This window comes from Schistocerca piceifrons, chromosome 2 (assembly GCF_021461385.2).
Source record: "Schistocerca piceifrons isolate TAMUIC-IGC-003096 chromosome 2, iqSchPice1.1, whole genome shotgun sequence".
NCBI lineage: Eukaryota > Metazoa > Arthropoda > Insecta > Orthoptera > Acrididae > Schistocerca > Schistocerca piceifrons.
In genome coordinates this window covers 426695724-426767812 of record NC_060139.1, presented here as the reverse complement: position 1 = coordinate 426767812, position 72089 = coordinate 426695724, and positions in this window count along the sequence as shown.

Here is a 72089-nt window from a genome sequence, read left to right as displayed (position 1 = left end):
TATCATTACCTCATCCTCTTCAATGTTGTGCTTATTTAAATCCAATGAATATTTTCTAAAGGAAATCATTTTTCAATCAGAATCAGAAAATCATTAATGTAACAGAAGCAGAAAAGTATTTATGTTTGTAACAGTTTCAATGCGGGCAGCACTGCACAGCACTGAGCCAATATCCAGTATTTTTGAACATTTTCAAGGTAATTCTTTTATCAGACAAGCGGCTGATATTACTTGCATAAAGCTATTTCACAGCGGCATTGCGCTTCGCTGTGCCAAGATGAAGGTTTTCCACGCTTCCTGTGAAGAGAATAGAACGCCAAGATTACATCCGTTGCAACTTCAGAGCCAAGGAAAATTTATTTCATTGTTCATTTGCAGAGGTAATTTTGTCAGTTTGTCTACAGGACCATAGAACTCACGTGACTGGGGAAATTTCAGAGAGATTGATTTCATTGTGGGCATTGCCTATTGGTTTTTCCAGATTAAGTTCTTTAATTTTTTTGAATTAATTGAGTTATTTTGACCCCTCTATATACCCGTCAAGTTTCAGCAATCGTCACCATCATCTCTTTTCAAGGATTAGTTGTTGCAGTCACTAGTTTCCGTCTCTATGATCCATCTATCTATCCCTTAATAGATCTAGGTTGTTGTCTTTCCACTCGGCCGAGAATTAATTACCTTTTTTGGCATTCTATCAATATGATCCATTCTCTTTTATCTTGTTATCAACTGAAAAGATTTTTAAATTTTATCTTATCGTTTCATTCCTTATTTCATCCACTTGGTTACAGTCCCTTACATATCTGCCAATTGTTCTCCTCAACGGTAATACCAGTTCCCGTCAGATCACCGGAGTTAAATGCTGCACTTGGATGGATGACCGAACACGTCTGCCGAGCGCTGTTGCCAAGCGGGGTGCGCTCAATATTGCGAGACCAATTGAGCAAATAATTGACTGAGAAGTAGCGGCCACGGTCACGAAAACTGACAATGGCCAGTAGTACGGTATAATGAACACATGCCTCTTCATAACCGCGTCTAGTGACGTAAATGAGCTGACAAGGAGGTCGGTCTGTAGCACTGGACCTTCGAGAGCGTTCGGACGGAGAATTCTTATGTATCTCATGAACTGCTGTCCATGATGCGCAACCATATACAAGAGTAGGTACAGCCACAATTTTATAGACTTTCTTTTGTATTTCCTTTCTTGTTTGTCTTCTCAAAGTTCTTAAAATTGTTCCGCAGACGGCATGGTATTAACTAACCTTCTTCTCATTGTCTTTCTCGCAGTTAAGATTAATAATGCATCCTAGAAAACTGTAGTGGGAGACTTGCACTATCAATTTCCTCATTTGTTTATATTTTCAATCTGACTGGGTTCTTTTCTTTGAAATCCATTATTTTTGTCTTGTTGGCAGGTATAGTTAAGTCGTAATGTATCGCATTTTTACTCGATCTATATACTGCTCTTTGTAAATTATCTTTCGTTTGCTATATACTTATCAGTATATCCCACTTTAATTCCTAACTGGATAGCTAGGTCGTCAACACACAAATTAAATAAAGTGTGTAATAAACCACACTCTTGTTGAGTACCTTGATTTATTTAAATTTCACCTGCGATTTTCAAGCCCGAACTTATAACTTTCTTTGTATTTTATAGAGCCTTTACCGTATTAATAAGGAGATTAGAAAAACATTTTGCTTCCAATATCTTCTGCAAAAGGGGTCTCTTTATCTTATCGAAGTCTTTTTCATAATCATTAACGGCTACATGCGCTTCTAAGCCAAATTCCTGACGTTTTTCAATAATTTGTCTTAAAAGTTTCATCAAGAACGTTTATTTACTCCTGGGAATGGTCCCTCTACAGCAGGCGTCCAGCAGGACTGAAAAGAATGAGTGATGAATCACAAGATTCAAACCCATGATGAAATTTTTTTTTTGTGACACGCGCCTTTTATCCTGTAATGGAGTTCCTCGCAATACTCAATAAATTTTCTCTACAATGTATCATTTATCAGTATACTGTCTCGCAGTTATCCACACTTCATTAATTCTTTAGTGGACTATAAATTTTCTAATCAACACTCTGTGCTCACATCCTGTGTACTGACTGGTCTCATGAACAGCTTCGGCTCACAAGGTTCCACAGACAGTTATCAATAAATAAATACAATTCTGACTCAAGATTTCCTAATTCGTGAACAGAACTGTCTCCTTCAAAATTCCTATTAATTGTTACCCTGTCGTTCGCAACATTGCCTCTCCGCTAGTCCGTGTTCGAATCAATGCAGAGCTATCAGTTTTGACGAAGATATAAAGACCGTTATGACCACGATAATTTCATAATCATGTGTTACCCTCACTTTCTGACGCCCGGTACGCACTCAGTTACCCACGATGCTACTCACAAGCTCCACGCACACATAGTGTCATACTAGTAACTCCTGTACGAGCATACAAGTGGATTATACCTATTCGTCATCAAAGATCTTGTCGCAGTTCATGGTCTATGCCGGGTTCGGTCAGCAATGAAAGCGACGGAAAGTGGGACGTCCAGATGGCTACGCATTCATACGAAATGGCATTTCTGGCGCGGGTCGGGCGAGGTCCGAGCCATATATCTCTGTGCAAATCCCGGGCAACGGATGGCGCACCGGAAGTGCGAACAGAACGGTAATCAGAGGACCAGTGGTACGAACTGCTTTGCAGAATCTGATTTAATTTAAATTTTTACGTCACTTACATTGTAAATTAACCAAAATAATGTTCAGTATATTGTATTTATTAAGATTTTCGTAGAAGAAAAGACAAAGGGAATCTTGTGGTGCACCGGCCGATGTGTCCGACCGGTTCTAGGCGCTACAGTGTGGAACCGCACAACCGATACGGTCGCTGGTTCAAATCCTGCCTCGGGCATGGGTGCGTGTGATGTCCTTAGGTTAGTTCTAGGGGACTGATGACCTCAGAAGTTAAGTCCCATAGTGCACAGAGCCATTTTTTTTAAATCTTGGAGTGCAAATAAATTTCATAGGAAGTATTGTAAACAGTACACGAGAACATCGTTCATAGAATTATGTACTTTTATTATTATGCGGTAGATGATTTACACATGCTGGAGTAATAATCATCATAAGAACCGTAGAAGCAGCAATTTCCTCTACGTATTTTACTCGACATATACGTCACATTTTTACAATTACGTGGTTTGAAAGTTTCTTTAAGAAATTGTTAGTTTCACTGATACTTTCTATTTCTTGATTTGCATCGGCGATTGTTTCGATTGGTTTGTCTGAAAGGTTGTTTGACAATCTGCATCTATTGGAAACGATTAATCGCAACAGAAGTTAATCTGACTGCCTGATTTCCAAGAAATTGTTTACAGTCACCTAGTGAGGCAAAGCAGGTTCTATCCTTGACAATACATTAACTGATATTTGGTCTTATGAAAGGAAGTCCCTTGAAACCTGAAATATACGTTTTCTCTTTTCATTTTTTGGCTCACCTGTGACACTCGACTAACTGCGCTCTGGAAACTGCATCTGCTATTGAAAGTTATTATAAAGGCGTATCTTGTTTGCAAGGTGGAATACTAGCTACAGGTCAGTTCCGTGTGCACTGAGTCCACGTAATATGTCAACATTTTAAACTGCCATTGTGAAACTTAATCTAATGAATGACAAAGATCACTACTGATTCCTTTAAAAGACAGATTGGCAAATTTAAAAAAAAGGATTGACGGTAAATGATAATAGCCAAACAGTCGCAGAATACAGATTTATTGAAATCCTTGACCACGGTTTCGGTATGTCTAAATATACACTCCTGGAAATGGAAAAAAGAACACATTGACACCGGTATGTCAGACCCACCATACTTGCTCTGGACACTGCGAGAGGGCTGTACAAGCAATGATCACACGCACAGCACAGCGGACACACCAGGAACCGCGGTGTTGGCCGTCGAATGGCGCTAGCTGCGCAGCATTTGTGCACCGCCGCCGTCAGTGTCAGCCAGTTTGCCGTGGCATACGGAGCCATCGCAGTCTTTAACACTGGTAGCATGCCGCGACAGCGTGGACGTGAACCGTATGTGCAGTTGACGGACTTTGAGCGAGGGCGTACAGTGGGCATGCGGGAGGCCGGGTGGACGTACCGCCGAATTGCTCAACACGTGGGGCGTGAGGTCTCCACAGTACATCGATGTTGTCGCCAGTGGTCGGCGGAAGGTGCACGTGCCCGTCGACCTGGGACCGGGCCGCAGCGACGCACGGATGCACGCCAAGACCGTAGGATCCTACGCAGTGCCGTAGGGGACCGCACCGCCACTTCCCAGCAAATTAGGGACACTGTTGCTCCTGGGGTATCGGCGAGGACCATTCGCAACCGTCTCCATGAAGCTGGGCTACGGTCCCGCACACCGTTAGGCCGTCTTCCGCTCACGCCCCAACATCGTGCAGCCCGCCTCCAGTGGTGTCGCGACAGGCGTGAATGGAGGGACGAATGGAGACGTGTCGTCTTCAGCGATGAGAGTCGCTTCTGCCTTGGTGCCAATGATGGTCGTATGCGTGTTTGGCGCCGTGCAGGTGAGCGCCACAATCAGGACTGCATACGACCGAGGCACACAGGGCCAACACCCGGCATCATGGTGTGGGGAGCGATCTCCTACACTAGCCGTACACCACTGGTGATCGTCGAGGGGACACTGAATAGTGCACGGTACATCCAAACCGTCATCGAACCCATCGTTCTACCATTCCTAGACCGGCAAGGGAACTTGCTGTTCCAACAGGACAATGCACGTCCGCATGTATCCCGTGCCACCCAACGTGCTCTTGAAGGTGTAAGTCAACTACCCTGGCCAGCAAGATCTCCGGATCTGTCCCCCATTGAGCATGTTTGGGACTGGATGAAGCGTCGTCTCACGCGGTCTGCACGTCCAGCACGAACGCTGGTCCAACTGAGGCGCCAGGTGGAAATGGCATGGCAAGCCGTTCCACAGGACTACATCCAGCATCTCTACGATCGTCTCCATGGGAGAATAGCAGCCTGCATTGCTGCGAAAGGTGGATATACACTGTACTAGTGCCGACATTGTGCATGCTCTGTTGCCTGTGTCTATGTGCCTGTGGTTCTGTCAGTGTGATCATGTGATGTATCTGACCCCAGGAATGTGTGAATAAAGTTTCCCCTTCCTGGGACAATGAATTCACGGTGTTCTTATTTCAATTTCCAGGAGTGTACTTTCATCAAAAGCAAAAATACACCTGAACAGGGAGACACCTTCTCTACCAAAAACTTAATGAAGGTGTCTTCCTGTTCAGGTGTATTTTTGCTTCTAATGAAGGTATATTTAAAAATACCGAAACCGTGGTCAAGGATTTCAATAAATGTTTGTTCTGCAACTGTTTGGCTCTTATCATTAACCGTGAAGATTTTCAACAGTTGCTGCTTCAGCCATGTTTAAAATTTTGTTAAAAAAGGCACTTTCCCAAAGTATCCTTCAGTGTTATCAAGAACTGCTAAAATATTACAGACTCTGGAAATACTTTATTGCTGTTTCTTCTACAGTGTCATGTTTAAAGATTTATTACAGGATATATATGTCCATCGCAGATTATAAAAGGTTGCATTAACTGAGTGAATAGTCACTAATGTTACCTAATTCAGAAAAGGAAAAAGTTCTGTATTGGATACTAAAAATAAAATGTCGTGTGATTAGAGCTTCCCGTCGGGTAGACCGTTCGCCGGGTGCAGGTCTTTCGATTTGACGCCACTTCGGCGACTTGCGCGTCGATGGGGATGAAATGATGATGATTGGGACAACACAACACACCCAGGAGTCGAACCCGGGCCCTTAGGATTGACATTCTGTCACACTGACCACTCAGCTACCGCGGGCGGACTATTGGCTACTAAATTGTTATATTGGCATGTACACAGCAGTTCACGGGTAAATAAAACAAAGAAAATTAGTTATTAGCTTATTATGAAGTGTTCATCAAATTAATCTTAAAATATTTCTGTCTCGCAGTAAGGATATCAAAATCGTATCATAAAATCTTTCCATCGAATAGATCTAGTTCTGCAGAGACGCAGTGTTGCAAATGACTAACCACAGACATGCTCCCTCTGTCAATCTACGGAGCATCTACGCGTGGAATGCCTGCGCAGGCGCCCTGTGCAACTGCCGCGGGAACGCACTGAAGGTGACAACCTTGTGCCTCTTCTCAGCGAGATAGTGGCGGGTGCTGCCCACCGAACCGCTGAGAGAACTGACGACTCGATCCCGGGTCAGTCAGGAGAGGTGAAAACGGTACCTACTGCATCTGTTGACAGCCCTATTGAGATTGTCTCGGACCAGACGCCCGTAGTGGCAGTACCGCCGGCGGCGCCTAGTGCGCCTGCTGTGGTCAGTGATGTTGCCATTGTTGAACAGATGGAGGTAGTTCTTCCTGCCCCACCCCCACCGGCAGATGGCGCTAAGTCCCCCCGGCGTCGTCACAGGCGCAAGAAGGCGAGCCAAGAACAGCAGGCGGAGGAGGAGGGCGTCATACGTCCCCCTCCTGAGAGCAGCAGTGAGGCTGAATCTCAGGCCTCATCAGTTACACGCTCTGTTTCCGCTGACCGCTCGGACGGTATCCGGAAAACTGCTCGCCAATTAGAAGCACTCATTAGTTCATCACGAGATCGGGGAGCAGTCCCTGCAAAACGTAAAAATGAACAGGGTAGCGAACAGCCGCTGCAGCGCACTCGCACCCTCTCACATACCGCTGCGACTGAGCCGTCTGCGCCGCCTGGTTCGGACTATTCCGCCGATGGGGGAAGACTGAACTGGGCTGACGACGAAGACGACGAAATGCATGATTGAGTGGGCTCGTTCCCACATGAGCTGCCTGATATTTGTGTTTAACATCCGGGGTGATGTAGCAGGGTCACAGTTTCGATATTTACACACCTGCTTACATACGACCATGACCTCATCTGACGTTACTTTCTCTGTGTTGCTTTCTCATGCCTGCAATTGACAGTCAGCCGGGAGCCCTCTCCCTTTTAACAGTAAATATCAACTCCATCTCCAACCCAGTAAAACTACGCTCTCTGAAGAGCTTTCTGAGCCTTGGTGCATTTGATGTGGTTTTTCTCCAGGAGGTTTGTGCCTCCTTTCTCTCTGACCTGGTTGGTTATGAGGCACTATATAACATCGACCCTGACGCCAGGCGGGGCACTGCTTTGCTATACAGATCAGAGTTAACTCCATCCGATGTTACAAAACTACCCAATGGTCGCGTTCTTGCATGTATCATTCGAGATGTACTTTTTATAAATGTCTATGCTCCTCCAGGAGCTAATCACAGGCATGACAGAAGAACACTTTTTACGTCAGATATCACCCCTTTCTTGACAGCTCGTCGTCCTATCGTATTTGGCGGAGATTTCAACTGTGTAGTAGCCGATGCTGATCAGGTCCCAACGCCTATGCGGTGTGAAGCGCTCGCTTCACTCCTTCGGGCGGCTGACCTTAATGATACGTGGCGCCACTTTCATCCCGGCTACACACAATTTAGTCACATATATCCCACTGGGGCAAGCCGTATTGACCGTGTTTATGTCTCTGCTGATCTGATTCCTGCCCTCTGTGCCGTCCAAGTCATTCCCGTGGCCTTTAGTGACCACTGTGCATACTCTTGCTCCTTGCATATCACGGGTCCAACCCCGGTTCCTCGGGGCACCTATTGGAAGATGAATACACTTCATCTCCCAACGCCCAAACTTCGCACTCTTGTCACGAAAACATGGCGAGATTGCATCGCTACTGCTTCGAAGTACCCTACCACTGTGGTTTGGTGGCTCCGCTGTGCGAAGCCACGGCTGCGACGTGTTGTCCTGCAACATAGTCGCGAAGTCGCACACTGGAAGCGTAGCACATTAGACTTCTATCAACAATGTCTAAATGACGCACTAACCCTTCCTGCTGACAGGTATGATCAGCTACGCATGCGCCTCAACAAAATTAAAGCGACAATCCTTCGCTTCTCTCGGGAAAAGGCCGAGGGGATGGTGGTGAGGTGCCGCTCCGCATCTCTGATTGAGGGCGAGAGGCCATCCACCTATCACCTTGCCTCTGAAAGGAATCATGCAAAGAAGAACACCATTCTACACCTTAAAACAGACGATGGTACGTGCCTCACAGACCATCGTGAAGTCCTCAAACACGTAACAGACCATTATACGCACCTCTTCCAGGATGTTGCGGTAGACGTCGCCGCCCAACGAGCACTTACCGGTGGGGTCCCAACTTCATTGGATCGTCGAGACCGCGACTGTTTAACCGAGCCACTCACACTCGCTGACCTCACATCTGTCCTCCGTGCCTGTCCGGGACAAAAATCACCTGGTTCCGACGGTCTCCCTTATGAATTCTACCAAACAATTTTGGGACCTGATCGGAGACCGCTTCTGCAAAATGTGCGAGGAGATTTTTGCTGGTTGCGAACTACCCGCCGAATTTCTAGCTGGACGTATTGCCCTTATTCCAAAGGTCACAGGTCACTGTCGAGCTAAAGACCTGCGTTCTATCACCGTTCTTACCACTGATTGTAAGTTGGTGGCACGAAGCGTGGCCTCTCGTCTTAAATAGGTAATGAATAAGGTACTTCCCCACTCAATCATGTGGCGTTTCGAATCGAACCATCTTCACCGCCGCTTCTATATACCGTGATGCTGTCTTACTCACCGCCGACACTCGAACCCCGGCTGCAATTCTTTCCCTAGATTTCGCCGGTGCCTTTGACAGCGTCTCCCACCTTTACCTGCTGGCCGTTATGTCGCGGATGGGTTTTGGGGAGCGCTTCATAAGAATCATCCGGCACTTCTTGGATGGAGCAAATTCCACAATCGTTGTGAACGGCTGCCGATCACGACCTATTCCCATCAGACGATCAGTTCGACAAGGGTGCCCCTTGTCAATGTATTTGTTCGCTTTAGCGCTGGACCCCATGCTGCGTGACATCGGACGGATGGTCGATGGTGTCGCTCTCCCAGGCGTCACCTTCCACAGTGCGGCATACGCGGATGATGTCGGTGTGTTCGTCGCAAACGCTAGGGACATCGATTCAGTTCGCCGAGTTCTCAACGTTTATGAACGAGCATCCGGTGCCATGCTAAATTCCAACAAAACGGTGCTGATCCCGCTAGGACCACGATCATTGACCATCGAACGCCCATGGTACCGAGTTGTGGGGGAACAACGTATCTTGGGCCTTGAGGTGACTGCCTGTCCGCAGCGCATGTTAACACTCACGTGCAGGCGGCTTCTCACGCGCATCAGAGGACTTTGCGTGAGTCACGCTGATCGACGACTCGACCTCCATCAACGAATCCAACTGATTAATACTTACATCCTATCACGGGCATGGTATGTAGCACAACTCCTTACGCTACCGAAACAAACCGGCAGAGCCATCTCACAAACAGTATATTGGCTCTTGTGGCGGCGTGCACTGTTCAAAGTTGATGCACAGACTTGTACACTGCCAAAGGTCGATGGTGGCCTTGGACTCATTGACTTTCCCCGCAAATGTGCGGCCCTCCTGATTCACCGTATCGCCACTTTGCGTGAAACTGACCCAGGTGGGACAACAGCGGTTCTTTTCGACCGTTATCGCCCACAATCGGCGCGTGCACCAGTATGTTTGACACATATTCCGTTCCGGATGACGACAGTCAAGGACTATTACCTTAATCAAAGTTAGGTCCTAACAGTGGCCACTGACAAGGCACGCACGTCGAAGCGCCTTTACCAGGCATTTCGAGGCCAGCCCACACCACATAAATTAGAGGACAGACGACCGTCGGTCATCTGGCACCAAGCTTGGGCTAATATCAACAACCCAGTCCTTCCCACGGAAGTTTCAGCGCTATGGTATCGTGTCGTAAACAATTTAATACCCACTAATCATCGCCTGGCGGCCATCCGCCTACGGCCCTCGGCTGCTTGCGGCCGATGTAGTGACGTAGACACCAGAGAGCATCGTCTCTTATGCCCTCACGTCACAAAAGTGTGGGACCTTGCACATGTGCTATTAGCGCTGATCGGTGGGACGACACCAGACAATGTGTCAAACGACTGGTTCCTTACCCCTGATATTCAGACCAACCCCCGAACACGACGTAACGCAATGGTGTGGCTCTTGGGCCACACCATTTTCACGATCTATGACCTTTCCCTCACCGATGCTGTCTCTTTCATGGACTATCTGTGGAGCCAGCATCGCCTGGCGGAATCTGACCGGAAATATACCATTACTTTTGTAAGATTTCTGAAAGTTGCAATGGTTCATGGTTATCAAAAGGTGTTCCGGGTTGACTAAGGCACCTCGTCCAGGAATTGCCTGAGTTTACCCCTGGATCCTTGTCACTCGGACTTTCAAACCACCCTTGACCTGCCTATGCCGAAGATTTGACATTTGCCTTCTGGGCATCACTAGAGTAGACTGTATTTAAAAAAAAAAAAAAGAAAAGAAAAAAAAGGAGGCCTCCGCTTTTATTTTCGGTTTATGGCAGTAAGTCTTGCTACTAACAGCACCCTGCTTTACGTGCTGCGTCGACACAAGACGATGGCGGCATTTTTGTTTGGAGAGGAAAAGGTAGGGCTATAGGGGAGGAAGGAGGGTGAAATGCAAGAAAGTTCTTATTACGCCATGAACTTGAAGCGTATTGCAACCACTTACAGAGCCGAATACGTTGGGTTCCCTACTCCCATCGTTCACCGCGACGATAGCTCGCCGTGATTTCACTCTGACGCGCCCGTGCCCAGCCTCGACACTTAGGGATCTCGTATCGACATTTACCATCGTATCCCAAATAGCATCACCACTTTTGATTGTGTGGAGACGTAATTGTTTATCAATACTGCCAGCTTACGTCACTTACGGGTGTACTAATCGATCCTATTGTAATCTGAAGTTTAAAGGAATCACGTTTCATTGATAGGTACAAGCAATATTTTGTTTTGTATACATTTATTATGGTTGTGCTGTTTACTGTTATTCTTTCCTATGTTTTTGATTGCACTTCAAACCGCAAACGCCCCGACATTCGAGTCATGCTGTATAAACGGTCTCGTCCCCGGACAACACGCGGCTACGTGACCGCGTTGCTTGTTGATGCAGCATCTCATGCCCTAACTTCTTACAGCAGATAATTATTCAACGTTCACATTTTCTCCCTTTTTAAAAAAGATTCTGGCTGAAAAAGCCAGAGAAAGCGTCATGTGTGTATGAGTTTTGTGCATGAATTAGTGGGTGCGTGATTTGCTTCCTTTCTGTAGACATTGGGCGAAAACTTAGGTGAACACATTTTTGGTGGCGTCTGCCTCGTGCTAGGCTTGTGAGTAGCAAGCTATCCGCTTCACAATAGAGTTATTCCCTTGTCAGATTTGTTGTAAATAATCCGTTGCACTTCAACAGGGACAATGATGTACATAATTACAATACCTGAAGAAAAAGAGCATTCATTACGCCACACTAAGGTTGCCTGTAGCACAAACAGAGGTTGACAATGCTGCAACAAAAAGTGTTGGTCACATAACCCGTAATACAAAATGCCTAACAGACACCAAAGTAAAATCTGAAACTAAACTGAAAACGCTCTTGGTGTGTCGTGGAGCGATCTCTCTGTTTTTAAAATAATTGAAAAGCCACGATCGCTTCAATATCGTTTACTAGATGCCCGGTTTCAGCACTATGAGGTGCTAATCCACGTTTCAGATCCGATGATGGCACCTTCAGAGTGCTGAAACCAAGCATCTAGTAACCGGTATTGAAGCGATAGTGGCTTTCCAATTATTTTATAAACTGAAAACGTTTCTCTTTGTCCTCTCCTGTTCCGCGGAAGACTTTCTGTTACAGTAATGTGTAAATGGTGATGGGTAGGAATTACTGACAGACATCTGTCTATAATTAAAAAACAAGAAGAAGCTAATAAATTGTCAGTATGGAGGTATATTTAGAAAAAAAATGTTCTTAATACAAAATGATTCTTTCCACATCATTGAGATTTATCGTTTCTCGTACATGTAATACGAAACTAACTAAGCAACTAGGGATTGTTAAATCGCAAAGCGTGGTATAGACATGTGGCCGAGCGATTCTAGGCGCTTCAGTCCGGAACCATGCGACCGCTACGGTCGCAGGTTCGAATCCTGCCTCGGGCATCGATGAGTGTGATGTCCTTAGGTTAGTTAGGTTTAAGTAGTTCTAAGTTCTAGGGGACTGATGACCTCAGGTGTTAAGTCCCATAGTGCTCAGAGCCATTTGAACCATTTTTAACCCAAGGATATCAAACACATCCATGCCCAAGGCAGGATTCGAACCTACGGCCGTAGCGGTTCCAGACTGCAGCGCCTAGAACCGCACGGCCACTTCGGCCGGCCCGCGAGAAAAGGCTATAGGCTACGATGCGTCATTGTTGCGTTACTGCTACACGGCTGCACGGCACCCACCACCGTCTGGCTCGCATAAATCACCAGTGCTAACGGCGCACTTTGCACAAGGTGCGCCAACAATGCAGCGTCCGCTATTGCTTGTTTTGCTTGTTTGAACGCAGCAATCATGCGATCTATCCAAGTTGCATTTGAGACCTGAGAGCACAGCCGTTAATGGTTCTTGACTTTTTGCTACCCTTTGTAGATGAAGACGAAAAAGATTTAGTATATAAAAAAATCGCCGCAGCTCCTTAACTTCAGAAGCTGTGGGATTTTCAGAATAGCTTCCACTTTTTCAGGTAGCAGTATGGAGCCTAACGGTGTAATACAGTGGCCAAAAAATAGATTTGTGATTGATCAAAACTGCACTTCGCTCTGTTCACAACAACACCGTATTCGTCTAGCCGTTTGATAACTTCTGTGAAATGCCGGAGATCTTCTTGTGGCGTGGCTGAGAATACTAATTTTTCGTCAAAGTAAACCAAACGGAATGGCAGGCCTTGCAACACTGAATGGGTGTATCTCAGCCACGTCTGGGCGGCATTCCTGAGGCCAAACATCGTACATCTGCATTCAAATACGCCGAACGCTAATTATAGCTGTCTTTGGGAAGTCTTCCTCAGTGACAGCTATCTGCGTGTATGCTTTGGCGCAGTCCAACTCACTGTACAGGCTGGCACACTCAACACGTAGTTGTAATCGCGGAGTAACGGAGTAACGGCGCTGGTTAACGACCTGGCGCTGTACTGGTGTTAAGGGCTCTATAGTCGCCGCAAGGGATCCACGCACCACACTTTTTTTGGCACTAGATGCAATGGTGAAGGACGGTCACACGATACCCTCTCGACTCATGCTGTCGAATTCTGCTTTTACAATTGCTAAGCAACCCGGGGCTAACTTTCGCGGCCAACAAGGTAAAGTAGGTTCATCAGCAGTCTTCATATACTGCGCGGTGTTAAGCTTCACATCTTTATGCTTATCTTGGCGCAGTGCCGGGAAATCTCGAAGCAGGGCGGAGTACTCGCTATCTGCGGCTTCAGTTTGGCCAATTGGGTGGTTGCGTGACGCCGGAAACCCGCAGCCATTAGGCCGGTGGTTTGGTCGACCAGACGTGTGTTGGTAATGCCAGACAGAAAGTTGTAGTACGGCAGAAAGTCCGGCCGCATTATCGCCTCTGCTATGTCGACGATCGTGAAGTCCCACAAGAACGCCTGTCGAAGGTTTTGTGCCGTGCGTCTCAATTGTTTGCAGCAGCTAGAGTTTGCAGGAGCTAGACAGCACGACATACGTGGACTGCACAGGTGTAAACTGTTCGTGTGGAGATACACAAACCGGAGCCTCTGTCAACCTAGTATTTCTGTCCTGTACGTCGATCGCTTACAAACAAACGCTGAGAATCAGACCGGCAATCGGACGATGCGTCTACACACACCTACCGCTGGCATTTGGGAACGCACAGGGTTTGGTAGAGCGATGTTCTTAATCGCCAAAGCTGTTGTGATACCAACATATCTCCTGCTGCGTTTCCGCCCCAGGTATAGCAAGGTGGTCGACGGTCTGCTGTGTGAGCGCTTCCGGAGTCTCATTCGGTCATGGCATTTGTTTACGTCACGACGAGATAACAACTGCCCGATCTGCTGTGTAGGACGTCAACCTTTGCCGCCAGAGCGCCGTAGTTGGCGCGCGATACCGTGGCGAACGTGCTTGCGCACTGCTCAGTTGTATAGCGTCTTGCACCTTGTCTGCTAGCTCTGCCACAGCATCTAAAGGCATGTTAGACGGCGACGCGAAACCGACTACCCTGCATGGTTCTCAGCTGGCTGTCCGGAACAGGGCCAGCGTTGATCTCGCTTCGCAGATGTAGCAAGTACTGGGTAGTTTTTGATCTCCGATGTCTTCCTGCCTCAGGATTTTGCAGAGGCGTTCTTCTTACGAAGCGGATACACGACGGATCAGCTCCACTTTGAGACGATCATACGAACCAATCTCTAGCGGCAAGTTATCACTTCTTGCACTTCAGGAGCGTACTGATGGTCAAGTTGACACAAAATTAGCTCAAACGTTGTGGCGTCGGTAATTATTATCGAATAAAGAGACTAGCTTCAACTTGAGCAAACCAAAGAGACAGATTGTGAGGCCAGAAAAGCGGTAATCGTACGGCGAGCTTGGACAAAGCAAGGTTGGTCGTTGTCGGATTTTCGGATTTTCCATCTTCCTCTAATTAGTGCGACAGGCAGGCGTTAACTGCATCGAGGCCACTAATTACTCCTTAGGGGTAGGTCTGGCCCGTCCGGCCTGCCTGTTCAGATGAAAATAAATGATACACAAACGTTGCATTCTTTGCTGGGATGAGAATGACGTTATTCGTTCATGGGTCAAATAATACTCTTTCAGAACGTCTCTTCGCGAAGTGTACGGAAAAATAAATTCGAGAGAGAACTAGTAAGTCTCTTGTTGACAAATTAGTAAGCGTTATGCACAATCAAGAACTAAACATATTGTAAACATGAACACAGATACAAATTGATTATCGCGAGAAACTAAATTACGTTTAGAGCATAAAACCTCAAACAAGGTTTCACGTTAAAATCGTTTGGTTGCAGATGACCAACTACCTGTTATAAATAATATAGATGTTGTCCTGGAAAACCACGCAAACCGAGAGTGAAGGTGCTAACGAAACGAAACAAATTGTTGTTTGAATTAAATATTCCCGTAATTTTGTAATCATCCAGTAAAAATGTTCACGTTACAGATTAAATAAAAACTGGAACGCACTGATGATGGCACAGAGGTGCTGGAACATGTTTGGGAACTTGGAGAAACGGTTTTTTTTTTTTTTTTTTAGCCCACATCCTTCAGAATCTGCTTAGTGTATTCCTCTACGATTTTTACCCTCCACGCTGCCGTCCAATACTAAATTGGTGAACCCTCGATGTCTCAGAACATGTCCTACCAACCGATCCCTTCTTCTAGTCAAGTTGTGCCACAAACTCCTCTTCTCCCCAATTCTATTCAATACCTCCTCATTAGTTATGTGATCTACCCATCTAATCTTCAGCATTCTTCTGTAGCACCACATTTCGAAAGCTTCTATTCTCTTCTTGTCTAAGCTATTTATCGTCCACGTTTCACTTCCATACATGGCTACACTCCATACAAATGCTTCCAGAAACGACTTCCTGACATTTAAATCTATACTCGATGTTAACAAATTTTTCGTTTTCAGAAACGCTTTCCTTGCACCTTGCCAGTCTACATTTTATATCCTCTCTACTTCGACCATCATCAGTTATATTGCTTCCCTAATAGCAAAATTCCTTTACTACTTTAAGTGTCTCATTTCCTAATCTAATTCCCTCAGCGTCGCCCGACTTAATTCGACTAACATTCCATTATCCTCGTTTCGCTTTTGTTGATGTTCATCTTATACCCTCCTTTCAAGACACTGTCCATTCCGTTCAACTGCTCTTCCAAGTCCTTTGTTGTCTCTGACAGAATTACAATGTCATCGGCGAACCTCAAAGTTTTTATTTCTTCTCCATGGATTTTAATACCTACTCAGAACTTTTCTTTTGTTTCCTTTATTGCTTGCTCAATATACAGACTGAATAACATCAGGGACAGACTACAACCCTGTCTTCCCAACCACTGCTTCCCTTTCATACCGCTCGACTCTTATAACTGCCATCTGCTTTCCGTACAAATTGTAAATAGCCTTTCGCTCTCTGTATTTTACCCCTGCCATCTTCAGAATTTGAAAGAGAGTATTCCAATCAACATTGTCAAAAGCTCTCTCTAAGTCTACAAATGCTAGAAACATAGGTTTGCCTTTCCTTAATTTATCTTCTAAGACAAGTCGTAGCGTTAGGATTGCCTCACGTGGTCCAACATTTCTACGGAATCCAAACTGATCTTCCCCAAGGTCTGCTTCTACCAGGTTTTCCATTAGTCTGTAAATAATTCGTGTTAGTATTTTGCAGCCGTGACTTATTAAACTGATAGTTCAGTAATTTTCACATCTGTCCACACCTGCTTTCTTTGGGATTGGGATTATTATATTCTTCTTGAAGTCTGAGGGTATTTCGCCTGTCTCATACATCTTGCTCACCAGATGGTAGAGTTTTGTCAGGACTGGCTCTCCCAAGGCTGTCAGTAGTTCTAATGGAATGTTGTCCACTCTGGGGGCCTTGTTTCGACTCAGGTCTTTCAGTGCTCCGTTATACACCGAACAATTTTAACTGCTATCGCGGTGAACACAAAGAGCTGCAAATCCAAATGAGAAATAGTGCGTAAGTTGTAGGTAAAACTCTCGAGTATGAATATGTCAACAAGTCAAGGGTTTCCGATCTGACGGACGTGCCACTTGAAGGCAATAGTTCCGCGAGTGTGAAGCACAAAACGCGCGGAGCTGTGCCGGCACTGCTGCAGGCAGCCGCCTCTACCCACCCCTCACGCTCCTCCCCCCCGGCAGTCTTAACGCTCGGGCACGGCCCTTCCCGACAGCCACAGCGCCAATCGCCAACTTATCGTGGGCCGACAGTATCCAAGCTAAAAGAGAAGCTGACAGTGAACAAACACCAACACCTCTTTCAAGTTGTTTTAAAAATGAATTTTGTTTGGATTCATAAAGGCATCCCTCACCTCGTACAGTGTGGCAGCAAACCACACATAACGGTCATTTCGCCAAATATTGGCGATGTACAATGGAATGAATTTTTATGCACTCTCCTCGTGAAGTGGTTTCCTTTTCTCTATCTACGAGACAAGAGTACTTTCGAAGATTTTTCACCAAATTCTTTATCTAACGATAAAATCGCAGCGTAGCACTAGCGGAATAGATTTGAGGGTAGGGTATCACTATAACAATATACGATGGGTATCCTTGTTCATCTTGAAAAATGACATATAACTGTGGATATATTTGTTCTACCCACGTGTCAGTCAAGAGAAGAAACTTGTTCTCGTACACACAGGGTTTCATCACATGAAATGCTATACAATGAACTTAATCACGGTTTATTTGCTGTGTAAGGAACCTGACAATTGGAAATAAAGTTTCTACATAGTGACTTCGATTCCACGAACTTCGGATCTACGTTGTCTACCATTTCCACGGAACCAGCCACTTCCTGGAAACTACGAGTAGACCAACTAAAACGATCGTGCCTCGCCCTACCTGCGAGAAAAATGCTATTTTTAATCTAAACTCTCGCACATAATCTCTCATTTTGGTTATTTTCACTTCTGGCCAAGGCCACAAATCTGAAAGAAATCGATGAAGTCGGCCGTCCCCTTGTTAGTAACACCGTCTCAATTTCTTAAGATAGAAGATTCTGCCTCATTCCAATTCGGTACTATGCGGTAAGCCGTGGTCGAGAGATAGCAACTTTCGTTAATAAGCAAAACATCCACGATCATGGGTCGAACCCCTTGATTAAATTTTGAATAAAAACCATTAGCACTGGACTTCCAGCGTAAGAAGCCGCCCTCATTCTGCCATCACCCCTGTCAAAGAGGGTGGAGGAGCGGACAGAAGTTCAGGGCACTCTACTGTCCTTGTGGTGGAAACTACCCATAAAAGCCGGAAGAATCAGCAATGATCAGCGGATGGAATACGCAGAAAGCAATGAAAACCACTGCATTAAAGACACATAACGTTTAACCACATCATATGTGGCCTGTATTTGAAAAAGTGTCGTGAAGACCTCTCCATTGGCAAAAAAATTCTGACCAGCCCCAATTCGGATGGAACTGCCCAGTGGAAGGTGACCAAGAAAGAAAGATTCAATTACTAACGAAAGGATGAAGTCGGGGCGTGGAAAGTCAGTAGTTTGTGCATGGCAAGGGTGCCAGAAAATCTTGAAAGAGAAATACTAAAGCTCAGTCTCGATATAGTGGACGTCAGTGTAGTGAAATGGAAAGAAAACAAGGGTTTGTAGTCAGATGAATGTAGAGTAATATAAACAGCAGCAGAAAATGGTATAACAGAAGTAGGATTCGTTATGAATAGACGGTAGGGCAGAGAGTGAGTGACTATGAACAGTCCAGTCAGAATCGACAGCAAACGAACACCGACAACAGTATTTCAGGTAGAGATGACAACGCAGCAAGCACAAGAGAATGAGATACAGAGACCATAAGAAGATAATTCAGTGTGTAAAGGTAGACGAGAATGTAATAGTCATAGGAGATCAGAATGTGGTTGTACGGGAAGGAGTAGAAGAAAGGATTACGGGAGAATATGGTGCTGCTAACAGGAATGAGAAACGGGGAAGACTGATTGACTTTTACAATAAAGAGGAGGAGGTAAAATTGGAAAATGCCGGAAGATTTAAGTAGTTAGATTACATCATGGTCGGGCAGAGAGTCCAGAATCAGTAGACTGATAAGAAAAAAAAGAACTGTCATTAGATCTTTGAACGTCGTCGACGACTTACAGTACAATTCGTTTATCAACCGGCTAACTTGATACCAATTGTATCAATATGAAATCAATATGAAGATAGGCCTAATACTGATATGTATGTATGTTCCACTCTCCTCGTAAACCAGTGGATCGATTTCGACTCACCTTGGTGAGTATACCACTTACTGTCTGGAAAGATCGACTCTGATGATAAGAACCACCGCCTGTCAAAGACGTGAGGGTGGAGGTGAAAAAGGAGCGTAACATATGAAACGAAAGTAGCTAGATTGAATTCATCCAGCTATTGAGAATGGAAGCACTTGGTATCTTGCAACCAACTTTACACGCAAATTCGGACCGTTGAAAGACTTACTCACATTGACAAAGGAAAATAGTTTATCGCTCAATAAATTTTCACTTTTCATGGAGCAAAACTGCTACGTCTGTCATGAGTCTTTAGTTTATTACTTCTTTACCACTAACTCCGTTTGCAACACAATGTTCAGACATTATTCACGTATACCATTGAATATATTTGCAAAAATACATAGTTTTATGACACATAGTTCAGGAGAAATGACGTCACGACAGTAAGATGAGCGAAAAATTACCGGATCATGCATGATGTCGTAATTTATTTCATCTTTACTAATAACTCTATGCGCAACACTTCGCGGACAGTCTCCTCGTATGCTGTTGGATATAACTGTAAGTTTGCCATTGTAGGACACGTATTTCAGGAGATAGGTCACAAACATCGGGCTGCGTGAAAATTAAAATGCTTGGCGAAAATCGCTAGAGATACATATGAAACATGTGTACAAATATATGTGAAATATGTTTCATATATGCGAGATAACTGTGACACGTGTTTACGAGGGCAAACCCATGGATACAAAGCTCTGCTCCTCTTAAACCCCTGGATGGATCTCTACCAAACATGGTGCAGGTATTTACTTATTTACTAAGTTACTTTCTATCTACTTATCTACTATCTACTAATTACCTACTGTGGGGTTCGAACCAGCGACTTCCTAGTGGGATGGGGGTGATAAGGTAGTGAAAAAGGGAAGACGAAGTGATGGACATGGAGTGAGAAAGGAGATGGACACAGATAGAGGTGAGGAGGAGAAGGCCAGACAGAGAGGGAGACGCAAACGGTCAGAAAGAGAAGAGGAGGAGATGGACATAGAGAGAAGAGGAGGTGGAGAGAGAGAGTGAGGAGGAAGAGACGGACAGAGGGATGGGAAAAGGAGAAGGGCTGGGAGAGGGGATAGGAGGAGATGGATTTATAGGGAGGAAAGTGAAATGGACAGAAGTGGGAAGAAGAGATGGACAGAGGACGAACGGAGAGATGGATCCACCCATCTCACTTTCGATGAAAGTTTTGACCATGAAACGTTTCTGCGTTAGAAATTTCGTGTTGTAAAACGTGAAGTGCTGCATAATTTATTTGTAACTGTACAGCCGTTTTCGCTCAGAGACAGTTTTCCAGTGTTGTATGTCGTTATGGACACAGGAAAATTTTCGTACTAAAATAATGTTTGAAAATTATCATAATATTCAAACAATACTGACATATGTCTGTTAATAGCGGGTGTTACATGTATGTTTAAAAAAACAACTGCCAAAATATAACACCTGTAAATAATTTTTGTATGTAAACATAGATCCAGGGACACGAAAATTTTAAGTGTTTTTCTTCCACACAAGCTATTCATTCAAAATGAAATTTGTGGTCTTAGTATAATCTGAAAAATTCTTCTGACTTCCATATGATCCATATATCTACATTTCTCTGCTTTCTGTAGAATACCAGCACCGTTTCTAGGTTTCCTGCCCTAGGATTTTCATCCCTTAAATGAGTAGCGAATGTCAATGGGTGGCTTTCGTCCGTCTTAAAATGTTGTTTACGCCGTGTACACATTTTTCTACTGGTTTGGCTAATGTAAAATTTATTGCAGTTGTTACACTAAATTTTATATATGCTTGATTGGCGGTAGTGGGGTATGGGGTCAGATTTATGTCCTATATCTGACTGAATTTTATTACCAGTCCGAAAATCAATTTTTATTTTTGTTTTACTGTGTATGTAGTTAATTTTGTTACATGTTGTTAGTCATAATGGCAATTGTTCTCCGTTTAATTTATACAATGTCTGGATAATTGTTCAACTGACATTCCATGGATCTATTCTTATGCAAAAAATGTTATTCAGAAATATTATCTTTTGATATTTCTTTTATGAAAGTTATATGTAACACCTTCTACTTTCAGCAATTTGTAAGTATTGCTTGTATTTTACAATAGTTTTCAAACGTGCTTTTAGGATGAACGTTGTCCTATATCCATACCGTATTACAACAGGTACTGCCAAATGCTCTCTGACCTAACCGGTGGTAAACTTAATAATAAATTATACAAGAGCTTCACGTTTTACGAAGGCGTGCTGAAAAATAGTGCCATCGATTTTTTAAAATAAAAACTCTTACAGCTTTTTAAATAAAACAAACGTTATTAACATTATACCTCTTTTTCGTCTTGTGTACATATTTGGCCGGCCCGAGTGGCCGTGCGGTCCTGGGCGCTACAGTCTGAGGCCGGGCGACCGCTACGGTCGCAGGTTCGAATCCTGCGTCGGGCATGGATGTGTGTGATGTCCTTAGGTTGGTTAGGTTTAATTAGTTCTAAGTTCTAGGCGACTGATGACCTCAGAAATTAAGTAGCATAGGTCTCAGAGCCATTTGAACGAATTTTGAACGTATACATATTTGATGCACTCTGCCGCCAGAGGTCTCCGAATTGTAACGTATAGTATGGTGGTACAATACGTAACGTACGTATGTCGGTGCGTGAGAAATAGCTTGCTGTAATCGAAGTTCGAATTCGGAGAGTTTGCTCACAAATGGAGCACTCTCTTCTTTAGCGTGACAATGCCTGAGCACGCGCAATTCTTACGAAATGTACAACAATCCGACGCCTTGGGTTTACTGCCATCGAACATCCTTCATACAGTACCGACGTGGCTCCGTCCGAATTACATCTGTTTTGTTTCCAAAACTTAAAGAAGACTTTCGAGGACGTCACTTTCCGAGTGAAGAAGCGGTGCGTCCTTCATCAAACACAAATATTCGACTGTGCCAGTTTAAAGGAGCTGGTTTCTCGTTGGGAGAAATTTATTCGTCGCCAGGTCGACTGTCTTGAGAAATGAATATTTTATACATAAATATGCATACATGAAGAATCCTCCCCCCATGAACCATGGCCCTTGCCGTTGGTGAGGAGGCTTGCGTGCCTCAGCGATACAGATAGCCGTACAGTAGGTGCAACCACAACCGAGGGGTATCTGTTGAGAGGCCAAACAAACGTGTGGTTCATGAAGAGGGGCTGCAGCCTTTTCAGTAGTTCCAAGGACAACAGTCTGGATGATTGTTTGATATGGCCTTGTAACACTAACCGAAACGGTCTTGCTGTGATGGTACTGCGAACGGCTGAAAGCAAGGGGAAACTACAGGCATAATGTTTTCCGAGGGCATGCAGCTTTACTGTATGGCTAAATGATAATGCCGTCCTCTTGGGTAAAATACTCCGGAGGTAAAATAGTACATCATTCGGATCTCCGGGCGGGGACTACTCAAGAGGACGTCGTTATCAGGAGAAAGAAAACTGGCGTTCTACGGATCGGAGCGTGGAATGCCAGATCCCTTAATCGGGCAGGTAGGTTAGAAAATTTAAAAAGGGAATGGATAGGTTAAAGTTAGATGTAGTGGGAATTAGTGAAGTTCGGTGGCAGGAGGAACAAGACTTTTGGTCAGGTGAATACAGGGGTATAAATACAAAATCAAATAGGGGTAATGCAGGATTAGGTTTAATAATGAATAAAAAAAATGGAGTGCGGGTAAGCTACTACAAACAGCGTAGTGAACGCATTATTGTGGCCAAGATAGACACGAAGCCCACGCCTACTAGAGTAGTACAAGTTTATATGCCAACTAGCTCTGCAGATGACTAAGAAATTGAAGAAATGTATGATGAAAGATAAGAAATTATTCAGATAGTGAAGGGAGACGAAAATTTTATAGTCATGGGTGACTGGAATTCGGTAGTAGGAAAAGGGAGAGAAAGAAACGTAGTAAGTGAATATAGATTGGGGGTAAGAAATGAAAGAGCATAACTTAATCATAGCTAACACTTAGTTCAAGAACCATGAAAGAAGGTTGTATACATGGAAGAAGCCTGGAGATACTGACAGGTTTCAATTAGATTATATAATGGTAAGACAGAGATTTAGGAACAAGGTTTCCAGTTGTAAGACATTTCCAAGGGGCAGATGTGGACTCTGACCACAATCTGTTGGTTATCAACTATAGATTAAAACTGAAGAAACTGCAGAAAGGTGGAAATTTAAGGAGATGGCACCTGGATAAACTGACTAAACCAGAGATTGTATAGAGTTTCAGGGAGAACATAAGGAAACAATTGACAGGAATGTGGGAAAGAAATACAGTAGAAGAAGAACGAGTAGCTTTGAGGGATGAAGTAGTGAAGGCAGCAGAGGATCAAGTAGGTAGAAAGAAGAGGGCTAGTAGAAATCCTTGGGTAACAGAAGAAACATTGAATTTAATTGATGAGAAAATATAAAAATGCAATAAATAAAGCAGGCAAAAAGGGATGCAAATGTCTCAAAAATGAGATCGACAGGAGGTGCAAAATGGCTAAGCAGGGATGGCTAGCGGCTTGTCTCACTAGGGGTAAGATAGACACTGCCTACAGAAAATAAAAGAGACCTTTGGAGAAAACAGAACCACTTGTATGAATATTAAGAGCTGAGATGGGACCCAGTTCTAAGCAAAGAAAGGAAAGCAGAAAGGTGGAAGGAGTGTATATAGGGTCTATGCAAGGGCGACGTACTTTAGGACAATATTATAGAAATGGAAGAGGATGCAGATGAAGATGAAATGGGAGATATGTTACTGCGTGAAGAGTTCGACAGAGCACTGAAAGACCTGAGTCGAAACAAGATCCCGGGAGTAGACAACACTCCATTAGAACTACTGACAGCCTTGGGAGAGCCAGTCCTTACAAAACTCTATCATTTGGTGAGCGAGATGTATGAGACAGGCGAATTACCCTCAGACTTCAAAAAGAATATAATAATTCCAATCCCAAAGAAAGCAGGTGTGGACAGATGTGAAAATTACCCAACTATCAGTTTAATAAGTCACAGTTGCAAATTCCTAACACGAATTCTTTACAGACTAATGGAAAAATTGGTAGAACCCGACCTCGGGGAAGATCAGTTTGGATTCCGTAGAAATATTTTAACACGTGAGGCAATACTGACTATACGACTTATCGTAGAAGAAAGATTAAGGAAAGGCAAAACTACGTTTCTAGCATTTGTAGACATAGAGAAAGCTTTTGACAATGTTGACTGGAATACTCTCTTTCAAATTCTAAAGGTGGCAGGGGTAAAATACAGGGAGAGTAAGGCGATTTACAATTTGTACAGAAAGCAGATGGCAGTTATAAGAGTCGAGGGGAACGAAAGGGAAGCAGTGGTTGGGAAGGGAGTGAGACAGGGTTGTAGCCTCTCCCCGATGTTATTCAATCTGTCTATTGAGCAAGCAGTGAAGGAAACGAAACAAAAATTTGGAGTAGGTATTAAAATCCATGGAAAACAAATAAAAACTTTGAGGTTTGTCTATGACATTGTAATTCTGTCAGGGACAGCAAAGGACTTGGAAGAGCAGTTGAACGTAATGTAAAGTGTCTTGAAAGGAGGATATAAGATGAACATCAACAAAAGCAAAACGAGGATAACGGAATGTAATCGAATGAAGTCGGGTGATGCTGAGGGAATTAGATTAGGGGGAGCACAATAACTGATGATGGTCGAAGTAGAGAGGATATGAAATGTAGCCTGGCAATGGCAAGGAAAGCGTTTCCGAGGAAGAGAAATTTGTTAACATCGAGTATAGATTTAAGTGTCAGGAAGTAGTCTCTGAAAGTATATGTATGCAGTGTAGCCATGTATGGAAGTGAAACATGGACAATAAATAGTCTGGACAAGAAGAGAATAGAAGCTTTCGAAATGTGGTATTACAGAAGAATGCTGAAGAATAGGTAGACAGATCACATAACTAATGAAGTGGTATTGAATAGGATTGGGGAGCAGACGAGTTTGTGGCACAACGTGACTAGAAGAAGGGATCGGTTAGCAGGACACATTCTGAGGCACCAAGAGTTCACCAATTTAGTATTGGAGGACAGCCTGGAGGACAAAAATCGTAGAGGGAGACCAAGAGATGAATACACTAAGCAGATTCAGAAGGATATAGGTTGGAGTAGGTACTGGGAGATGAAGAAGCTTGCACAGGGTTGAATAGCACGGAGAGCTGCATCAAACCAGTCTCAGGACTGAAGACCACAACAACAACAACAACATGAAGAATAAATATGTAAAATATTAAAAACGTTTTATTTATTCAAAAAGCTTTATGAGTTTTCGAATAAAAAAATTCGAAGGGGTTACTTTTCTAATGAACCTGCAGAACACGATCAACAAAAACTTCCTACGTAATTCCAGAATACGGCGTTATTGCTGATGTGTCAGTAGTTGCTGGACATTGATTTATCCGAAAACTCTTCTTTTTAGTATCTATGATTTAACAGAAACATTTCAAATAGTTCAGATGGCTCTAAGCACAATGAGTCTTAACATCTGAGGTCATCAGTCCCCTGGACTTAGAACTACTTAAACTTAACTAACTTAAGGACATTCCACACATCCATGCCCGAGGCAGAATTCGAACCGGCGACCGTAGCAGCCGTATGGTTCCAGACTGAAGCGCCTAGAACCGCTCGGCCACCGCTGCCGGCCAGAAACATTTCTGATTGTTTTACAGAACATCTTGATCACCTGCATGTCGTATTCAACAAAATATAAATGTCCAATTTCCAATGTTTCTCTCCATGCCAAGCACCAAACTAGGAGTAACTTTTCACCTACTTACAAAATTTTTCAACGGTTTTTACGAGTTAGGTGAAATCTAGAAATATAACGTGTGTATAGTGAAGGTCTCTCCGTAGTCGTGGCTAAGCGAATACAGGAACGCTCAATAAGGACGCGACTGCGAGTCCAGTGACATTGCAGTCTGCAAAATTCTCTTGCTTCACTTTCACCGAACGGGCTCCTCTGACGTTACGCTACTGCAGGTGAAGATTTTGTATACTGTTAACTACGTAATAGGCCACCGAAGATCAGCTGCAACAAATAAATACCAAATCTGCCTAGTGAAAAGAGTCCATAGTGTTAAGGTCCTGCCTGGAACTCAGTTGGTATACGTAAATCTACATAAATCAAAGCCACCCAATACGTGCGTAAAACTAGAACTGAAGTAGCCTTCCCGGGAGTCAGTCATTCAGAGTAACCGGCATCCCAACGTACTCTCCACGAACTGGCGATACCCGTGGGAAATAAAACACACAATTGAGCATTACTCACGCACATTTAACGAAGCCTCTTAAAAGTTCTGCACTCGGGACGTTACTCATTAATCGTCAGGGTACAGAAATACTGTTTGGCCCCGGTCACCAAACGATTCTCAGCTTCTGTCACGTTTCCCACTCAGTCGAGACCACCTGCAATCATCTGAACAACACTGAGAATGCTGCTCAGGAGGATAATTAGCATACCCCTGCTTACCAGCACAACGGCAATCAGGGGCGCACCGAAGCGGTGTAAGCTTTGTTCATCATCGTCTAACCACGTTTAAGTTCCACGGCCTACAGTATTTTACATCTTGTTTAGTTCCTTATTTACAAGTTTCTTAGATCATTTGAATGATTACTTAAACGAAACGATGTATCGATGATTAGTATTAACGTTAATGAACAATTTTTCGCCCTACTAGTGATGACAATTAGAAACATGGGATTTTTTGTTACAGGTTATCAGTTTGTAAACATAAATTCGTCCTTGGAACAGAAGGAGTTGTTCAGGTGATTTTTGGTTAGATTTAAAATTTGCTTTGCTGCGTATCAGACATTCACCTAATTGTGCAAATGAGGAAGGAGAGGCACACAGCAGTCCCAATCCCAATAGCTTTTAACATTCTTACAAATCTAGATTTCGTCTATAAGTAGTTATCTTCAGCGCTAAAATACAAGGACAAATTACAGAATCAAAATTAATTTACGTTACACAGAACAATAAGTATACATCATGTTACCTAATAGCAGCAATCTACTCTGGTCAACATACCATTTTCGTTATATTTCAACAGACTTACCGCTATTCATGTCACCCTATATCCTTACAGATGTATAGGCAGAAAGCGGTTGTTTACAACAACTGCATCAACCTTAGTTTACGTCATTTAGTAGAAGTAACTCCTTCTGTGTTACGAATTAACTAATAAAGTTTTGTTTCAATAGAGCAGTTTAAATATCCTTTTTTGTATAACATCTAAAATCAAGATGTATATTTGCAAATCACTTTGCAATACTCAAGAAATATCAAATTATATCGTACTTTCTCATATCTTAGCGGAGAAGTGATTCGTCAGAACCTACGCAAAGGAACATTAAAAGGTTCATGTAACTATCTTATACAAAATCATTACATCACTTTAGAAATGCAAATATACTTTTTCATTTTAGGTATTATATAAACAAGGCTTTTTAAACTATCCTACTGAAATGACAGTCTGTCAATTCGTAACATAGGGGGCGTTACTTGTACTACATGATGTAAACTAAGGTTATTGCACTTGCTGTAAACAACCACCTCAGTGCCTTTCTGCGTATACACCTGTAGGAACATATGGTGACATGAACTGCTGCGAGTCTGTTGAAGTAAAATGGTATGTTGACCAGAGTGGATTGCTCCTGTTGTAAGATGGCAGAATAAATAGTCAGATTCGCATCTTACATGATACCTTTATACATCGCAACGATAAGGTCAAGATACCTAATGTAATTCGGCGGTTATGAGAGCATTGGCCTTTCAGTATGGAATTAAAAAAGGGATGACAGCCAAATGACAGTGATTAACACACCGTTCCTATATAATGCATGTCATGGAGCAAAAGGTGGAACACGCAACGCTAGTTGCCTTTAGTTTTGAAAAGCCAGCCGTACAACAGTGTAGCGAAGGCATACTGCGAGGGTTACGACGGAATTCACTTAAAGGTGTGGCAGGAGGAAGGTCAGCGACGCCAGGCCAGGTGATTTGGACTGGAGGACACGTGTAGTGACACATCTGCACAAGGGACAGAGAAAAAACTTTAGAAAGCTGCGTTTCGGAATTCCAACAGGATAAGAACAAAATCCAGTGACGCATTTCGTCCAGTGGGTGCAACACACGGACAGGTCAATGTATTCTAGGCGTCTGGAACGGGCACAAAACGTCCAATTGGTGGAAAAGCACTAGGAAGGAGAAAAATACTGAACTTTCGACGCAGTTTGATACAAGGGACATTGCGATTGGTAGAGAGTTTTTACAAAGTAAGAGGAACGCTCCTATTGGTCGAAAAAAGCCATGAAGTGAAAAAGGAACCCAAGTGGAGGGAGGCAGTTCTGCCATGAGTAGGATAAGAGAGAAATTTTCTAGGGGACTTTTCTCTAAACTGGCGTCAAGTGCAGAATGGAGCGCTTAACGCTCTGTATGACACAGACAAGAAATTTGTGTGGCCACTGCGATCACAGCGGCTGCAATTCAGCTAGAAATTAGCTGTAGCAACGTTTACCTCCAACTGTGGAGAAACTAACCAGCCAAATTAGTTAATTGTTCTCGCAAGAACTGAGAGAGCACTTGAAACGTCCCCTTTTGAACAATTATACATGACTGTGCTTAACCTGACACACAATATTTTTTAGCGCAACGCAATCTGACTTTCAAAATTCCCTACAAAAGAATGGCCCTGACTAACATTAAACTATACCTTTCACAAATCACTTACCTCACAAAAATCTTCGCTGCTCAAGCTACTGCAATACAGCGAGTGCCACTGTTGTTGTTGTGGTCTTCAGTCCTGGGACTGGTTTGATGCAGCTCTCCATGCTACTCTATCCTGTGCAAGCTTTTTCATCTCCCAGTACCTACTGCAACCTACATCCTTCTGAATCTGCTTAGTGTATTCATCTCTTGGTCTCCCTCTACGATTTTTACCCTCCACGCTGCCCTCCAATACTAAATTGGTGATCCCTTGATGCCTCAGAACATGTCCTACCAACCGATCCCTTCTTCTGGTCAAGTTGTGCCACAAACTTCTCTTCTCCCCAATCCTATTCAATACTTCCTCATTAGTTATGTGATCTACCCATCTGATCTTCAGCATTCTTCTGTAGCACCACATTTCGAAAGCTTCTATTCTCTTCTTGTCCAAACTATTTATCGTCCATGTTTCACTTCCATACATGGCTACACTCCATACGAATACTTTCAGAAATGACTTCCTGACACTTAAATCAATACTGGATGTTAACAAATTTCTCTTCATCAGAAACGCTTTCCTTGCCATTGCCAGCCTACATTTTATATCCTCTCTACTTCGACCATCATCAGTTATTTTGCTCCCCAAATAGCAAAACTCCTTTACTACTTTAAGTGCCTCATTTCCTAATCTAATTCCCTCAGCATCACCCGACTTAATTAGACTACATTCCATTATCCTTGTTTTGCTTTTGTTGATGTTCATCTTATATCCTCCTTTCAAGACACTGTCCATTCCATTCAACAGCTCTTCCAAGTCCTTTGCTGTCCTGACAGAATTACAATGTCATCGGCGAACCTCAAAGTTTTTATTTCTTCTCCATGAATTTTAATACCTACTCCGAATTTTTCTTTTGTTTCCTTTACTGCTTGCTCAATATACAGATTGAACAACATCGGGGAGAGGCTACAACCCTGTCTCACTCCCTTCCCAACAACTGCTTCCCTTTCATGTCCCTCAACTCTTATAACTGCCATCTGGTTTCTGTACAAATTGTAAATTGCCTTTCGCTCCCTGTATTTTACCCCTGCCACCTTTAGAATTTGAAAGAGAGTATTCCAGTCAACATTGTCAAAAGCTTTCTCTAAGTCTACAAATGCTAGAAACGTAGGTTTGCCTTTCCTTAATCTTTCTTCTAAGATAAGTCGTAAGGTCAGTATTGCCTCACGTGTTCCAGTGTTTCTACGGAATCCAAACTGAGCTTCCCCGAGGTTGGCTTCTACTAGTTTTTCCATTCGTCTGTAAAGAATTCGTGTCAGTATTTTGCAGCTGTGACTTATTAAGCTGATAGTTCGGTAATTTTCACATCTGTCAACACCTGCTTTCTTTGGGATTGGAATTATTATATTCTTCTTGAAGTCTGAGGGTATTTCGCCTGTTTCATACATCTTGCTCACCAGATGGTAGAGTTTTGTCAGGACTGGCTCTCCCACGGCCGTCAGTAGTTCCAATGGAATATTGTCTACTCCGGGGGCCTTGTTTCGACTCAGGTCTTTCAGTGCTCTGTCAAACTCTTCACGCAGTATCGTATCTCCCATTTCATCTTTATCTACATCCTCTTCCATTTCCATAATATTGTCCTCAAGTACATCGCCCTTGTATAGACCCTCTATATACTCCTTCCACCTTTCTGCTTTCCCTTCTTTGCTTAGAACTGGGTTTCCATCTGAGCTCTTGATATTCGTACAAGTGTTTCTCCTTTCTCCAAAGGTCTCTTTAATTTTCCTGTAGGCGGTATCTATCTTACCCCTAGTGAGATAGGCCTCTACATCCTTACATTTGTCCTCTAGCCATCCCTGCTTAGCCATTTTGCACTTCCTGTCGATCTCATTTTTGATACGTTTGTATTCCTTTTTGCCTGTTTCACTTACTGCAGTTTTATATTTTCTCCTTGCATCAATCAAATTCAATATTTCTTCTGTTACCCAAGGATTTCTACTAGCCCTCGTCTTTTTACCTACTTGATCCTCTGCTGCCTTCACTACTTCATCCCTCAAAGCTACCCATTCTTCTTCTACTGTATTTATTTCCCCCATTCCTGTCAATTGCTCCCTTATGCTCTCCCTGAATCTCTATACAACCTCTGGTTCTTTTAGTTTATCCAGGTCCCATCTCCTTAAATTCCCACCTTTTTGCAGTTTCTTCAGTTTTAATCTACAGGTCATAACCAATAGTCCACATCTGCCCCTGGAAATGTCTTACAATTTAAAACCTGGTTCCCAAATCTCTGTCTTACCATTATATAGTCTATCTGATACCTTTTAGTATCTCCAGGGTTCTTCCATGTATACAACCTTCTTTCATGATTCTTAAACCAAGTGTTAGCTATGATTATGTTGTGCTCTGTGCAAAATTCTACCAGGCGGCTTCCTCTTTCATTGCTGTCCCCCAATCCATATTCACCTACTATGTTTCCTTCTCTCCCTTTTCCTACACTCGAATTCCAGTCACCCATGACTATTAAATTTTCGTCTCCCTTCACAATCTGAATAATTTCTTTTATTTCATCATACATTTCTTCAATTTCTTCGTCATCTGCAAAGCTAGTTGGCATATAAACTTGTACTACTGTAGTAGGTGTGGGCTTCGTATCTATCTTGGCCACAATAATGCGTTCACTATGCTGTTTGTAGTAGCTTACCCGCATTTCTATTTTCCTATTCATTATTAAACCTACTCCTGCATTACCCCTATTTGATTTTGTGTTTATAACCCTGTAGTCACCTGACCAGAAGTCTTGTTCCTCCTGCCACCGAACTTCACTAATTCCCACTATAACTAACTTCAACCTATCCATTTCCCTTTTTAAATTTTCTGACCTACCTGCCCGATTAAGGGATCTGACATTCCACGCTCTGATCCGTAGAACGCCAGTTTTCTTTCTCCTGATAACGACATCCTCTTGAGTAGTCCCCACCCGGAGATCTGAATGGGGGACTATTTTACCTCCGGAATATTTTACCCAAGAGGACGCCATCATCATTTAATCATACAGTAAAGCTGCATGCCCTCGGGATAAATTACGGCTGTAGTTTCCCCTTGCTTTCAGCCGTTCGCAGTACCAGCACAGCAAGGCCGTTTTGGTTATTGTTACAAGGCCAGATCAGTCAATCATCCAGACTGTTGCCCTTGCAACTACTGAAAAGGCTGCTGCCCCTCTTCAGGAACCACACGTTTGTCTGCCCTCTCAACAGATACCCCTCCGTTGTGGTTGCACCTACGGTACGGCAATCTGTATCGCTGAGGCACGCAAGCCTCCCCACCAACGGCAAGAAACAATGTATTTACCTTGATATCATCATATATAAATATAGCAGTTCATGACAAATTTCAAAACTCCGCCATCTCTCTCCCCACATCCACCACTGCTGGCGGCTCACCTCCAACTGCCCAACGCTACGCGCTGTTCATATCCAGCTGCCACTGCCCAACACTACAATGGCAGACAACAATGCAAACTACCCACAGACTGCACACAGCACAGCCAGTGATTTTTCATACAGAGGTGGCGTTACCAATAAAAAAAACTTAAACAGCCTACTTACATAGCCCCCATGCTCCCCACAAAAAATTTTACAAATTGGATTGGGCAGTGGCCAATACAGATTTGAAAAAATTTTTTCATAATTACAATAACAAAGAAATCAAATGCACACACTTATTGATACAATGTTGGTCAAAAGCTAAAATTTTCTCACAGTCTATAAAGACAGTCCTGATTCATCACAGTAAAATTACAGTGTTTTTCCTTTTTTTTCAAAGTCTGAACAGTAAAAGAGAATGCACACAGAAGTAGTGGATTTCCATGCAGTCTTGAAGAAGTAGTGTCCTTCCATCAGAAAGACAGTGCTGACTCTTGACATGCTGACAGGTAATGGGCCACAACATAGCAAACCCACAGCACAGTCATTCGACGTTTTGAAGAACATTGGTAGGTAGGTCGTCACAGAGTAGACCCATTGCAGTCCTGGTAGAGATTACGGTATTAGTGGGCCATCAGAGGCGCAGACCCACTGCACTCCTTGCAGAAATAATGGTACTGGTGAGCCAGCAATGGTGTAGACCCACTGTAGTCCTAGTAGAAATAATGGTGTTGGTGGGCCACCAGAGGTGCAGACCCACTGTAGTCCTTGTAGAAATGTCCAGCAGCCATCTATTGCGATTGTGCAGGTGAACATTCACCATCGAAGAGTCTTGCAGAGAATATAGCAAGTCCATAAACCACCACTTGTCCACTCACAAAAATTTTGAAATTGCCCTTAGAACCAACAATGCTGTTATCCAGTCCCTTGCTGAATTATTAACACACGTGCAAACACTAACAGTCCCTACTTCTCACATATTGTCCATATACTATGACCAACAGAAACTTGTGCAGTGAAATGTAACTCACAAGTGACTTAATTTGATGAACTGGTGTCAAGTACAATTTTATAACATGAGAATACAATTACAAAGATACAGAAAACATCATTGAAACATAATAATACAGATAACATTTGTAGATAATAGGGGCTTTACAAAAGAATAGAAATAAACATATACATCAATGTTACCGGAATTATGACATGAGTACATACATAAAAGATCGGAATAACTTTCGAAACATCAACTTCACACATGAGCATTAACACAAAACAGAATAAATAATGTCTAACATCTTTACAAAGTAAATAACATATTATTAATGCCAATTATATTCGAGGATAACAGTATTCCTCATCATAGTGAATGTAGCTTAGTATAGAAAAATTCTACAATATAAGTCTTATCAGATAAACATATAAATACAGGAAAAACATAAATACCCAAGGGTACACAAACATATAGCGGAATAATACAAGGAAAGGACAGGGTTTGTTTTACTGCAGTATTTTGCAAACAAAACTTTCTTTACTTCTCGGAGATCTCCCTTCGTTCTTCATTATTTCCAAAAGTTCTATCTATACCTGCTTTCTGTACTTTTCTCATATAGCCTCTCAGTGCATTTCTTCAAATTCATCGCAACTTATTCTCTTATAGGCTACCCCCTCTTAAGCTAACTTAAATCTACTGAGCTCAGATGCTAAACTAAGGGACGAGGCAATGCAGCATCACATAAAACAATTAATATAAACAGCAATGAAAAAAAATGGAAAATCGCAAAGCAAGCTACACTAAATCTAAATTACCAAGCAATTCAACATTACAACTAATATGAGGCAATGTGCAGCAAACAAAAAAATAAATCTGGCTTAGCAGAGTAACACAAATTAAAGTTCAGTAGCACTATGCCTGGCAAACAGCAGCTTATATCTAAACATGACATAGCTCAAGCAGAAAAAAATAGTACACTAAAGATAACAATGCAGATAAGGGAAATGTATAATCACATCTTAATCTCTAAGTAATTAAAGTGGTGCACCACAAATTATTCTACAAAAGAAATTACCAAGTACTTGAAAAGAAAATTATAGATGCAGTTACTGTTATTAGTCCCTTCTTATTGTTCTCTCCATTCCAAGAGCTCCTTTTTCGAAGAATGTGGATCAGAAAATAATTATTTAATAAATCTGTTGACAGAAAGTGTTCACATTAGCAGATGCATTTAAGTTTATTTTATAAAACCAATGCTGCAACACAGCTGGAAACCAGATATTAAACAAAATGTGTAAATAAATACATAAAGGAAGCCATATGGCATTTTTCTCAACTAGCAAGACGATAGCCGTGAAATGTTTCTCATCGTTTCATTAGGCATTTCAGTAAATATCATAAATTACGACCTCCACAGTATGCTTCCAACAAGGAAATGTCAACAGCGAGGACAATAGCCTCCGCTTTCTTTTTTTCTACCTGTGCTTCTGACGAGGCACTCACACTAATGGCTTGTTCTCCAGGCGTCTAACGCAGCTGTGTGCCCACGACGCACGTGCAGGTGGTCACTTAACTTTCTTACGGAAATATTTACGACAGCAGCTTCCGCTACAGTGACAGTCTCACATAAAAATATTTCACAGGTCAAGAATTAGCGTTGCAAATCTGTAGAAAGAAAATCATGTAAATATAAGTGTCCAAATAAAATATTCGTCAGCATTGTGATACAGTCATGCATTTACGCACATTTCATAACTCTTAAAGTACGATTCTCGGTTTCAAACATACTTCTTATTCCTCATATACGGTAGCATCATTTTATTGATCATAAACATATCTCAACAGCATAGTACACATCGTCGTCGTAATAATATCATAACACCTCAGTCAAATCTCAAAACCGTCGTAGCTTCCTCCAATAATTTCAAAACCTAAAAAAAATTCTCTGCTCATTTCAATAGTGTCATCTACCTCAAACGTATTTCAAACTCATGCTCCCTTACCAAATACATCATTCAAAGCTCTCATAGTATCACAATGGTTCCGAAAAAATATGAACAGTTCACACAGTGCAGACAAAATACAATTTCATAAGTGTGAAGTTATCCAACTGTGTAATTACATAAACATGTGTCACTGACATAGTAAAAAGAATGTTTGTTTCTCTGTCAAATAATCAGATAGCTGTGTAATTCTGTGTTAGAGAAATATGGTACCGATGTGTAAAGTTGTATAAGCAAATACCATATTAGCTAGGGTTCCTTGTGGTTGCCACACACATGGTACACAAAGTAAGCGTGTACCCCCCTGAGGATTAATGTAATTATACCCTCAGGTGTTACAGATTACAGCAATGGAATGAAATGTATCACGGAAAACTTTCTTTGTAATTCAAAAAATCTTTAAAAATAATTGTTTTAAGTACAAAATTAATCACTCAAATACGTGTACTGTAGCGCTAAATGTGCGTCTTGTTGCAACATAATCTGTGTGGAAGTGTCGTAGTTATCGTCCTCCGAAAGCTAAGTTCTGCAGAAGTCAATGTACTTACCTCATAATACACAAAAGTGAAATGCTTTGCGTATAAATGTCTTAGTTATTACGCTTATTGCCGTGATGAAGAAAGTACTGTACTGTAACGTATTGTTGTGCTACGGAAAAGGCAGTCTCGTTGTAGCTATACTACAAAAGTTACTACTAAAACCTGTTTTACTTTCCAGAATAAAACAGAAAACTGTGCAGATATAAAACAGAAACACTGCAAAAGCAACATTGTAAATTTTCACTCATTAGTAGCGTCATGATAAAACCGTGTGGTTGTCACATAAACTAACCACTGTGTCGTCTGGTATCTCACAGAAAGTACTTTAAACCCAGAATGTATTTTCAAGTAAACCAAAATGTTGCATTAAAATCTCATTAGCAGTACTGGTAAATGTTCTAAGTATGTGAGCCTTATAGTCGTTACGTAATCGTGCAACTAACAAGCAAGAATGTACAAATACAACACTGTGTCGTCTGTTCACTATAACAATGTATTCGTAATTTCTGTTTAAAAATGTTCCCTAGGTTCTAGACTGGATATTTAACTTCAAACATAGTTGTATGTTAACAGTTTCTTAAGTCTGACACAGCATACTAGTAATGTAAAGTGAAAAGTTATATGGCAAAGACAAAGTTAAAAAGCAGATTATCTTTCGATAAACGGTTTTACATGTGAAATGTGGTGTAAAACTTTACTCTTCCTAGTACGCAGAGTTTCAACTTCAACGCAATTATCATGTGGTATACGTCGGATTCTGTAAGGTCCATTGTAAACTAGAAAGAATTTGTGACTCAAGTGTTTCTTCTTATGTGACAGTGAATGAGCTTTAATGAGAACTTTCTGACCAATATACAATTTCTTTGCATTTGCTTTACCGTGTAGTTTTCTCCTTTTGTCTGCTGCAGATTTTATATTTTTAAGAGCCAAATCAATTATGTCTTTGTGTCGAAGTTTACGTGTATTTGGGAAAGGTACAAGCTCTCTGATTCTGTTCGGTGGTTCTTCATTCTTTAGTACAAGAGTAGGTGGTAAAGCAGTGGAATCATGAGGCATTTCATTCAGCACATTTTGAAATAAGTGTAAATATCTGTCCCAATGCTGATGCTTTCTGTCAATAAAGTCTGCAAAGCTTATTGATTTCTTTCATAATCCGTTCAGACGGGTTACAATGTGGTGAGTACAATGAAATAAAAACAGGTTTGATTTTATGATTCCAAAGCATGCGTGACCAAACAGCAGATCTGAATTGAGGTCCGTTATCTGAAATGACTTTGCTAACGTGTCCAACTTCACGTAAGAAATTTTTAACAAAGGCGTTGGATACAGATCGTCCAGTGGCTTTACGTAACGGAGTGAAAGAAACAAATTTTGAAGTAAGTTCAACAGCGACTAAAACGTACGAAAATCCATTAGATGTTCTGACAAGCGGTCCCAAGAGATCAACAGCAGCAAATTCTTTTAATTTAGAAGGAATAATAGGAAATAACGGAGCACGATGTGAGACAGTAGATGGTTTCGCCTTTTGACAAAGTTTACAAATAGACAAGACTCTTCGAATTCTCTTTTCCATATTGTTAAAATAACAAGTCGTTCGAAGAATATGATAACATTTTCGTGGACCAAAATGCGCGTAGCTGAAATGAATGTACCAAATGAGCTTATTAACAAAATCGTCTGGAATGCAAAGTACCCATAGCTTGTCATCAACAGTGCAGCGTTTGAAGAGTATGTTGTTTCTAACCAGGTAATAATGCCGAATCTGTGTGTGTGTCTTTTCATGCCATTTGCTCTTGATGTCTTTCCAAATCGGATCTTTATCTTGTTCATGAGCAATGTCCTTTAAAGATGTGGTGATGAAGTTTTCAAAGGCGACTTTCTGAATGTAAAGAATACTGAAATTTTTCTCGAGGTTGCCTTCTGTGTTACTTTTCTCAAGCCCAGCCGGTGCGCGTGACAGTGCGTCCGCAACAATGTTCTCCTTGCCGGGAATGTAGACTATTGTGAAGCGGAATTCTTGCAGAAACAATGCCCAACGTTTTAACCTGTCATGATTTAATTTTGAAGACGTAAGAAATTGTAATGCACGATGATCACTGTATACTTTTACGTGCTTACCAGAAAGAAAGAAACGGAATTTGTTAAATGCCCAAACGATAGCCAAAGCTTCTAAGTCAGTAACGGAATAATTTTTTTCAGATTTTATTAGCACTCGGCTAGCAAAAGCAATGGTTTTCTGAACGGTAGTGTCATTTTCTATGGCTTCTTGAAATAAATGGGCACCAAGACCGACTTTAGAAGAATCCGTGCTAAGGCAGAAATCTTGTGACAGATCTGGATGAGCTAGTATTGGCGCGTTAAGTAGCGATTCTTTCAAAGAATTGAATTCCAACTGTGCTTGTTCGTCCCAGTTCCAAATAGTATTTTTTCCAGTGAGAGAACAAAGTTTTGATGTAACAAGAATTTGCATATTCAGAAAACGACGGTAAAAATTTACGAGACCTAGAAAACTGCGGACTTGTCTTTTTGTAGATGGAACTGGAATGGCTCTGATTGCTTCTAACTTTTCAGGATCCGGCTGAATGCCTTCAGAAGAAATAATATGTCCCAAAAACTTCACTTTTGTCCTACCGAATTCAGACTTTTCCAAGTTAACTGTAATTCCAGATTCTGCAAAAATATGTAACACGCTGTTGAGGATGCGATTGTGTTGTTCCCATGAGGCTTCTGCTATCAGAATATCGTCTACATATAAGGTGATGTGACGTTTTAAGAATTCAGGTAATATGGAATTTAGCCCGCGAATGAATGCTGCTGAAGAAATGTTCAAACCAAAAGGAAGTTTCCGAAACTGATAACAAACGCCGAAACAAAGGAAAGCTGTGTATTTTCTACATTCTGGATGAAGTTCGATCTGATAAAAGCTGGATCTGAGATCAATGGAAGACAACACTTTTACACCATTAAAATTTTGAAGAAGTTCTTCCATCGTCTGCGGCCTGTCTGTTTCAGGAATAATGATAGTATTGATTTGTCTCGAATCTAAGACAAGCCTGATCGATCCATTTTTCTTCTCAACAACATGTAACGGATTGTTGTATGAGCTTACTGCAGGCTCAATAATGCCCTCGTCAAGCATAGATTGTATTTCTGTTCTAACACGGTCCCTATAATGTGCTGGAATTACGTATGGTCTAACACAAAATCTAGTATGCTCACGAACAAGAAATTGGTATTGAAATCCCTTGATTGTTCCTGTTTTGTGAGTAAAAACTGTGGAATGTGCTTGTAAAATCTCAAAAAGGTCCTGCCTATCAGTGTCATTACAATTCTCAATTGTTTGAATTTTATTCTGAATTAACTTATTAGTGTCAAATGCGCCGTCGATATCATCCCTGTCAGTACTTGCAGAATGATTGTTAGCGTCAAGTTCCGTCGAAAATTCCGAACTGTTGTCTAACAGGAGGTAAAGACGATTAATTTCTTCGTCATGGTTTGAGAGCCAATCTTCAAATTTCAAAGCTACTGACTTACCTTCTTTTTCTAAAGTTATTTCAGCATCGTGAAAGTTTAAGATTGCTTTGTATTCATTCAAAAAGTCTACTCCCAGTATAATTTCCGTCGACAATTCATAGTGAAGCTGTGGCTTTGACAAAAGAATTCTAAGTTGGTTTGTTGGCGTACATCTACACTTTTTCCAAAGATTGCACCTTGTAATTTAATCTTACGTAACGGAAGTGTGGGGCAATCGTTCGATTTGTTGCATTTGCTAAAGGCTGTTTCACTGATTACTGAAATGGGACTGCCAGAGTCAAGTACTGCCGTAAATTTTACGTCATTTACTGTAATGTGAATCACAGGATATGCAATGTTGTTATGTTTTACGTCGTGTTCTTGGAGTAAGATGTCCCTAATGTCTTCCATTTTTACGTAATTACTAGCTACGGCAGCTGCGTCGTCAGTTTCATAAGTACGTTTTGTGGCAGCCAGCGGTGTGAGTCATTGCCTATGGTCTCTTTGTTGGCACGCGTCGTTATTGGGATTTGGAGACATAACTTCTACAAATTCACCGTGACGAGAAGGCCCTGCTCTGTTTGAATCCCGCCAGTTCTGATGCAATTCAGGTCTGTCGTTACGATCACATCGTCTGTCGTCATGTCGGTAGTTCCTGTAGTTTCTTTCATGTCGGTTAAGTGGTGGAGAATTTCTCCCTGAATCGTAACTGCACGCTGGACCGTTGCGTCTAAAGTTATTCTGTCTCCCGTAATAATAATTATTTTCGTTCCCATATTGTCTGTTTCTCTGATTGTCTATGTGATAGTCACTACCGCGGAGAGGTGATCTTTCCCTGTAATTATTACTATTCTGCCAACGGTTGTCGTACGGGTGGTGTCTATTTTGGTCACGATTTGCGTTGTAAGAATAGACCTGTCGTGTCCAGTTATTGTTTCTGTCGTCACGGAATTGTGACGGAAGTGACCTGTAGTGATTGTTTTCCTGTTTTCGCATCCCGCGACTGTCTGTGTCAATTTCCAGTTCTTGTAACAGTCCCCGAAAAGCCTCAATGTCTTCTTTACAACGTCCTGCTAAAATAATATGTCGTAAATGTTCAGGCAATTTGAGTAAGCAAATGCGGATGAGTTCTGAGGGGCTGTATGGGTTTGAAAGATACTGATTCTTATGCAACATGTCTTCAAAATATTTCACAAGACTGGAAAATTCAGATTGTTCGAAATGTTTCATCATTATGATGCCATGTTTTACTCGGTCTTGTGTGGCTTGAGACCAATATGCTGAGAGGAAGGCATGGTAAAACTCTCCTTCACTGTGGCAGTCGTGAATTACCGATCGCATTCTTACAGCTGATTCATTCTCCAAGTAGCCACACATAAATTCTAATCTGTGTTCTAACGACCAGTTGGGAGGAAAACAATGAGAGAATTGATGGAGCCATGCTTGTGGATGAATGTCGTTGCCAGAATTCTTAAATGTTTTGAATTTACGTGTAGTAATGAACAGCTTATAGTCAAAATCGTCATGTCGGCGAGTCGCATGTCGGTCATTGTTACTTCGTTTCGGCGGTTCCATCTCAAAATCCAATGCGCCTTGCCAATTTCTTTCATAATTTCCGAAGTGTCCTGTGTTATTATTTTGTGGTTGTTCCGTATTTCTATGTCCCTCTTCCCGTATTGGAGCGCGAGTGTCCTCTGAAATACGTAATTCTTGTATTACCTGAGTCAACTGATCTTGTACTTCCCGGATTTCTCTTTTGTACTGTGTATTGATTTGATTTTGATTTTGTTTGAATTTTCTTATTTGTTTATACTCTTCTGTGTCAGTGAAGGCTACGGGTCTTGTGTCATTCAGATCATCATCTACCTTTGTAGATAAGTTAGTGACCTGATCCGAAAGTTCGGCTACTTTCTCCGATAGTGTACTTATTTCCTCCATGTGTCTTTCTGAACCAATTTTCAGGGTATCTACTGTGTCCTTTAAGTTTTCCTGAGTTCTTGCAAGTTGCGTAACCGAATCGGTAGATGCAACTGAGTCAATTTTAGCTTGCAAGGTCTCATGATTTTCATGAACAATAGTTTGCAGTTCTTTTATGGCTGCTTCGTGATTCTGTAATACATTTTCATGACGCGAAAAAATAGGTTGGAAATGCTCACAAATTTGTGTTTTTACGTCATTACAGACCTTTTGACATTTCGATTCGATGTTATGTAACTCAGTGGTTAAATCTTCACGTGTTTGTTCAAGTGTAGTGTCTAACTTTTGAAGATTTTGTTCCATTGTGTCTAACTTTTTGAGATTTTGTTCCACTGTGTCTAACTTTTTGAGATTTTGTTCCACTGTGTCTAACTTTTTAAGATTTTGTCCCATTTGTCTCTGATTTTGTTCCATTTGTTGCATTAATTGCAATAATAATGTATTAGTGTCTGGAATCTGTTTCTCTACGCTTTTCGGCAGTGCATTTGCACCGGCAACATTCACATTTTGACAAGCAGAAAATGCGTCTTGACTTATTTGAGAAAACGGTGATAACCCAAAACCTGAATCTACAGTATTTGCGAAATTGTGTCCTGTCATTTCGGATTCCTGAGGCGAGCTGTTGCCGACCGATCGATCGATAATGCTTCCCTGTTCACTACCTGTTTCACTGTCTACACCACTACTAATAGGGATAGTTAGCAAATGAAAGATATTAATAGAGAACAAACAATGTATTTACCTTGATATCATCATATATAAATATAGCAGTTCATGACAAATTTCAAAACTCCGCCATCTCTCTCGCCACATCCACCACTGCTGGCGGCTCACCTCCAACTGCGCAACGCTACGCGCTGTTAACATCCAGCTGCCCCTCTACAATGGCAGACAACAATGCAAAGCAGCCACAGACTGCACACAGCACAGCCAGTGACAGACTGCACACAGCACAGCCAGTGATTTTTCATACAGAGGTGGCGTTACCAATACAAAAAACCTAAACAGCCTACTTACACACTAAAGGGCTATTACAAATGATTGAAGCGATTTCATAAATTCACTGTAGCTCCATTCATTGACATACGGTCACGACACACTACAGATACGTAGAAAAACTCATAAAGTTTTGTTCGGCTGAAGCCCCACTTCAGGTTTCTGCCGCCAGAGTGCTCGAGAGCACAGTGAGACAAAATGGCGACAGGAGCCGAGAAAGCATATGTCGTGCTTGAAATGCACTCACATCAGTCAGTCACAACAGTGCAACGACACTTCAGGATGAAGTTCAACAAAGATCCACCAACTGCTAACTCCATTCGGCGATGGTATGTGCAGTTTAAAGCTTTTGGATGCCTCTGTAAGGGGAAATCAACGGGTCGGCCTGCAGCGAGCGAAGAAACGGTTGAACGCGTGCGGGCAAGTTTCACGCGTAGCCCGCGGAAGTCGATGAATAAAGCAAGCAGGGAGCTAAACGTACCACAGGATGGTGCTCCACCACACTTCCATCATGATGTTCGGCATTTCTTAAACAGGAGATTGGAAAACCGATGGATCGGTCGTGGTGGAGATCATGATCAGCAATTCATGTCATGGCCTCCACGCTCTCCCCACTTAACCCCATGCAATTTCTTTCTGTGGGGCTATGTGAAAGATTCAGTGTTTAAACCTCCTCTACCAAGAAACGTGCCAGAACTGCGAGCTCGCATCAACGATGCTTTCGAACTCATTGATGGGGACATGCTGCGCCGAGTGTGGGAGGAACTTGATTATCGGCTTGATGTCTGCCAAATCACTAAAGGGGCACATATCGAACAGTTGTGAACGCCTAAAAAAACTTTTTGAGTTTTTGTATGTGTGTGCAAAGCATTGTGAAAATATCTCAAATAATAAAGTTATTGTAGAGCTGTGAAATCGCTTCAATCATTTGTAATAACCCTGTATAATATGCACACTGCTCCAACCATGCACGTGCATATCGCCACATAATAAGACTAGGTTGAGTACATGTTTTATCGCATAACGAGAAACATAGGGAAAGTTTCTGCTGAAAATTTCAGCAAAGGCCAGATTAGTTTTGTAGGAATTTCAGTGGGAGAGAGCAGCCATACAATCGGCAGCACGTCACAGCGTGCAGAGGCGTAAACTTTGTTGGTTCACCAGCTTGCGTTCACTGTAAACTCGAGCGGCCTTAGGTAATTTTGCAATCAACTTTGTCACTTAACTAACCATCCACCGTAGACTTGATTGTCACCCTAAATAGTGTCAAACTTTGAACCGGAATCGGACTATTTTCGTAGTACTTACCAACATCATAACGTATGTGTAGGAGCAATTTTGTAAAGAAACTTCGAATTAAACTTTCATAATATTGTGTTTAGGATTAATGTTCTTTTAGAGAGATAATATTTAACATTGTTGTGTGTAACATTATTTCACTTTTTGATGTTGGCAAGATGCATTATCCATTGCGCTGTCTTTATGTTGTCGAGTTGGAAACTGTGTAAAAGCATGTAGTTTTGTGAGAAAAACTGCGACGTTAAACTTGTCATTTCACCTTACACAGTTGTTCTAAATTCTAGAATGAGCCTCACCTTGCACTGTTAGACAACATAGTGTTTACTTATTGTTCCATGAAAAGTAAATTAATTTAATTCTGTAATTTGTCTTTGTATTTTAGCACTGAAATTGGCTACTTATAGGCGAAATCTAGACTTGGAAGAATAACAAAAGCTAAAGCGATTGCGCCTGCTGTATGCCTCTCCTTCCGTATGGCCTACGGTTGCTGTGCACGAAGGTTCCTAATGGAATCAAAACAGGGTGATTGGACAGATGATTAAATATTTTTGTTGCTGCATATTGAACTCCTTTCTCAGCCAATGAAAACTTTGATAATGGGTGATGAGGGTAGTTTTTTCCATGTAGTTTCTAGGTATCGGCTTCACTGTTCTTGTCAAATTGTGATTGATTATTTATGATGAATTTCGCTAGCGAGTGTATGTATTGTGATGGAGCAGTTCTAGCCCTTGAATAAATACCTCCTTGTCGTCTATGGGTGAACATCACATTTTACATTATTAATTTCTGTCAAGACATACAATCTTCTTGACATTTTAGTGACCTTCCTTAAAATGTTACAGAAGAGAGGTACTATTCAAGACATCTTTTGTACAATCAGTACCTTCTTCATAAGTGCTCACTTACCCAAGAGAATTATTGTATAAGATATTACTGAGTAGAAATATGCAAAATATGTCAGTAGGTTAATTCGTTTGTTTCCATGATTACCGACTACACGAAGAGCAAAAGCAGCTGAACTCAGTTGTTTGAGAACCTCAGTAATATGCTTCTTCCAGTTCATGTTTTCATCACTATGTACAACCAAAATTTTGGAGCATCTTTCTCTGTTGACTGAATCTATTACATGTGATCTTGGTACGACTCAATCTGTTGGACAGAACATAACATAGTGTGTCTTTTCGAAATTAAGGGAGAGTCTATTTCTAGAGAATTGCTTAATAATATTCTTCGAAAGACATCATTAACAATCTCTTCCGTTGCTTCCTCTCCAGTGGTGTCTATTATAACCCTAGTTCGTCTGCAGAAAGTACAAATTCTACTTGAGTGTTAAATGGAAAGCCATTCACGTATATAAGAAATAGGAGTACACCCAGAATTTAATCTTGTGGAATCCCCTTTACGATTTTTCCTCAGTCACTAAAATTTTCTTCCCTTCCAGCATCGCCGGAATAATTCAACACAATTTTTTTCATTCTTTTTGTTCAGTATGATTTAAAGCAGCTGTGTGTAAAATTATCAGTTCAGTAAAACTTGAAGGGACGTGATCTACATAATCAATTGCCTTGGAAAGATCACAAAAATACCAGCTCGTGATATTTTATTGTTTACAGCTTGTACTATTTGAAGAGTGAATGTGTAAATAGCCTTCCTAACTGTGAGAAGGTAAGTAAATTTGTTTTGGAGTACACTACTTTTTCGAATATTCTGGAAATATACGTCAATAAGGAAATTGAACGATAATTATTCTCGCCATTCCTTTCATGTATCTTCTGATGAGGTTTAAGAGTAGCATATTTTCACCTATATGGAACATTCCCTGTGTCAGTAATGCATTACACCTGTTACTAATGTCGAGACACTTCAAGTTGGAATAACTTTTCAGAATTTCATATGCCATCAACACGACATGAACCTTTGTTTTTTAAGAGTTTTAATAATTGTACTTACTTCAGTGAATTATGTTAGTGCTACTATTGGTTGCTCAAAGCTTTGTGGAATGACATTTTTAATATGTTTCCTTCTTCAACTGAACTATTTAATTCTTTTTTCGATGCTAAGTAGTTAAAAGTGCTCGCACATTGAGAATGATCAGTCACAAACATCGTCATTTTATTTAATTAATGCAACGAATGGCTATTCTACCTGCTGTTTGGAAATAAAAAATATAGTTTTAGTCTTATTACCAACATTATTAATTTCTGTCAAGACATACAATCTTCTTGACATTTTAGTGACCTTCCTTAAAATGTTACAGAAGAGAGGTACTATGCAAGACATCTGGGGTACTGAGTTATCCTGTCCTTTGTATAAATTTCCTTCTTCCTCTTACACTAAATTTTAATTCCCTTAGCTATACACGGCTTTTTAATAACTCTCTTGAGTATCTTTTTAGGAAAGCAACTTCTATATGGTGACACATTTACAATGGAATAACTGAATTTGATATTAACGTCGCTTTCTACACATACCACATACCATACCAACTGTTTTAACTTATCGTTAAGACTTTGTAATCTGTTCTCATTGCTAAGCTTCACTGTTTCGTATGAACCTGCCTCAGGGATGTCAGGTGCTGTATAGCTTATTTCCGTTAATAGCGCATCATGATCACATAATCGGTTAACAATTGGGTACACATTTTCAGTCCGAGCACTGTCTGCAAAAGTGTTTTCAATTACTGTTCATCTATGTTGCTGTACACAAGATGGATAATTGACTAAAGAAATTATATTGAAACACCCAAATAACAATTCCAGTGTATTTTTTCCTGTTGGTATGTTTGCCGGAATCTGCAATCGAATCTCCACAAATACTGTCTCCTCTTGTCTTACAGGTAGCTAAACAATGCATCAAGATTTCTGAAAATTTGACAGAGGGGATCTGCAGACTGTTAAAATTATCGGGGGCGGTATCCTGTTGAACTCGATTTGTTGAAATTCCAATATGCAAATCACCTTGCAATTTCATATCACTGTAAGGTCTTTCTGAATATGAAGAACACTTAACAAAGAGCAGCACGTAATGAATATTTTAATTCACGGCGTCTTAGAGTGATGTTTCTAATAATTAAGTACGTCTTTTCCGCCTCTTAAATCATGTAGCGTCAGCAAAGTTTAGCCCACAGTTTGGCCCTCTTGACATAGTCAAATCGAATGAGAAGCTTAAATGCTGTGGTATCGCATTGAACAGAACATTGAAATGTCACAAACAACTCTCCAACGTAGGGTGTATAATACATCTACATCTACATCTACATTGATACTCCGCAAGCCACCCAACGGTGTGTGGCGGAGGGCACTTTACGTGCCACTGTCATTACCTCCCTTTCCTGTTCCAGTCGCGTATGGTTCGCGGGAAAAACGACTGTCTGAAAGCCTCCGTGCGTGCTCTAATCTCTCTAATTTTACATTCGTGATCTCCTCGGGAGGTATAAGTAGGGGGAAGCAATATATTCGATACCTCATCCAGAAACGCACCCTTTCGAAACCTGGCGAGCAAGCTACACCGCGATGCAGAGCGCCTCTCTTGCAGAGTCTGCCACTTGAGTTTATTAAACATCTCCGTAACGCTATCACGGTTACCAAATAACCCTGTGACGAAACGCGCCGCTCTTCTTTGGATCTTCTCTATCTCCTCCGTCAGACCGATCTGGTACGGATCCCACACTGATGAGCAATACTCAAGTATAGGTCGAACGAGTGTTTTGTAAGCCACCTCCTTTGTTGATGAACTACATTTTCTAAGCACTCTCCCAATGCATCTCAACCTGGTACCCGCCTTACCAACAATTAATTTTATATGATCATTCCACTTCAAATCGTTCCGCACGCATACTCCCAGATATTTTACAGAAGTAACTGCTACCAGTGTTTGTTCCGCTATCATATAATCATTACAATAAAGGATCCTTCTTTCTATGTATTCGCAATACATTACATTTGTCTATGTTAAGGGTCAGTTGCCACTCCCTGCACCAAGTGCCTATCCGCTGCAAATCTTCCTGCATTTCGCTACAATTTTCTAATGCTGCAACTTCTCTGTATACTACAGCATCATCCGCGAAAAGCCGCATGGAACTTCCGACACTATCTACTAAGTCATTTACATATATTGTGAAAAGCAATGGTCCCATAACACTCCCCTGTGGCACGCCAGAGGTTACTTTAACGTCTGTAGACGTCTCTCCATTGATAACAACATGCTGTGTTCTGTTTGCTAAAAACTCTTCAATCCAGCCACACAGCTGGTCTGATATTCCGTAGGCTCTTACTTTGTTTATCAGGCGACAGTGCGGAACTGTATCGAACGCCTTCCGGAAGTCAAGAAAAATAGCATCTACCTGGGAGCCTGTATCTAATATTTTCTGGGTCTCATGAACAAATAAGGCGAGTTGGGTCTCACACGATCGCTGTTTCCGGAATCCATGTTGATTCCTACATAGTAGATTCTGGGTTTCCAGAAATGACATGATACGCGAGCAAAAAACATGTTCTAAAATTCTACAAGAGATCGACGTAAGAGATATAGGTCTATAGTTTTGCGCATCTGCTCGACGACCCTTCTTGAAGACTGGGACTATTTGCGCTCTTTTCCAATCGTTTGGAACCCTCCGTTCCTCTAGAGACTTGCGGTACACGGCTGTTAGAAGGGGGGCAAGTTCTTTCGCGTACTCTGTGTAGAATCGAATTGGTATCCCGTCAGGTCCAGTGGACTTTCCTCTATTGAGTGATTCCAGTTGCTTTTCTATTCTTTGGACACTTATTTCGATGTCAGCCATTTTTTCGTTTGTGCGAGGATTTAGAGAAGGAACTGCAGTGCGGTCTTCCTCTGTGAAACAGCTTTGGAAAAAGGTGTTTAGTATTTCAGCTTTACGCGAGTCATCCTCTGTTTCAATGCCATCATCATCCCGTAGTGTCTGGATATGCTGTTTCGAGCCACTTACTGATTTAACGTAAGACCAGAACTTCCTAGGATTTTCTGTCAAGTCGGTACATAGAATTTTACTGTCGAATTCAATGAACGCTTCACGCATAGCCCTCCTTACGCTAACTTTGAAATCGTTTAGCTTCTGTTTGTCTGAGAGGTTTTGGCTGCGTTTAAACTTGGAGTGGAACTCTCTTTGCTTTCGCAGTAGTTTCCTAACTTTGTTGTTGTACCACGGTGGGTTTTTCCCGTCCCTCAAAGTTTTACTCGGCACGTACCTGTCTAAAACGCATTTTACGATTGCCTTTATTTATGATTGTGTTTAATAATAATGTGTTATTTATGTGACTTGAAAGCAGATATTCGGCAGACAATTATGTAAAGACTTATTATAGGTTAAGTGAACCTTTTAGAGACTTTGATACGTTAAGACACAATATTCAGAAGCAGCAGAAGTCGAATAGGTTGGTTTAAATTCTAAGCGTGCTAACAGTCGTAAAATGTTAGGATGCCAAACAATTTTGTTTTACTTGACGAATCACGAAATTAGTAAAATGATTTCTAGGGACAGTCTATAGTTAATATTCATAGTAACATAGTCATTAGCCCGTAAGTGCTATAAAGTCACAAAAATGCTTCCTACGATCTTAGAATCAACATGAGGTCACATAAATACGTTTTTCAAGGCAACATTAACGATAATTTCATCTTTACGCGGAGTTGTATTTCCCACAGTACTTCACGTGCTGGCAACTCGAAAACGCAGACTGCCTATTGAGCTATCTAAGCAGTTTGGCGCCTGCCCTTTCAGAGCGCGCCTGTGATTGGTCCATCCTTTGCATCACTAAGCACTGACGGTAAGTAAAACTTGTAATTAGCGTTTCCTGACGAACTGAGTGATATTGAAATTATCATGAGCAAGTTGTCAGTGCAAGTAATGTCTTTAGCAGTGTCGGAGCTTTATATTAACATTCAAAGAGTAAACATCAGTTATAGAAGATTAGCTTCTTGGCGCACAGCGTTGTAGGCGAAACCTCCCTCTCTCTCTCTCTCCCTCTGCTGCATTACGGTACAGCCGTTGCTCGCCCGGCCGTCCTCACGCTAAGTGACGGTCTGGCGCGTCGTTCGATGAGTCCTCCTTGTGATCCTGCCTACTCGCTAGCCTCTCGTAACAAAATCTTCCTACACTGTGCATTAAAACTTATCAACAAAAATGTAATAGACATGCGTAGTGATCAAGGTATAAACGCCACACGGCCACCAACATGAATGTTTCTTAAGATCATCTGGTTTTGAAAAAAATTGGAAAATTTTAAAAATAAAAAAGAACTCCATCCCTACTGGGACTTTAACTGCACTATTAAATCAGATTTCACTACCATTTTGTTGTGCTCGCAAAGTACATTCTGAGAAATGTCTTCCTTGAACTGAGACCTATGTTTGACACCAGTAAACTTCTTTTGGCCAGTACATTTACTGATGTACTGTTCTGTGTGTCTCCTACTTCAGAACATTACTGCAGTCCCAAAGGCTATTCCTTCACTCAAATTGTTTTATTTTTCTTTTCGCCAGAAGTGTATACGCACTCCAACCAAGCCACGGTGGCACCTTCTCGTCACGTCACGTTCTGCCCACACCAGCGTTCCGGCCGCATCTCTTGTCACCTTCCTCAAAAGTAGCAAGTATGTCTACCTTGACCAATCATGAATTTTGCTGCTCCGTTACATGAAAAATCACTTACAAATGTAGCCGTAAGTTAAATTTTTAAAACGACTACGTCAATGAATTGGGAATTTTTCACTCTTCAACCCTGATAAACAATATTTTACTCTTCAGTTTAACTTACGTTATTACGTAATATTTCAGTAATGAGTGTGGGCAGGGAAATGAAATTCATTGTCACGTTTCATAGCGAAATTTTTTTTTTCTGTAACTATTCCTAATAAGTCGTTTTAAGTGCGATTTGATCGAGTTTCAACTAGATCTACAAAGAAGACTCCTACCGTTGGGACAATTCGGATATGCATGCAAAATTAAACAGGACAACCTATATATGTATTGCATCGACATCTGTACTATACAGATGCTACAGTGTTATCGGATAATTACCAAAGAAATTCTTGGATACCCCAGAAAAGTGAAAGCCTTAAATATTATTTTGTGCAGCTACTAGGTAATGTTGATGCCACTTCGGTGGCGTACCAGTACGAGTAACAGAGTACTATAAATGAAATGGTAGCTTTGGAAATATATTTCTTTCAACTCAAATACCAACGAAGAGTCTGCCATCCATAAAGGGAGACGAATGCGTGATCCCAACAAACGGTACGAGAAACTAACTAGAGACTAGGTAAAGGACAGAGCCAACATCTAGGTTTTACGAGGAAAGGATCATAAATTTTGGTTGTTACGCATAAGGAGACCTCTAAAAATGAATTTCAGATCCATTTATAATATATCTGTATAATATATTTGTATAAACTCCTTAAATTCACCGAGCGAGGTGGCGCAGTGGTTAGACACTGGACTCGCATTCGGGAGGACGACGGTTCAATCCCGCGTCCGGCCATTCTGATTTAGGTTTTCCGTGATTTCCCTAAATCGCTCCAGGCAAATGCCGGGATGGTTCCTCTGAAAGGGCACGGCCGACTTCCTTCCCTAATCCGATGAGACCGATGACCACGCTGTCTGGTCTCCTTCCCCAAACCAACCAACCTTAAATTCAATTTTCAATTATTCCAACAGTGTTCACAATTACCTTAACAGCAGCCTGTCTCTATAACCACTGTTTATGAAGATTTGCCATACACCTTTCTCTTTCGTTTACAGTTTAGCACACTGTAGTAATAACGTTCATCTGACCCTGTCAAAGATTACTTCAGCTTTCATTACGAGTCACTAAGTTAGTCATGCGTACAGTCAGCCCTCTGCTTTACTGTAAAAGCTGGTCACCACTGCTTCCAGTCTAACTGGAACATCAGGCAATTCGGGGTGGGCTGTTAAAAGGAATGTGGCCTGCAGTTTTTGATATGCAGAGAGAACAGTAAGATATTATTCGTATTATTAATGCGGTGATAAGGAGGTATAGTTAGTCGGAAACTTTCAATATCAGCCAGCAGATGTGGCCGAGCGGTTCTAGGCGCTTCAGTCTGGAACCGAGAGATAGTCCGCTGTTAGCAGCGGTGGGGCAAGGTCGTCGTGCCAGTGTCCCCCTGTTAGCGCACCGCGCGCGCGAGTGTTTACTGTTTACCTTCCGCTGCGGCGAGTGTCACGCGTCCGTGTCTCGGTAGTTCCATGGCGCACTCGTATCGCAAGTCCACAATTAAGATCACATTTCAAGCGGACTACGCCAGACCTCGAACACTTGACACTGAACGTTTCATCCGGGAAGAACTTCATATTGCACCTCAAGACATCATTGGGATCCACTTTTCTATAACACAAAGTGTCGTCTACATAAAAATGATCAATGAAAAAGCGTACACTAATGTTGTGTGCCGACACGATCATGGACTTAAATTCAAGCATTCTGATGGTCACATAGGAACTGTCACGATCGACCACGCTGGATTAGGCCTTCGCACTCTGAGGGTCTTCGAGCTGCCATTCGAAGTCCTGCCAGGTGTTGTGATGACAGCTTTCAAACCGCACGGCAACGTGCTAAGCCACTTGGCTGAAAAATGGCAAACGTTTGAGACGTACCCCGTCTTAAACGGAGTGCGACAAATTAAGATTGAACGGACGAAGCATGTGCCATCCTATTTAGTAATTGGCGGCTGCAGAGCCATTGTCATGTACGATGGACAACCGCGTACTTGCGCTGGCTGTGACCAGGAAGGACATGTCCGATCGGCCTGCATTCAACGCCGACTGACTCAGACACCTGTTGGTGAAGTTCCATCCCCGGCGACGCCTACTTCATTCCCCATCACGTATGCAGCGGCTGCAACCGCAACAGCTGTTCCTGCCCAGTATCGTAGCACCATATTGCAGTCAGTGGTCGATGACAGTGTGGAGGACAGCATATACCCCTCTACGACGTCATCGGCAGACTTGCCTCAAGACGGTGATCAATTGTGCCACCAAGACGAGCCTAAAGAGAAGATGGAAGTAGAAAATGAAACTGTCAGGACCTCTGCATTCCTACCAATGGAGACCGCATCAGATGATTGTCGCCCGCACTCTGACACAGAGCAACATGTCCGGAAACAACGGTCCCCTCGAAAACGCAAGAAACGGCGCCATACGCCATCCAATGATTGCCTGCTTCGGATGTGTGACCCGGACGAACATCCGGCGTCGGACGACACTCAGGACTCTACCACCACAACTCACCCTTCCCATCACGATGCTACGGCGGATACAATTTCTGAGCCTCAGTCTGACAACTGAAACACGTATGTATTCATTACCAGCGATGGCGAGGCATGACAGAATCTCTGACCAGAGAGGTATTTATCGTTTCTAGTCTGCGCTTGACCGCGCGAGACGACAGTGCTAGTCAGTACTATGTAGCGAGTCGGCATGAACAGTAGTTCAGTTGTACTCTGTCTGTAGTAGAAGCGAGTCTGCGCTAGTCTGCGCGAGTCTGCAGTAGTAGTCAGTCGGCAGTAGTAGTAGCGAGTGGACGGTTGTACTGAGCAGACGTCGGCATGCGTCGGCGGCGTGCTCTTCTTGCGACTCTGGTCAGGATTGTGGTGGACGATGAGTATTGTTGTAGAAGGTAATGAAGCAGCATTGCGCACATCTAGTAATGTATGTTAATTGTAATTAATTTGTTCAAAAAATGCCCCAATAATAATTTTTTTTATAAAGTAACTCTTTTAAAGAAAAACATTCATTTCAATTTAAAGAATATTTCCTATGCATTTCCTCCAAGAATCAAAATTAAATATACGCCAGCATTGCACGAAGCTGTGTCGATGGATAAGAGCAGATATAGATGCAGTTTTTTATTGATGCAGTTTTTATTGAGGTAAGAATTATTTGCTTTTTTTATTCAGAAAACAGGGCCGAAGGTCAGCGCTGCTGTCCTTATAAAATTTATCAGGTTTAATTATTTCACAGGGCCGAAGGTCAGCGCTGCTGTCCTTATGAAATTTATCAGGTTTAATTATTTCTGTTCAGATGTTACATTCAGTTCATGGTTCATTATTTAATTAATATTATTGTTGTTGGTTTATGGTCAATTTTCATTACATAATTTGTGTGGCGAGTTTACGCTTGGCTGCATTCACATCATTATTTAACATTTTTGTTGGGAGGTTTCGCTTGGCTCCATTTTCTTGTTTTACATTTAACTAAATTTCTGTGGAGAGGTTACACAACATCACTTCTGCTACTGAACATGCGCGCAAGTGCTCTACTGACAGCACTAATCAACAGTTACCAATTGTTGCATCTGATTCTTGGGTGGATGATGTCGAGGATGAGCCACAGCACCAGGAGGATGCCGAAGGCAGAGATGCTCCCTCGGCTGTACCCAGCACCAACCAACAACAGTGACTACGGCTGTATCGTCAGCCTCTGTGGGGCCGCCCCTGCCGCCCACACCTGGCCTCCTACACAACCCAGTTGCCGACCTGGCTGACCACACATACCGTCTAGCGACGACTGACATCAACAACATACGTGCGCGACATAAACTAGCGATGCTACAGGATCTACTCAACGCAGCAGACATCGACATTGCGCTCCTTCAAGAGGTGTATGTCGCAGACTTCAAGGGATCCTACAAGACTTGGGTCTCACATGCGTTTGCCAATGGCAGTGGTGTGGCAATCCTCCTCCGCGAAGGTATATCCGTAAAAGACGTCGAGTATCTCCCTGACGCCAGAGGCATGGCTCTTACTATCCAAGGAGTCAAACTTATTAACATCTATGCACCGTCAGGATCTGATCGGCGTCGCGAACGATCCACCTTTTTCTCTCATACAATCACGCCCCTCTTTATGGGCCGTCAGGACGCCTTGATAATGGGAGCGGACTTCAACTGTAGCCAAGCACCTAAGGATCATTTACCACATCATTCTCCCTGCGCATAACTTACGACAATTGTAAATAATCTTCAATTGGTGGACTCGTGGGAACATGTTTGTGGTGATCGGCCCGGATTTACTCACTACACCAGCCATTCCTCCAGCCGCATCGACCGGATTTACATCTCGCGCTCCATGGCTGTGGAGACAAGAGCTGCCGAAGTTTGGCCCACAGCTTTTTCTGACCACGAGCCCTACATCTGCGCTATTACCCTCGGCCGTCAGAAGGTATGGCACAGCCGTGGTCCTTGGAAGTTGAACGTCGCCCACCTCGCTTCTCAGGAATGCCGCCGCCTTATAGAGAACACGTGGGACTCTTGTAGCCGCCGGCGTGGCACCTACCGGTTTACACTGTCGTGGTGGTTACTCTGCGCCAAATCAGCCCTCCGGAAGACCTTGACAGGCTACGGCCGAGATGTTGCAGCATGGAAGAGACATACCATGGACTTTTACTACAGCATCTTAAGGGGATGTACAACACTGCGGTACTCACCTGCACGGCAGGTGACGGTGAACCGTGCCAAGGTACAGATCATCAGATTAACACGTTGCCACCTTGAGGGTGCGATCGTCAGAGCGCGCACTCAAGACAGAGTGGCCCAGGAGGAACCGTCTATGTACCACGTCATGCAAATGAACAGGACGCCGAATGTGATTGAAAGCAAACACCCCACTACAAAGTGGCGCGCTGTGTGGCAGGCAGTGAATGCCACCACCCTTGATACTAACGTGCAATCTGCATGGTACGTAACTGTTAATGGGAAACAGTTGTGCCAGTCCCGCCTACATCACATCCACCTCGCTGATTCACCCTTGTGTGCCACATGCCAAGTGATTGACACGGATGAACATCGTTTCGAATGCGGGTCGGCAAAGGACGTTTGGTACTTGGTGCGTCAGATATTGGCTTTTCTCACACGCATGACTCCCGACAGGATAACTACCCGATCACTTCTTTCCCCGATAAGATTTATTTACCAAGAGCAAAAACGAACTCTGTGACGTGGATCAGCTGTCACGCTGTTCACTACCTCTTCGGTAAAGGCGAAAAGACAGTACCCGATTTTTGGTATTACCCCAACGAACGACATTGTGCGATCGTCAAGAACCCTAAATATAGGCAACATTTTTGTAATTTTCTTTGGAGCGCATTCCATAATCCGCCTCGCAGCTGGATTATCGATGACATAGCACCTCTTCCCAGTTCCTTGTTTTATGAGATTGAACAAACGGAAACAACACAGCAACGAGAAGACAGTCATCGAAAAATTCGCAGCGGGCTATAGTATGGAGCATCCTTTGTCGTAACGGGACGATATCCTATTATTCCGTTTATCTAGCCGAAGAGGAACGGCCTTCCTTTTATCCATTTGTATTAAAAGAAAGAGACCGCTACGGTCGCAGGTTCGAATCCTGCCGCCGGTATGGATGTGTTTAAGTAGTTCTAATTCTAGGGGACTGATGACCTTGGATGTTAAGTCCCATATTGCTCAGAGCCATTTGAACCATTTTTTCAATATCATTTTCAGGGTACTCAAAGCTTGTAGAGACGCCGAGAATGTAAAGTAACAAATATATACTTCGTGGGGTAGGATAAACATGGCACTGATCAGAGATATCCGAAAGTTTTCAAAATATGTTTCAATAACTCAAGTCATAGCGTGAGCACACGAGATACAAATGAGGTAAAATACAAAGAGTTCATTGCTGTAGCAAATGCATTACTCAAATGATTCCTTAGGAACAATGCCTCGATCCTGTCAGGAGTGATGAAGCAATATGGCGGCACACCTATTTACCCCTGTCAGGCTCCCGCAGCACCTTCCCACTCATGAGAGAACACCGTCAGTCCTGACAACGATCATTTGTCAGTGTCTTCTGGATGCTTTGAAATTACGTTCTTCCGTTTTCCATTTTTCATGAATATATAAACTACTCCTGATATTGTGTGCTTCTTGTATGAGAAGTTGTAGCAGCATGGCGAGGATGTCTGTTGCTAGCAACGGTACGGAGCTGTTGCTTCATTATGGCTGACAGCTTTTAGGTATTCCTCACAACCGATGCGCTCATGTGGATTCGCAGCCCCTCCATCGACGCTGCTGTGTTTTGGTCGTAAAGCCGCGGCAGACATCTCCGAGATGAGCCCCGAGCCGCATACTCGATTACCGCCGCTTATCGACCTCATCTCACTCTGCTCTGCACAAACCACAACATATTTGCTTCCTTCATCGATCCGGTTGAGCCAGCTTCCATCTTTGGCCGACGTGTCTTGGATAGCGCATAGTAAAATTTCCTTAAAGTAGTTTCAGCAAAGCTCATTTCACTGCTGCCACCGACTTAAATATGATATTAACTATATTTTTGTCATTCAGAGTAGTATAGCTATGTTTGTTCTTACCATAGTTAAAGTTTCCGCCGCTATTCGGCGCTGTAGTCGCGTGAGGACATGAAGATAGCACTCGTGGGAAATTCGAAAAATCTGAGATAACACATGACAAAATTTAAAAAATTGCAAAAGATGGCACTGGCGGTTCCTTTAACCATAGACACTGCTCAGAAAAAAAATGGTGCTGGTGGGAAAAACCTTACAACCACTTACAGGAAAATATATATTATTTTACCATATCCTACAATGTTCAAAAGTAAACAATTGTAATCAAGGGACTTTAGAGAGACATTCATAGCACGCCGCAAAGTGTCAGCTGCTGTCTAACCCAGTGTCACTACAAAAGCTAAATAAAATTATGAGTGTGTCTCCAATCACAGACTCCGCTTATGCAGTTGCTATGAAATGGCAGGAGGCACAGGCTGGCAAAACAGTTAATTAATAAGTCCGTGAATTTATTCTGCTTATTTATACATGAAATCAAACTCAAATGGCTCTGAGCACTATGGGACTTCACATCTGTAGTCATCAGTCCCCTAGAACTTAGAACTACATTAACCTGATTAACCTAAGGATATCAGACACATCCATACCCGAGGCAGGATTCGAACCTGCGATCGTAGCAGTCGCGCAATTCCGGACTGAGCGCCTAGAACCGTTCGGTCACCGCGGCCGGTTATACATGAAATGTAACGTTCTTTATCCAACTGAAAAGACTGATAGCTTGTATGACAGGAGGACTATTGAATCGTGCTTATGGAGCAGATTTCAAAACCATCAGTCATTTAATTAAAAAGATATACTCACCGCCATAAATCTGAAGACGTTCCAGAGCCTATAGTGTCAAATTCAAACCAAGGCCACAATGGCAACCGTCTACATTGGCATTTACATTCGGTTTTGCTACAGAAACCATTTTAATACTGAAGGAAGCACACTGATGTGAAGTGTGTGCGAAAGGAAAGCCACAGATAGATGTCCTCTCAGTTTCATTTCCTCGAAGTTCTTGGTAGGCATCACTTTGTGACTAGCTGTAATGCAGTACTTACTACCCTATTCATAATGTAAGTGTCGGTTCCCATCCTCTTGGAAGCCACCGTGCACTGTTCCATTCATCTTTTTTAAAGACACTTGAGGTAGAGCGCAAACCCTTCCATGATTGATATACAAATCCTCGATTTTCGCTGTCGGAAATCATCAATTCGGTACCATGAATGTTAGAGCAATGGGTTTTGCCATGCTGCCGTGTCTGCATGCTCGCATTACATTATCTTTCATGGCTTATTATTTTTGTTCGTGATTGTAAATTTTGGAGATTCATCTCCTGGTTTCAGACCAACTGTCTCTCTAGAGCCTGGACGATTTATCTTTATGTGTCTATTTCTTTTCATGTACATTTTGCTTGATCCACACCCAAGCCTGCGCATTGCCATAAAATGAAAATTTGCATGCTGGTAGATTCCAACTTTTGTAACATCGCCGCCTTGCATTTCTGTGTTTTATAAGGCATTGGGAGCTCCACCGTTAGGGGGCTGATGGAGCCCCTCAGCGCAACTGTATGCGTGGTGGGAAAGAATGCCAGTGTGCACTCGGTATGTTTTCCGCAGGTGTCGTCCTTGATGTGGAAGAGGCCCAGCCGGCGGCTATCGGGCACACTGTGTGCAAACGGCTACAAATACTGGCACATTTCAGCACAAGTCCTGCCTGTCGCTTGGATTCAGAGGCCGTCCTCCGCACTTTCCGGCGGATTGCTAATTTTGTGAAGGCAACTAAAACTGCATGCGGGGTGCCGGTTAAGATGTCTATTTGTAGAATCGTACCCAGGATAGATAGTGGTCCTCTGGTTTGCAGCTGAGTGGAAGGCCTAAACTAGAGGATCAGAGGACTCTGAAACAATATCGGAGACAAATCTCTCGTCCTCCGCTATCGGGGGGCTAATTTTAGAGTTTCTCTTTATAAGTTAGGCGTGCACTACACGCAGGAAGCGACTACTATGGTAACTGAGTACGTGTGGCTTTCACATAAGGTTTTTAGGTTAGAGAACCCTCCCTATTCGCATCTCAGACGAAGTTCCGGTCACAATGAAAGTTACATCAGCCGCAATGTTGTCAGAAAATGCTCGTCCTTACTGACAGGATACAGAAATGGTTAATACGACATTAGTAAACAGCAGAAGCATCGCGTATTGAAGATTACAATGCTCAGACAGTATTAGGAACAGAAAGTTAGGTGAAACTGGAACTGAATAGGAATGAAATCCTAAGTTGAGATTGGAATATTTATCGCAAGGATAGGTTGTTGCCAATAGTGGTGGCGTATTTATTGTAGTGAAGAACACGATAATTTCTAGCGAGATTGTCACGGATCCCGAGTGTGAATTAAACTGAGTGAAGTTAAGCATTAAAGGTCGGTCAAAAATGGTAAACGGATACTTTTATAGTCTGCTTCTGTCAGGAACTGTAGTTATAGAACGCTTCAGGCTCAACTTACAGAATATCGTTGTTAATTTTCCTGATCATGCTGTTGGTATAGATTGGGAGGGTCATGCTATCAAAACTGGTGCCAGACGTAGGAATTCATGTGGCATTATTCTGAATATCTTGTCCGAAATTACTTTAAGCAGATAATAAGAGTGAAGGTAACGTCTTAGACCTAGCAACATACTCACCTGATATTATGGAATCAGTTAACATAGAGGTATCAGTTATCATAAGGCTGTGATAGCAACTGTGAATACAGAGTTTACAAGTAGCGTTAAGGATGGTAGGACGATATCTCTGCTTAGTAAGAATGATAAGATACAAATTTCAGAGTATCTGAGAAGTCAGTATCGAATACTCAGTGATGAGGACTAAGACGTAAAATAAAAATGGACAAAAATGCAAAGGCATCGTGAAGTATGCCTTACGCATGTACTTTGAAACCAAAATTTTGTCAACCAATGTAAGTCAAACGTCAAAGAGGTTTTCGCCCCACGTAGATTCAGTAAGCGTTTCGAAATCATCCATTCATTCACTCAGGGACAATGGCAACGGAACCAAATAACTGACAGAATGAGGAAATACTGAATTAGGTTCTCCGAAATTGTTTCACCGCGGAAGATTGAACCACAGTCCAAACATTCAATCATAGCACGAACGTCGAAATGTCAGATATTGAGGCAACTGATCTCAGAATAGGAAAGCAAACTACAATTGCTTAGTAGTAGAAACGCAACAGGATCAAGTGAGTGAGATACCTGTAAGATTTTGCAAAGATTATGTGAAAGAACTGGTTGCCCTTCTAGCAGCAGTTTATCGTACATCGCCGAAGCAACGAAGAGTTCCTGGCGACTGGAAGAAAGCGCAGGTTATCCTAGTTTCCAATAAGGACCGTAGGACAGATGCACACTATTATTGACGTCAATCTGCTGTAGAGTTATGGAACATGTTTAATGTTCAAGATGTTTTTGGAGAACGAAAAGCCGGCCGCTGTGGCCGAGCGGTTCTAGGCGCTTCAGTCCGGAAGCGCACGACTGCTACGGTCGCAGGTTCGAATCCTGCCTCGGGCATGGATGTGTGTGATGTCCTTATGTTTAGTTAGGTTTAAGTAGGTCAAAGTCTAGAGGACTGTTGACCTCAGATGTTTAGTCCCATAGTGCTTAGAGCCATTTGAACCATTTTTTTTTTGAGAACGAAAATCTACTCTATAGTACTCAACAAGGATTCCGCAAAAAGAGATATTTCGAAACTCAGCTCATTCTGTTCCTCCATGAGATCCACAGCGCTGTAGATACAGGCGATGAGGAAATGCTGTGTGCCTTGGCTTCAGAAAGGCATCTGACACCGTCCCACCCTGCCGTTAAGTGATGAAAAAAAAAATAAGGCTCATCTAGTATTGGACGACATTTGAGACTGTATTGAAGACTTCCTTACAGATATAACTCAATATGTCGCTCTTGACGGAACAAAATTGACAGATGTAGAGATAATATCAGGAGTATGCCAAGGAATTGTGATAGTACCGTCACTGTTTACAATAAATATAAATAATCTAGTACAAAGCGTCGCATGCTCATTAAGACTGTTTGTAGTTCATGAATTGTCAGTAAGAAAGTACAACGGCAGGAGACAGTATCGATTTGCAGACGGACGTGCAAAGAATTGATGAATGATTCAGCGTTGCCAGCTGGCCGTGAACGTAAATAAATGTAACAGATTGCGCTTACATAGGAGAAGAAAGGCGCTGCTACACAACTACGCCATTAATGAAAAACTATTCCAAACAATATCTACCGTAAAATGTCTAAGAGTAACTATTTAAATAATAGGAAAATCAGGTGGAAGACTGAGATTCATAGGAAGAATATTAAGGAAATCTAATATATCTACGAAGGAAGTGGCTTATAACGCGCTTGTGCGATCTATTCTGGAGTATTTGGTTGTCAATCAGGGATCCTTACCAGGTAGGGCTGGTGGAGATGATCGAACGAACAGTGGCGCTTTACGTTACTAGATCGTTTAATCGGTACTAGCGTATTAGAGAGATGCTCAACAAGCTCCATTTCCAGACGATACAAGAGAACATTACTACTGAAATTTCGAGAACGAACCTACCGGAAAAAGTCGGACAGCATATTACTTCCTCCCACATGCATCTCACGTAATGACAAGAAAAATCGAGCAATTAGAGCCATTATAGGAGCTTTTCGATTCATTCTCATTTTTCGTACAGCCATTTAGCGTTAGCTTCCCTACAGTCGCTATTTATTTCATTTCTAATTGACTCATCATATAGAAAAGTCAAAATGACCTTCGGTGAGATTAAAAGCAGAGGCCGTAAAATCAAGAGTGCAATGGTAATTCTTCTGGCAAATGCAGAGCAGGGAGTAGACAGGTGGAAAGAGAACATTGAAAGCCTATATGAGGGAGGGGGGGGGGGGGGGGAAGCGGGAGTTGCTTGAAGACGATACCGAAGAAGGAACAGGGATCGACAAGGATAAGAATCAGAATTTAGAACAGATTTAAACGACTTAAGATTATATGAGGCACAAGGAATATACAACATTGCATCTGAATTTCTGAAATCATTCGTTGAAGTGGCAACAATACAACTATACCTGTTTAGAAAGCACGATAGTGACGATATACCTTTCGACGTTCGAAAAAACATCTTTCACACAACTCCGAAAATTGCAAGAGCCGACCAGTGTGAGGATTGTCGCACCATCAGTTTCATAAGTCAATCATCCAAGTTTCTGACAGGAATAATATTCAGAAGAATGAGAAAGAAAATTGAGGATCTATTAGGTGACGATCTATTTGTTTTTACGAAAGGTAAAGGCATCAGAGAGGCAATTATGACGTTGCTTTTGATAATGGAAGCACGACTGAGGAAAAAGCAAGACACGTTCTGAGGATGTTTCGAATTGGAGAAAGCGTTCGACAATGTAAAATGGAGTAAGGTGTTCGAAATTAGAAATGTAAGCCTAAACCACAGGGAAAGACAGATAATATGCAATATGTACAGGAACTAAGACGAAAAAATAGGACTAGAAGACTGAGAACAAAGTGCTCGTATTAAAAATAGTATAAGAAAGGAATGTAGTCTTTAACCTCTACTGTTTAATCTATACAAAGTAGGAGTCATTAGAGAAATAAAGGAAAGTTTCACGAGTGGAATAAATTCAAGATTAAAGGACATCAGTGATAAGAAATTAACGAAAAGTAGCGGGAATGAGAACAGCCAGAAACTTAGCATAAGGATTGATGGTCAGGAAGTAGATGAAGTTAAAGAATTCAGCAACGTAGGCAGCAAAATAACTTACGACGAATGGAGCAAGGAGGACATCAGAAGTAGTCTAGCCCTGACACAAAGGGCATTCCTGACCAATAGAAATCTACTAGTACCAAATATAGGCCTGAATTTGAGAAAGAAATTTCTGTGAATGTACGTCTGCAGCACAGAATTGTATGGTGGTGAAACGCGGACTGTGCAAAAACCGGAACGGAATATAATCAAAGCATTTGAGATGTGATGCTACAGGCGAATGTTAAAATTAGGTAGACTGACAAGGTAAGGAATGAGGAGGTTCACTGCATAATCAGCGAGGAAGGAATATATGAAAAACACTGATAAGGAGAAGGGACAGAATGAGAGGACATCTGTTATGACATCAGGGAATAACGTCTATGGTGCTACAGTGAGCTGTAGAGGCTAAAATCTGTGGAGGGCGACCGAAACTGGAGTACATCCAGCTACTAACAGAGGACGTAGGTTGCAGGTGCTACTCCCTGAGATGGAAATGTTGTCACCGAAGAGGAATTCGTGGCGGGCAGTATCAAACTAGCCTGAAGTCTGATACTCAAAAAAATAAATAAGTACAAAATAAAATGAATGGATCCCCTCCACCCCCTTCTCCCAAGGACTAAGCCTTGACGAGGCGTGTCGGGGGGGGGGGGGGGGGAGGGGGCTCTCAGAACTCAATGATCTAGACGACTAAAGCGGGGTAGTCTACTTCTGATAGCTGATCTCTTGGTACGAGGAGAGAGGAAGCCAATTTGTCAGCAACGTGGGAGTTGAGAGCACGATGATCAACCGGTTCTGAGGTGAATTAAAATATTAATCTCAACGGCGAAGATGGTGGATGAGTCATTTTCTCCTGACAGTGTTTCCTCAACGGTAGTAAAAAATGGTTCAAATGGCTCTGAGCACTATGCGACTTAACTTCTGAGGTCAGTCGCCTGCAACTTAGAACTAATTAAACCTAACGAACCCAAGGACATCACATCCTGCCCGAGGCAGAATTCGAACCTGCGATCGTAACGGTCGCTCGGCTCCAGACTGTAGCGCCTAGAACCGCACGGCCACTCCGGCCGGCAACGGTAGTAAAGGAAGAGAGGACGGACCTCAGTACGGCTGATCTAGCGGAAGAGGCAATCCGCCAAGCAGAACAAAAATACACGTAGCGTCTGCCTTGCAACAAGTGGCACGTGGTCAGCGTCTCTTTACACGTTTATGGTGGCTGCAAATATCAGTGGCGTCTGTTACCAAAGTGATCAGCTAGGAAAGGCGCCCGTTCCCATACTTGGTGGCCTGTTAAGACCCATCTGGCTTTTCAATCACAGATGTAACATCCCACGAAGGGGCTAACACCCCTGAGGTAAACGACAGTTTATCGCTGGAAACCGTGATGTAGCTAGGCTGACTCATTCTGGAGAGCCTGGAACATCATGTAAGGACGAGTCAGAGCTTCCTAGAGCTACTCACATACGGCCCAAGAAGAAACATCTACTAGTCACATTCAACATCAACACTTTACTAAAGACTTGAAAGCTTAAACAATTGACGGATGTGTTGAACAGATGCAACAAACCCATACTAGCAGTTCAGAAAATCTGGTACGGTGATGAGAACGCCTTTGAATCAGAGCGCTACAGGACCTATAAAGGAAAACCGGTCATAAAGAGTAAACAGAATTCACTATTCTTGGATCAGCTTTCATGGTCAAACGAAATCTAATAGAAACCTAACGAATTTTGCGTCCCCATAGGAGCTAATATCACTTCTCTCGTTTACAAGAGCAAGCAAGAACTACACCATCATAAGTGCACATGCAGCTACCACCAATGACAAAAGAAAAATTCCAGAAAATGTCTAACAATTTTGGGAGACAGTAGATAATGAGACATCAAAATACCAAAGCACCGCGTACAACTACTTGTAGGAGACTTCAACCCATAGATCGGTAGAGAAGAGAAGTCTACATTAGGAAATTTTCCTCCACACAAACGCACGAATAAGAATGGAGAAAGTCGCATCAACTTCTGCAGGCAACTTGACTTAAAACTAACGTCAACCTTTTTCAGGAAATTACCGAGGAGAGAGAAGACTTGATCTTCTAATACGTATTTAGGCTCATATCATCTGGATCATGTGGCAATAACCAAACAAAACCATAGAGAAATCATTATCGTACGGGTCAGAAGGGGCTACGCATATATTCGGACCAGTTTTCAACAGAACTCAAAGCCAAATTTCAACGTAAAAGAACAAATCCAACATTGAAAATGTCCACAGAATGGACATAAAATTTCTGTCAGTGAACAGAAACGAATTCGTTAAAAACCTTCACGCAGAGAAGATGAGAAGCTGGAATGAAGTGAGGGAAACATTGAACATAAACGGTGAAAGATATAGAGCAACCGCGAAGAAGAAGGAAACAGTGGTGGAATAATATATGTGACGAAGCGGTAGAGCATAGACTACTGCTTGGAAAAAATGGAACTCCCACAAAAAGGAATGAAACTGGAACACATTCACTGAGATGAGAACACATTAACGGAAATCGGAAAACAGACATCAAAAATTATTCGAACATAAAAACGGAAATACGTCAAAAAACGATTAGAGGAAATATACCAGTTTCAGTCTAAACAACACTAGCGACTTCTACAAAATTTTGAAAGAAGAAATATCATGTTACAAGCCGTTGAGTCTACACTTCAAAGATTCAACAGGCAAACTGATTACCAATGACAAACACAACTGTGAAGTACTAGCAAAATACTTCAAAAGTCTTTTAAACTTTGATTAAACTTTGAAGAACCACGACTACGCCTAATTTTCAGAAGGCCACAAAAGGAAAACCCACCTTCAGGACCACCATCACTGCATCAAATTGAACAATACATTGGCTAGCTGAAAAACAACAGAGCGCAAGGTGAAGTAGGCACATTAGGTGAGATGCGAAAACTCGGAGGGAAGCGGGCATCTGAAACCATTTATGAGGTTTTTATAGATTACTGGGAGAACGAAAGAATACCGGACGAGTGAAAACAAGCCCTAACCCGTCCGCTACATAAGAAGGATGATAGGACAGACACCAGCAATTACCAAAGCATATTTCTACTTCGTCACCTACAAAACTATGTCAAAACTTCTATGGAATAAGGTAGATCAAGCAGAACACACAATTAGCGAGTATCAGGCGGGATTCAGAAAAAATAGTTCACTCAAAGAGCAAATTTTTGAGTTGAAAATAATCCACAGGATCAGAGCAATATCTGATCTCAATACAGTAGCTACATTCATTGATTTCAAAAAAGCATACGATCCTCTGGACAGGCAGACAGTGTTCGTAATACTGGATGAAGCAGGTATCAACAAAATCATCAGACAGTTATTCGAACAGACATTCACAGACACATCTTAAAAACTTAAATTTCTGAATCCTTCAAAATTAACACAGGTGTTCGGCAGGGCGATGGGCTCTCACCGATTTTCTTCACTCTGGTCCTAGACAAGGTGATGAGATAGTGGGATAAAGAACTAGACGAGGAAAACATCGAAGGAATCAATCTAGGTCAAAGAAGAGGTGAGATGTCTCGCTTTTGCTGACGACGTAGCAGTAACTTCTAACGACAAAACAGATGCCAAGATAACGATAGAAACACTCCACTGGATTACTCATGTATGAGCAGACGGATTACATTGAAAATAAACACAACAGAGAAAAGTACACTGAAGAGCCAAAGAAACTGGTTCACCTGCCTGTTATCGTGTAGGGCCTCCGCGAGCACGCAGTAGTGCCGCAGTACGACGTGGCATGGACTGGGCTAATTTCCATGGATTCATGAGGTTGTCTCCATACCCGTAAGCGTCCATCCGCTCGATACAATTTGAAACGAGTGTCGTCCGATCCGGTAACATGTTCCAGTCATCAACAGACCAATGTCGGTGTTGATAGGCCCAGGCGAGGCGTAAATCTTCGTCTCGTGCAGTCATCAAGGGTTAACGAGTGGGCCTTCGGCTCCGAAAGCCCATATCGATGATGTTCCGTTGAATGGTTCGGACGCTGGCACTTGTTGATGGCCCAGTGTTGAGATCTGCGGCAATTTGCGGAAGGGTTGCACTTCTGTCACGTTGAACTCTTTAGTCGTTGTTGGTCCCGTTCTTGTAGGATCTTTTTCCGGCAACAGCGACGTAGATTTGATGTTTTAACCGATTACTGATATTCACGATACGTTCGTAAAGCGGTCGTACGGGAAAATCCCCACTTCCTCGCTACCTCGTAGATGCTGTATCCCATCGCTCGTGCACCGACTATATCACCATGTTCAAATCGATCCTAGACCTGCGCCAGACATTTGTTTTTCAAATGGTTCAAATGGCTCTGAGCACTGTGGGACTCAACTTCTGAGGTCATCAGTCCCCTAGAACTTAGAACTACTTAAACCTAACTAACTAACCTAAGGACATCACACACATGCATGCCCGAGGCAGGATTCGAACCTGCGACCGTAGCGGTCGCGTGGTTCCAGACTGTAGAACCGCTCGGCCACCACGGCTGCAGACACTTGTTGTCTCATATAGGCGTTGCCGACAGCAGTGCCTTATTCTGCCTATTTACATATCTCTGTATTTGAATAAGCATGCCTATACCAGTTTCTTTGGCGCTTCAGTGTGTATACAAATGCAACGTGGAAACATGAAAAGAGTTGATAAGTTTAGGTATTTGGGAGACTGGATGCAATCAAATGGGATAGATAACACGACAAGTAAAGGAAGATCGAAGAAAATGGAATTATCATTCAAACTCACCCACAACCGATATAATTCATTCCAGGCAAAAATTAAAAACTACGCAGCACTAACTAAACCGGAAGCACTTTACGGATCCGAATGCCTAACACTGAATGAAAGAGGTGAAGAAGAAGGACTGGAAAAGAAAGAAGGGAAAATATATCAGAAAAGTTTTAGGATCACAAAAGAAGAAAGATAACAACTGGATGAAGAGGAGAAATGATGATCTATATAGGAACGTAGAAACAATAACAGACAGAATAAGAAAGAGGAGATTAAAATTTTACATTCATATGTACAGGATGAATGACAATAGGCTAACGAAGAAAATTTTTAACTTAATTTCCAAATTAAAAACTCCACGGAATGGCTGGTAGGAACAAAAAGGACTTGAGAAAACTTAACATCGGAGAGAACACGATACACAACAGGGAAAGATTCAGCACTGCAAAATTTCCTGTCCAACAACGCAATTCGCAGCACAGGTGGGTGATGTCAAATGAACAGAGACAGGCCATGAGTCAACGCATGAAGTAGTTCTGGGAACATAAAAAGAAAAAGATAGTCCTTTTGTCTTAGATTCTAAGTGGTCTATAATTGGCTAAATTCTGTAATAAAAAAAATACGTTGATATGTAGGAGAAGGAAACTGATTTAATTGCAGTTACCATTCTGTTACTGATCTGTGGTTTCTACTTTTCCATTTAGTAATCTAGTTATTTATATCGGTAATCGAATTCCCTGCTGTGCGATAAGTTGTTCGACGTCCAGGGAGCAGGAGATTTGCTGATGAGATCATTTTAATCTTATGGTAGGTGAAACTATGACAGACAGAGCTCCTCGATTCTCTCAGTCCGCAAAAACCCATACAGCATCAATGGCCTTGGCGACCATGACAGGACCGCTGGATAAATCCTTAATTGCGGACCTGTGATACTGCCCAGATGGTGAGTTACTACCTAAATTTTGGAACGATCTTCCCTAAAACTGCTTTAGCCACGCTGGGCGGAATCAATGTGACCCCCATAGTTAAGGGTCAGCCACGGCTGATGGCAAATGAGGACGAGACGCCTTCTCCTGACCTGGACATGGACTGCAAGTTGGTGGTCACTGGAGTCGTACAGCATTCCGGCGTGAGAGGCACGGAACTACGCTCAACCACACTCTCCAGTCTGTCCATTTCCAATTCCTTGATCGGTGGGCTACTTCTACCGACACTCATTCTGGATGCGTTACTTCATCATCATTGCTGACTGTGTGAGCGGAGTTTCCCCAGGCATGTGGACATGTTGTGTATCGATGCTGGCATTCAGATAATATTCGGTAAAAAACAACCCAGGCTTGCGAGAAAGCTTTGTTACTTTCAATGACAAATGAAAATTTTGCCTGAAATAAATCTATTTTCCATACAGTCTGCTGGCCCATCTATATGTCAGCAAAATCCAATACTAGCTCAATAATGTTTTCTGCGTTCAGATATTTATGTCAGTGTATTTGAAACTACTGCATTTCCAGATGAAGCGAAGATGGATTTATTGGGAGATATAACCAGTCTATTACACAAACATTTATGATATGACATCAACCTCTGCGAAAATATTAATTTAAATTAATAAGTAAATATTAATTTAAAAAGTATATAATCATAAGTATTTATGGCCCACAGGCCATACATTCGAAATGTGAACTTGTTAAGACGTAACTGTGGATTCTTTAATTGTTCTGGGAGATGGTGGAGTGGAACTAAATCGTATTAAATCAGTTCACTTTATTAAAAGAATAATAAAAAGATTTACTTAACTTTATGTATCCCATTGCCAAGATTTACTTAACTTTATGTATCCCATTGCCAAGATTTACTTAACTTTATGTATCCCATTGCCATAGCAATGTGCCAAATATTTACAACTGTCTTTGAATGTTAAAGCATCAGTTATGCACATATTTATTAAATTCTTTTCTTCAAGTCAAAGTTTACAATGACAGTTCAATTTAAGACATGACTAACACATGTGTCCCAGCTAGATGATGATATTTGCTTGATTGGAACCCTACGAATTGAACTGAGTCTTGTAAGGGGTCCGTAGGCCCTTACTATAAATTTGCACTCGGCACAGGTCAATAGGGCGAACAATCGATTGTGTCGTGTTGCGAGAGCGAGTGTGGAGTTGGGCCAGTGCCATGTTGCGGGTAGAGGTGTGTGGAGGCTAGTTGTTGAAATGCAAGGCTTTAACGGAGAAGGGAGTTGCCATCGCCGTGATTAGACCCCTTTGTACTAAAAATAATACTGGGAAAGTGAAGAAGTGTCATTACAGAAGTGGTCAGTGACATTTCTAGTGCCGATATTTTGGTTTCGCGTCTACCGCGCCGGCATCACTTTGGATTGCAGTGTTGGATTGCAGTGTTGGATGCAGTGATGGATTAGCGTGTGACGAGAATGGAAAATGAAGAAGCCTGTGCTGAGATTAGCCGTAATTAGATATGTATGACGAAGGCAGTGGCTGTCTCCTTTTTTTTGTGTTTTTGAGACGAATATAGGTTCGTGATTAGTGAAACTGTGTTGGTGTTTTTCTTGTTACCAGACATTTCATTATTACAGTATTGAACAGGACGAACTGGAAAGTAAGAACTTCCGTAGCTGTCAATTCCGATTACCAGCCCCATTAGGTACATGGTCATATTAATAATAAATATTGGGCTGCTATTCGATCAGATCAGGTCGGGATAAATAAATGGAGGTGTTACACCTTGGCTTACCGTGAAAGGGCAAGTGCAATCTTCGGACGAATCGTAAAGAACAATAGGTAAATTTATCTTGCTTAACGTGAGAAAATATTTTTCAATTTCTGATGAAGACAGAGTATAAACTTTAAAATCGCGACAAGAAACAGTGCATCTTCAACAATACGAAGTAATAGCATCTTACGATTGTGAATAAACTGTTTTTCTCGCCATATTAGATAAGAGTAGTAGTGTCGATAAACTGTGTTTTAATGTGCAAACGCGTAGATCCGCACGAAAAACTGTGAAAAGTGAACACTAAAGGAAGACACGTGTGAACATTACTACAACAAAACGAGCTAAGAATTCGTCACAAAAGCTTTTAAAGAAGTGTTTAATAGTAATGTTATGACCGAAATTGCTCTTTGAATGACGAAAATCGAGCAAATTCATGTGGACCCATAAACTGTTATGCAGGCGACAATTTATGTGGCGACGCAATTGTTGAATGACGTCACGCAGACCCGTGCAGCAGCTGCGCCAAAGAGCTTCGATCCACGAGGTGATTTCACACATCATCCCAACTACCTGTGCAAGGAGTAGGTCAGACGCAGACCCACTACATTGGGCAGCGACCAGCGCGACTTCGAGACACCGAGCGGCAACCCGGCATCTAGCGGCCGAACTACAAACTACGCCGGCCTGCAGCGCCACGGAGCGGCCGACTGAGAACTACGACGACTCGCCACAGATTTTCAGCGCGACTTCACGCAGCTCCAGCGGCAGTACAGCGCCACGCCCAATTCAAACATCAAAACATCGCGACTCGTGGTAACGTCAGTTGGTGAGTGAAGGCAACTGGTTAGCATAACATTAAATTGCAGTATATTGTCTTCACGATAAATAAACAGTTTTAAACTGTGTTTTATATTAGGACAAGTGCCCAATTACAGTAAATTCCGAAAAGTTTGTGAAATATACTCTGAAATATAGCATACTTATTTATGCATACTGCGCTGTCCAAATGGTGATTATACATATATGCTCATTGTTTTTGGAGATTTTACATTTATAGATTTAATGAATTGTGTGATTTGTCTTATTTAAAACATTTTACGTAAGCTGTGTATGTGAAAATTGATATTTGAAAGTATTAGGTTTGGAGAGTCGTTATGTTCAGTTCTCATACGTATTGTATCAATTTTGGGATTAACTGAAGATACTGCAGTTACTGTTTGATTAGTTTCGCGGTAATTAGGAGTGTTTTGGGTTACTAGAGGTTATTTTATATTACTTGCCTGTGCATTAAAAATAAACCAAACATGTCTACCAAAGATAAGCAGGAGGTTTGTGAGGCAGTAGCTGAAAGGAAAGGGATAGGACAGGAAGACAGAGATGATTCAGGAATCAGTGATTATGGATTGTCAGTAGAAAGCCCATTAGCACATTCAACTAGTTACCCCGAGACACCGGGGCAAACGACGAGAGATAAGCCAGTTTCAGAGGGTGAGGATATACGGTCGATGTTAGCAGACTTGTTAAAGGAAACCAAGGCAGGAAGGTTTACAAGAAGCTAGAGAAAGGGAAGAAATATTCCGCAAATCATTAAAGGAAGATTTACAAGAAACCAAACAAAGCTTAGAAAAATCATTTAAGGAAACTCTAGCACAAGAAATCAAAACATCACAAATGAAGATAGAATATAATCTGAAGAAGGAAATGCAGGAGTTACAAGAACGACTGAAGATGGACATCAACGAGAGAGAGAGTAAGCTACAGAAGAGCATAGACCAAGGCCAGGGAGACGTGGAGAAGATGGAAGGAAAGTTAACAAAAAAGATAGAAGACAATACTGAAGAAACTAAAGCCGAATTGGGAG